This window comes from Balaenoptera physalus (genome assembly GCF_965194825.1).
Source record: "Balaenoptera physalus genome assembly, contig: HAP1_SCAFFOLD_2386, whole genome shotgun sequence".
NCBI classification, from domain to species: domain Eukaryota; kingdom Metazoa; phylum Chordata; class Mammalia; order Artiodactyla; family Balaenopteridae; genus Balaenoptera; species Balaenoptera physalus.
The window spans coordinates 1-57,415 of NW_028124421.1; the positions used below are offsets into that span (position 1 = coordinate 1).

General features: G+C 53.8%; 7 protein-coding genes across 7 annotated transcripts; all 7 read left to right on the forward strand.

Annotated features, from left to right (window-relative positions):
- Nucleotides 1–460: 460 nt before the first annotated feature.
- LOC309654241 (double homeobox protein 4-like protein 4) lies at nucleotides 461–5,693 on the forward strand (the record flags this gene model as incomplete). Its single annotated transcript, XM_082478822.1, has 5 exons — nucleotides 461–503; nucleotides 2,242–2,396; nucleotides 3,811–3,931; nucleotides 4,339–4,493; nucleotides 5,004–5,693. The coding sequence occupies 5 exons, from the start codon at nucleotides 461–463 to the stop codon at nucleotides 5,691–5,693; spliced, it is 1,164 nt and encodes a 387-aa protein (XP_082334948.1).
- A 3,078-nt stretch (nucleotides 5,694–8,771) lies between these two features.
- LOC309654242 (double homeobox protein 4-like protein 4) lies at nucleotides 8,772–14,002 on the forward strand (the record flags this gene model as incomplete). The annotated part of the gene is made up of 5 exons (XM_082478823.1): nucleotides 8,772–8,814; nucleotides 10,551–10,705; nucleotides 12,120–12,240; nucleotides 12,648–12,802; nucleotides 13,313–14,002. The coding sequence occupies 5 exons, from the start codon at nucleotides 8,772–8,774 to the stop codon at nucleotides 14,000–14,002; spliced, it is 1,164 nt and encodes a 387-aa protein (XP_082334949.1).
- A 3,079-nt stretch (nucleotides 14,003–17,081) lies between these two features.
- On the forward strand, nucleotides 17,082–22,312 carry LOC309654243 (double homeobox protein 4-like protein 4; the record flags this gene model as incomplete). Its single annotated transcript, XM_082478824.1, has 5 exons — nucleotides 17,082–17,124; nucleotides 18,861–19,015; nucleotides 20,430–20,550; nucleotides 20,958–21,112; nucleotides 21,623–22,312. 5 exons carry the CDS (start codon nucleotides 17,082–17,084, stop codon nucleotides 22,310–22,312), a joined length of 1,164 nt encoding a protein of 387 aa, XP_082334950.1.
- A 3,078-nt stretch (nucleotides 22,313–25,390) lies between these two features.
- Nucleotides 25,391–30,621, forward strand: LOC309654244 (double homeobox protein 4-like protein 4; the record flags this gene model as incomplete). Its single annotated transcript, XM_082478825.1, has 5 exons — nucleotides 25,391–25,433; nucleotides 27,170–27,324; nucleotides 28,739–28,859; nucleotides 29,267–29,421; nucleotides 29,932–30,621. The coding sequence occupies 5 exons, from the start codon at nucleotides 25,391–25,393 to the stop codon at nucleotides 30,619–30,621; spliced, it is 1,164 nt and encodes a 387-aa protein (XP_082334951.1).
- Nucleotides 30,622–33,699: 3,078 nt separating this feature from the next.
- On the forward strand, nucleotides 33,700–38,930 carry LOC309654245 (double homeobox protein 4-like protein 4; the record flags this gene model as incomplete). Its single annotated transcript, XM_082478826.1, has 5 exons — nucleotides 33,700–33,742; nucleotides 35,479–35,633; nucleotides 37,048–37,168; nucleotides 37,576–37,730; nucleotides 38,241–38,930. 5 exons carry the CDS (start codon nucleotides 33,700–33,702, stop codon nucleotides 38,928–38,930), a joined length of 1,164 nt encoding a protein of 387 aa, XP_082334952.1.
- A 3,078-nt stretch (nucleotides 38,931–42,008) lies between these two features.
- Nucleotides 42,009–47,240, forward strand: LOC309654247 (double homeobox protein 4-like protein 4; the record flags this gene model as incomplete). Its single annotated transcript, XM_082478827.1, has 5 exons — nucleotides 42,009–42,051; nucleotides 43,788–43,942; nucleotides 45,358–45,478; nucleotides 45,886–46,040; nucleotides 46,551–47,240. The coding sequence occupies 5 exons, from the start codon at nucleotides 42,009–42,011 to the stop codon at nucleotides 47,238–47,240; spliced, it is 1,164 nt and encodes a 387-aa protein (XP_082334953.1).
- Nucleotides 47,241–50,318: 3,078 nt separating this feature from the next.
- Nucleotides 50,319–55,549, forward strand: LOC309654248 (double homeobox protein 4-like protein 4; the record flags this gene model as incomplete). Its single annotated transcript, XM_082478828.1, has 5 exons — nucleotides 50,319–50,361; nucleotides 52,098–52,252; nucleotides 53,667–53,787; nucleotides 54,195–54,349; nucleotides 54,860–55,549. 5 exons carry the CDS (start codon nucleotides 50,319–50,321, stop codon nucleotides 55,547–55,549), a joined length of 1,164 nt encoding a protein of 387 aa, XP_082334954.1.
- Between the last annotated feature and the right edge of the window lie 1,866 nt (nucleotides 55,550–57,415).

Sequence of the window (57,415 nt, forward strand, 5' to 3'; positions counted from 1 at the left end):
TAAGACTGGGAGGCAATGACGTCCTGGTGGTGATGAACGAAGTGGGAAACGTACTCGAGGGAAAGCTAGGCTCCAGGTTCTCTCTCCATTTTGGAAAGTACAGTGACACAGCTAAGCGTGAGGGACTCAGAGTTGGGGAATTCCACGGAGAGCAAAAGTATGTGTGGAATGTGAAAAGGTGTGAAAACGAGAGAGCACTGGACCCCAAGCATTCTGGGAAAGGATGACGAGGGCGGCAGCTTCAAAGGGACCTGGGAGCCTCCGAACAGGCTTCCATTCCAACGCCCACTTGCCTCACGGGATTCCTTCCAGGTTCTCAATTTGCAAGGAAGGGTTCCCCACCATCTGCGGCTATTTACATAAATAGGGGCGGGGCATCCTCATCCATTATAAATCCTGAGCTTCTCAGCACTGAGCAGTTGGCCAGCAGCTTCCGTGCCATCCGTGTGGGTCTCCCACCATGGATTCGTCCAGCTCGTCCGGCACATACAGCACCTCCACAGGTACGTTGCCCTCAGCATCTGGGCTCTGGGGTTGGGTCCTCCAAATACACTCATGCACCTCCCCACCCCAAGGGTTGATCACCACGAAGGTTGAAGTTTCCCAATGACCACTAATTGGCACGGACAGATATGCTGGGATATGTTTCTGGAATCAGTTGGGCAAAAGGATGCACCTTGGTTTGGGCAATTCACGTACATATTTCTGGTTTGCTGGTTCGTTTGTTTTCCTTCTTGAAATCGACATGGAAGTAGGTAGGCCTGTTGCCTGACAATGGCTTCTCTACCAAAAATCCCAGCCTGTGGTTGCAGTGAATGGAACACGAGTGTTTGAAAACGTTCCCAACTAAACTGACACTCTTTTCCGGTTGACCGTGTTTGGGATTTTGAGTTGGTTTCCCATGTTCTATTCTTGCTGTTGTTACGGATTTGCTCTCTTTGGTTTCGTGTTCCATTCGAACTGGTTTAACTTCCATGGTGTCCATGGAAAGAATCCACATCCAGTATGTATTAAGAATAGAAGAAAAAGAGAGTTTTTCTTTGACCACAACTGAAAGCTAGAGCCTGGGAAACAGAGATTCCAGGAGCACTCGAACTGTCTCTCATTGGACTCCAAGGTAGCCAGTGCAGGAGCCTCTGGAGAGGCAAAATCCGCAGTGTGACACGTTCGTTCCTTGAGTGCTTTCCAAAGATTTTCCTTGGAGCTGGCAGGAAGGAAGGGCGCTTTTAAAGGAAGTCCCCGTTGGTGGTCCGAAACCCTTGCCTTGCCTTGCCTCCTTCCAGGGGCGAGACCTGGAGACGACCCTACGTCACCAGCTGCCAGCTGCTAGAGCGGGTGGCCCTTGCAGAAGGGTTGGTGTTGTCCTAGAGTTGGAGAGAGTTCAGGAAACTCAAATCTCAAGGATGTGCAGGACGTGCCTGAAACCACATCCACCCTGGCCATCACGCCCGTCTCCCGCCTTAGAAGGCAGGAAACAAACACGCATCTATCCCCTTGCCACCAGAAAGACGCAACCTCAAATAGGACAGGGATGGGGGGCAGCCCTTCAAGGCTGCCCAACTGAAAGAATAGCACACACACACGGCGAGTCAGCAAGACCTTGGGGCCTGGAAAGGGAAACTCATCTTCCGAAGTACACTGGGCTGTTGTGCGTGTGTGGGTGGGCGGGCGCCATCAGACGGGGCCCCACGTTGGTCCTTATCTCAAAAAATGTGGGTCTTCTTAACAATCTCCTAGTGCGTTCTGTGTTGGGGGTTGGCTTGTGTGTTTGTCTGGCTTCGTTTGGCTTTCGTCTCGTTTCCTTTCAAATAGTGAAAGCGGATGTGCCCTGTGCGTATGACAGTCCAGAAGCCGGGCTCCTCTCGTTAGCTTAGAGTTCAAGGTAAATCTGGTAGGAGCCATCAAGACTTTCTGAGGCCTCCACAGGTGGACAATCCTTCCACCCATTTTGGTCACGTTAGCCTGTTTTCCTAGGGCTTTCCCCTTCTGCTTGCATGGCGCCCTGTGGATCCTTGGCGAGTGGTGGGGGGATCCCCATAGCCTTGACCCTCAGCTTAGCTTGAGCCCACAGGGTCCCACTCAGCGTGGCTTTCAGGGTGTGCCCACGGTTGTTCCAAATGCAGAGTCTTCCCCTGGCTTAGAGGTTTTTCACGTGGCACAAGGACCAGCGCTGTGCCGGTACCAGTGGTTTGCACCTCCATGGATTCGCCCCTGACACATTCCCCCTTTTCTCTCCCACAGGCCGACTCTCAAGGCCATCGCGAAGGAGGAGGCTGGTTCTGAGGCTGAGTCAGAAGGACACCCTGCAAGCACTCTTTCAACAGAACCCCTACCCCGGGATAACGACCAGAGAACGGCTGGCACGAGAACTGGGCATTCCGGAAAGCAGAATTCAGGTACGTCCGAGTCTCTCGATCCATTCTCCCTCTCGGGGTCCATGGCCAGACGCAAGTCGCCCTACGCCAGCTGGAGTCCTTGCCCTGGGGGCTTCCTCTTCTGGGTGCTCCAGACAGCAGGGACTCGAATCTGGGCAAGGAAGGTGGCTCCCTTTGGAAAACGTGGCCAGACTGAGCTGTGTGGCGAGAGGTCCATTCAAATGGGTGGTCAAGAATAAAGGGCGAGGGGCCAAGGAAGCAGGAGGGCCTGGTGGTGCCAGGGAGGTGTTCCCTTGATGGCTGGCTTCCAAGGAACTAGCCGTGCTGAAGACTTCCCTCTCTGGGCAGGTTGGAGAGGAGTCACCAAAGGTAGGAACACCTCGCCTGCGACCTTACAAAGCGTCGCCAAAGACTGATTGGCTTTCCCTACGAACACGTTTTCTCAGGGTGTCACATTTTCCACACACCACCGTCAGAAACGTCTAAAAACATGCACACACACACGCACACAAGCACAGGTCCACACTGCGGTTCGGCCTCGGGGAATGAGGTAGCATGCACACGGCTTCACTGTTGAAGACAAGGACACATATTCTGAAGATGGGGAGCGGGTACATAAGAGTCTCCTGACCTAAGAGTGATGGAGGCATGTAGTCCCTGAGAAGTGACTGTCAATGAGTAGTTCCCAGGCAGCATGGGAAGTGTGGTTTTCATGGGGGCACTTGCTAATGGATATGATTGCGTGTTATGAGACAGTACTGCCTGTGGGGACATAAGAGAGGCAGGGAACCATGAATCGGGCATGGACCGTGCCAAAGGGGAGGCAAAGAGAGCAAATGAGGGAAAGGAGATTGAGCCTGAGAGCCTGGGACAGAGACAGAGAGAGGGGAAGGCAGGCAGGCAGGCAGGTGGGCAGGCGGGCGGGTGGCAACAGAGACAGACGTCAACAGGTAGATGCGGAGAATCGTAGACGGAGACCAAAAGACCCAGAGACAAACTGGTAGTTTTGATGAGGAGGGGTGGGGCGGGGGAGAGAGAGAGAGAGAGGTAGCTATCCATCCCATTCTGACTGTGGGAAAGCAAGCATTGTCTCCTCCTGTGTCACAAGTCGTTACTCTGGACACCAGTAAGGTGACTCGAAGAGGAAGGATTATTTTCACGGACACAGATTGTGTATTCTGGAATCTGGTGCACTTCTTCAGAGGTGAAAGCGGGAGTCTACATTCTACCTGCCAGTGAGAGTTCAGTCCCTTTGACTCGTAAATATTTACACTGGGGGCAGAGGGGCCGTACTGGGTCTCCATTAGTCGGCTTGTTGCTGGCTGGCTGGCTGGCTGGCGCGTTTGTGCGTTTGTGCTATGGTGCATCCCTGCAATCGATCTTGGAAGTACGTGCATGAGCATTGAATGACAAGGCTTTCTTTCTTTGTACCCAGGTTTGGTTTCAAAACCAACGGGGAAGACGCCTGAAGCAGAGCCGATTGCTGTCGGAGAATGCCTTCAAAGGAGGGCAGTCGCAGCCGCTGCGGCCGCCACCGCCTCAGGCTTTGACTCGAGGTAAGTACCCAGCAATCCAAAGGCATTTCCCCAGAGCATCCCCTTGAGACACAATCATCTCTGAACGTGGATGACCGTGGGGGGCCAAGAACGCTTCAGAGAGGAAACCATGATATCTTGGCTTCTTGCCCCATTCCTGTTCCACACAGGAGCATCATGGCCCTGTTGGAGGGTGGGGAGCTGCATGGCCGGGAAGGCTTGGAATCTTCGGGTCCGGAACCTGCCCGGATGTGCAGAAATCCCTTCTTCCATCACATGGGGCATTTTCACATAGCACTGAATAAGATGTATCGATGTATCGATCTTGATCTATGACATACCACTTCCTACATACCACACACTGCATCTGCTGTGAATGTGCTGCAGTTGGCCTGAATGTCCTCTCTTCTCTGTGTGTTCTTCTTCAGAAAGCTTGGGAAGAGAGGCCAGGCGAAAGAGGACTTTCATCTCTCCTTCTCAAACAAGGGTCCTTGTGCAAGCCTTTGAGAGGGATCGATTTCCATCTATTGCTGCCAGGGAAGAATTGGCTCACCAGACAGGAATTCCCGAACCTCGAATCCAGGTAAGTTCTCCACCAGTGGGTGGGACTTGGGTTCTCCCACGAGGAAGGAGTGTTAAACCTTGTGACGGGTTGCTGCTGGATATAGGTAGGCTTGGCGAGGGGGGATTGGGAGGAGGTTCCCTTCGTCCTACGACTACACTAAGGGGGCTGATCTGAAGGCATCCCTTTCCGGAAGAGGAGAGGGCAATGGAAGTCCTGGGCAGCCAGAGAGGGGCCTGAGGTTGTAGCCGGTCAATGACGGCTCTCCTCAAAGCCAGGGGTGGGGACGGGTGGGGTGGGTCCTGTGTTGCCCTGACGTCCTCCCGCATTTTCAAGAGCCAAGGCGAAAGCTCTAGGTAAAATGGCCCTTAGATGAGGCCCACCAGTACTTGCCATGGACCTGACAGATTGGAGGGCAGGGCAGGGCAGGGCAGGGCGGGCCGGGGCGGGGCCGGCCGGGGATGGGGCGGCGGCAAGTAGATCTGGACTGTCGCGCTGCTAATGTTCCTGTCTCCCCATATGGTTCCCTAGATATGGTTCCAGAACCGAAGAGCTCGGCACCCAAAGCAGAGCGCTAGTGGGCCTGTGAATGCCCTGGCCGAAGGACCAGATGCCACATCAGCCGTGACTGCCCTGTCGGACCAAAGCCCCCCGCCCACTGTCCATAGCAGCTCTCATCGTTATCCTCCCTCTCATGCACCTGAGAGCACGCAATCCTTTGCTGCGGCCACTCCTGTTTTCTCCCCCACCTTTCTTGTGCCAGGGGCTGCCTCTGGGTGCTGTGTGGGCCACCCGTTGATGTTCATCGTGGTCCAGCCCAGCCTGGCAGCACTTCAGGGATGCCAGAACCCGCAGCCTCTTCCGGCCACAGTTCCATGGGGCGAAGGGACACATGCTGTCATCGCCAGTGGGCAGCCTGCCCAGGGGGCCATCGTGCCGCCTGCACCGCCAGAGACACACTTCTGGCCGCAGCAGCCAACCTCAAGTGAAGAGACATCTCCCCAGCTGGAGCAACAGCCCCAGCACTCAGCCCTTCCAGGCTCTTCAAGCCTCCTGGACGAACTCTTGTCAGACGCGGACATTCTGGACAAGGCAGGCCCATTTCTGAATGCGGACGCAGAGGAAGAGGAACTTGCGGCAACCCTGGAAGCCCCCCTCAGCGAGGAAGAATTCCAGGCCTTGCTCGACATGCTGCCAGGCTCCCCAGTGCCACAGGCTTAGGGGGAGGTAGGAAGACCTTCCCCCGAGCCCCGTTCAAGCCTCCTTTCCTGGGAGGCAGAGCCACGGGCGAGAGAAAGGAGAAGGAACAAGCAACGCTCATGATAGTGTCTGGCAGGGCGACCAAGGCAAGAAGACTGTCGACGGCAACTGCGTTGTGTCTACGAGCAATGCCGTGCTCCACACGGACTGTCAGGAAGCATGGGCACCAGGAGCGACACCACCTCTGAAGCCTCAAGGGACTCTAGCCTTCCAATGACAACGAGGAGGACCCAAGGCTGAACTGGATTTCCCCGTTGTATGTGACATTCCATTGATCCAATCAATAAATCTTGGCACTCAGTTCAAGTTCTTGGTTGTGCTTTGGTCGCTTTGTATTCTCCCGCGTTTCCTCGGGGAGGTGAAATCCCTCCCTTGGCCTGGGACAGCACGGGAAGGTGGTCCAGACGCCCCTGTCTAGTCCCGTAGCTTGTAGCCACAAACACACCCTAGTGGAATCACGAAAACCGTCTCTCAGTGACAGCCTTCACTTGGTTTCTGGGGGCATGGTGTGGAAGTGTTCCTCAAGGGCATCGTCCTTGCACACAAGGACAGAACTATGCAAATACTTTCATTGACAGAGTTCATAGTAACAACTGTGCCCGGTTTATTATGCAGGCAAATAATCTCTCTCCGTCCCTCCCTCTCTCTCATTGTCTGTCTACGGCCACACACTACACGCACACACCTCTCAAAAGATAAGCCGTGTTACAACTAAAGCGATGCACAAAGGAAATGAAAAACCAAATGCCTGTGGCATCTTAACGTTGTGGCCGGTGATCCCTTCCACTGCTTCTTTCAAAAATATTTTCCAACACATGTGCCTCGTACACTCTGTGTTGAGTGATTCTCCATTGGCTCAATCCGTGCTCCCCATGTCCAGCACGGGTGTGTCAGCGGCACGAAGTAGGAAAATAATCTGAGAGTTGCCACTTGAATGTGTATACACCGATGTATCTGAGTCTCTAGCTACAACTGCATCCGGGTCTCTAGCTCTATAGTGTGTATATCTCTGCAGACACATCTAGTCCTCAGCTCCCTCCCAGTCACTCCTCTGTCTTAGGCTCCCCTTTCTCCAGAGCTCTAGAGCAATATACAGCCCTCTCTCTCTGTCTCTCTGTATCTCTCTCTCTCTCTCTCTCTGTCTCTCTCTTCCTCTCTCTCTCTCTCTCTATCTCTCTCCTTCTTTTCGTTGGGCAGAAAGGAAGTGTCAGTTTCAAGGGGCACACAGTTGGCATAGGGCTTCTGGGAAAAGAATCTGGCCACGGTAGCCTCAGGACAAGTATGACTGGAGATGCGGTAAGAGGAGACAGCTTATGGAAAAGATGGTGCTTTCAAGAGGGCGGGAGGAACACTGGGTCACAGTGTGCCGGGAAACACTGAGATCCTTGTGGGTGGCAGGACTTGCACAGACGCTAGCTAGAGCTAGGAGCTGTGGCTTTACCATCTTGGGGGTTCAATGCTGGCTGCTCCAGCGAAATCTCGGAGCCCAGGGACGGGCAGCGGAACGTCCACAGGGAGGCCACTGGTAGACTGTGCATAAACACACCTGCGGGCTCTCAGGATGTCCTGGCTGCCATGCTGATCAAAGCTTCTACTCTCCCAAGCAAGCTTACCCCACCTGGATTGGCCAGGAGGGAGCCGGTCCAAGTCTGGAAGCCAGTGCCTTCTGGGAGGAGCCAGCAAATCCCATGTTTCCGTGATTATCTCAGCCAAAACTTCCACCTTCTCGGGAAAAACCACCCTGATCCAACAAGATGGTCACGCCCCCCTCTCTGATCTCTGGCACTTGAGGACAAGGGGCCAGGACCTGCACCTCCTCAGGACATCCTCCTGGGCCTCCTGGGACTTGCAGACTCCTACTAGCCCCGGTGGCATCCGTCCACGGGTACTACCTGACAACCGCCCTTAGTGGGTGGGCGCAGAAAATCAAACACACAGATCACACAAACACACACGCCCCAGCCATATTTTCACGAATTGGTGGTGTAATTACTCCAATTCCCAACTGTTTCTAAATAAGCTCACTGTCCTCATGTTAATCCACGTGGTGGCAAAAGAACACATTAGAGATGGTTCTGTGTTTCTGTGTGGTTTTTTTTTGTTTGTTTGCTTCTAAGTTTTCAATTCTCTGCAGCGCAAACGCCCCGAAAATGTTGGGATGGTTGTATTTGGAATCCAAAGCGTTCCTTTCAAACCAAGCTGTGTCATCATCCATCAGATGACTTGCTTCATATCCCTCTCCTTCTTCCTCCTCTTCTTCTTCTTCCTCCTCCTCCTCCTCCTCTTCTTCTTCCTCTCTTCTCCTTCTTCCAGATGCCAGTTGACCAGTGAAAGTGAAACCGACTTCGTCTTGTGGACGCCAAGGACAAGCACTGAAATTAAGTTCCTTGGCTTGTGAAACCTACACGTGTGGCCTGCCCCTTTCTCTGCCCTCTCCATGGCATGTGAGCAAGGGGGTGGGTTTCAGGGTACCTCTGAAAAAGTCCCGAACTGTTGACGACCATGGGTAGACCCTAGATAAGCAGTCAAGCTTAGTATGTGAATTATCGGGAACTCAAACCCCAGCCAAGGAAATGCTTTAAGAGTGGGAGGCAATGACGTCCTGGTGGTGATGAACGAAGTGGGAAACGTACTCGAGGAAAGCTAGGCTCCAGGTTCTCTCTCCATTTTGGAAAGTACAGTGACACAGCTAAGCGTGAGGGACTCAGAGTTGGGGAATTCCACGGAGAGCAAAAGTATGTGCGGAATGTGAAAAGGTGTGAAAACGAGAGAGCACTGGACCCCAAGCATTCTGGGAAAGGATGACGAGGGCGGCAGCTTCAAAGGGACCTGGGAGCCTCCGAACAGGCCTTCCATTCCAACGCCCACTTGCCTCACGGGATTCCTTCCAGGTTCTCAATTTGCAAGGAAGGGTTCCCCACCATCTGCGGCTATTTACATAAATAGGGGCGGGGCATCCTCATCCATTATAAATCCTGAGCTTCTCAGCACTGAGCAGTTGGCCAGCAGCTTCCGTGCCATCCGTGTGGGTCTCCCACCATGGATTCGTCCAGCTCGTCCGGCACATACAGCACCTCCACAGGTACGTTGCCCTCAGCATCTGGGCTCTGGGGTTGGGTCCTCCAAATACACTCATGCACCTCCCCACCCCAAGGGTTGATCACCACGAAGGTTGAAGTTTCCCAATGACCACTAATTGGCACGGACAGATATGCTGGGATATGTTTCTGGAATCAGTTGGGCAAAAGGATGCACCTTGGTTTGGGCAATTCACGTACATATTTCTGGTTTGCTGGTTCGTTTGTTTTCCTTCTTGAAATCGACATGGAAGTAGGTAGGCCTGTTGCCTGACAATGGCTTCTCTACCAAAAATCCCAGCCTGTGGTTGCAGTGAATGGAACACGAGTGTTTGAAAACGTTCCCAACTAAACTGACACTCTTTTCCGGTTGACCGTGTTTGGGATTTTGAGTTGGTTTCCCATGTTCTATTCTTGCTGTTGTTACGGATTTGCTCTCTTTGGTTTCGTGTTCCATTCGAACTGGTTTAACTTCCATGGTGTCCATGGAAAGAATCCACATCCAGTATGTATTAAGAATAGAAGAAAAAGAGAGTTTTTCTTTGACCACAACTGAAAGCTAGAGCCTGGGAAACAGAGATTCCAGGAGCACTCGAACTGTCTCTCATTGGACTCCAAGGTAGCCAGTGCAGGAGCCTCTGGAGAGGCAAAATCCGCAGTGTGACACGTTCGTTCCTTGAGTGCTTTCCAAAGATTTTCCTTGGAGCTGGCAGGAAGGAAGGGCGCTTTTAAAGGAAGTCCCCGTTGGTGGTCCGAAACCCTTGCCTTGCCTTGCCTCCTTCCAGGGCGAGACCTGGAGACGACCCTACGTCACCAGCTGCCAGCTGCTAGAGCGGGTGGCCCTTGCAGAAGGGTTGGTGTTGTCCTAGAGTTGGAGAGAGTTCAGGAAACTCAAATCTCAAGGATGTGCAGGACGTGCCTGAAACCACATCCACCCTGGCCATCACGCCCGTCTCCCGCCTTAGAAGGCAGGAAACAAACACGCATCTATCCCCTTGCCACCAGAAAGACGCAACCTCAAATAGGACAGGGATGGGGGGCAGCCCTTCAAGGCTGCCCAACTGAAAGAATAGCACACACACACGGCGAGTCAGCAAGACCTTGGGGCCTGGAAAGGGAAACTCATCTTCCGAAGTACACTGGGCTGTTGTGCGTGTGTGGGTGGGCGGGCGCCATCAGACGGGGCCCCACGTTGGTCCTTATCTCAAAAATGTGGGTCTTCTTAACAATCTCCTAGTGCGTTCTGTGTTGGGGGTTGGCTTGTGTGTTTGTCTGGCTTCGTTTGGCTTTCGTCTCGTTTCCTTTCAAATAGTGAAAGCGGATGTGCCCTGTGCGTATGACAGTCCAGAAGCCGGGCTCCTCTCGTTAGCTTAGAGTTCAAGGTAAATCTGGTAGGAGCCATCAAGACTTTCTGAGGCCTCCACAGGTGGACAATCCTTCCACCCATTTTGGTCACGTTAGCCTGTTTTCCTAGGGCTTTCCCCTTCTGCTTGCATGGCGCCCTGTGGATCCTTGGCGAGTGGTGGGGGGATCCCCATAGCCTTGACCCTCAGCTTAGCTTGAGCCCACAGGGTCCCACTCAGCGTGGCTTTCAGGGTGTGCCCACGGTTGTTCCAAATGCAGAGTCTTCCCCTGGCTTAGAGGTTTTTCACGTGGCACAAGGACCAGCGCTGTGCCGGTACCAGTGGTTTGCACCTCCATGGATTCGCCCCTGACACATTCCCCCTTTTCTCTCCCACAGGCCGACTCTCAAGGCCATCGCGAAGGAGGAGGCTGGTTCTGAGGCTGAGTCAGAAGGACACCCTGCAAGCACTCTTTCAACAGAACCCCTACCCCGGGATAACGACCAGAGAACGGCTGGCACGAGAACTGGGCATTCCGGAAAGCAGAATTCAGGTACGTCCGAGTCTCTCGATCCATTCTCCCTCTCGGGGTCCATGGCCAGACGCAAGTCGCCCTACGCCAGCTGGAGTCCTTGCCCTGGGGGCTTCCTCTTCTGGGTGCTCCAGACAGCAGGGACTCGAATCTGGGCAAGGAAGGTGGCTCCCTTTGGAAAACGTGGCCAGACTGAGCTGTGTGGCGAGAGGTCCATTCAAATGGGTGGTCAAGAATAAAGGGCGAGGGGCCAAGGAAGCAGGAGGGCCTGGTGGTGCCAGGGAGGTGTTCCCTTGATGGCTGGCTTCCAAGGAACTAGCCGTGCTGAAGACTTCCCTCTCTGGGCAGGTTGGAGAGGAGTCACCAAAGGTAGGAACACCTCGCCTGCGACCTTACAAAGCGTCGCCAAAGACTGATTGGCTTTCCCTACGAACACGTTTTCTCAGGGTGTCACATTTTCCACACACCACCGTCAGAAACGTCTAAAAACATGCACACACACACGCACACAAGCACAGGTCCACACTGCGGTTCGGCCTCGGGGAATGAGGTAGCATGCACACGGCTTCACTGTTGAAGACAAGGACACATATTCTGAAGATGGGGAGCGGGTACATAAGAGTCTCCTGACCTAAGAGTGATGGAGGCATGTAGTCCCTGAGAAGTGACTGTCAATGAGTAGTTCCCAGGCAGCATGGGAAGTGTGGTTTTCATGGGGGCACTTGCTAATGGATATGATTGCGTGTTATGAGACAGTACTGCCTGTGGGGACATAAGAGAGGCAGGGAACCATGAATCGGGCATGGACCGTGCCAAAGGGGAGGCAAAGAGAGCAAATGAGGGAAAGGAGATTGAGCCTGAGAGCCTGGGACAGAGACAGAGAGAGGGGAAGGCAGGCAGGCAGGCAGGTGGGCAGGCGGGCGGGTGGCAACAGAGACAGACGTCAACAGGTAGATGCGGAGAATCGTAGACGGAGACCAAAAGACCCAGAGACAAACTGGTAGTTTTGATGAGGAGGGGTGGGGCGGGGGAGAGAGAGAGAGAGAGGTAGCTATCCATCCCATTCTGACTGTGGGAAAGCAAGCATTGTCTCCTCCTGTGTCACAAGTCGTTACTCTGGACACCAGTAAGGTGACTCGAAGAGGAAGGATTATTTTCACGGACACAGATTGTGTATTCTGGAATCTGGTGCACTTCTTCAGAGGTGAAAGCGGGAGTCTACATTCTACCTGCCAGTGAGAGTTCAGTCCCTTTGACTCGTAAATATTTACACTGGGGGCAGAGGGGCCGTACTGGGTCTCCATTAGTCGGCTTGTTGCTGGCTGGCTGGCTGGCTGGCGCGTTTGTGCGTTTGTGCTATGGTGCATCCCTGCAATCGATCTTGGAAGTACGTGCATGAGCATTGAATGACAAGGCTTTCTTTCTTTGTACCCAGGTTTGGTTTCAAAACCAACGGGGAAGACGCCTGAAGCAGAGCCGATTGCTGTCGGAGAATGCCTTCAAAGGAGGGCAGTCGCAGCCGCTGCGGCCGCCACCGCCTCAGGCTTTGACTCGAGGTAAGTACCCAGCAATCCAAAGGCATTTCCCCAGAGCATCCCCTTGAGACACAATCATCTCTGAACGTGGATGACCGTGGGGGGCCAAGAACGCTTCAGAGAGGAAACCATGATATCTTGGCTTCTTGCCCCATTCCTGTTCCACACAGGAGCATCATGGCCCTGTTGGAGGGTGGGGAGCTGCATGGCCGGGAAGGCTTGGAATCTTCGGGTCCGGAACCTGCCCGGATGTGCAGAAATCCCTTCTTCCATCACATGGGGCATTTTCACATAGCACTGAATAAGATGTATCGATGTATCGATCTTGATCTATGACATACCACTTCCTACATACCACACACTGCATCTGCTGTGAATGTGCTGCAGTTGGCCTGAATGTCCTCTCTTCTCTGTGTGTTCTTCTTCAGAAAGCTTGGGAAGAGAGGCCAGGCGAAAGAGGACTTTCATCTCTCCTTCTCAAACAAGGGTCCTTGTGCAAGCCTTTGAGAGGGATCGATTTCCATCTATTGCTGCCAGGGAAGAATTGGCTCACCAGACAGGAATTCCCGAACCTCGAATCCAGGTAAGTTCTCCACCAGTGGGTGGGACTTGGGTTCTCCCACGAGGAAGGAGTGTTAAACCTTGTGACGGGTTGCTGCTGGATATAGGTAGGCTTGGCGAGGGGGGATTGGGAGGAGGTTCCCTTCGTCCTACGAATACACTAAGGGGGCTGATCTGAAGGCATCCCTTTCCGGAAGAGGAGAGGGCAATGGAAGTCCTGGGCAGCCAGAGAGGGGCCTGAGGTTGTAGCCGGTCAATGACGGCTCTCCTCAAAGCCAGGGGTGGGGACGGGTGGGGTGGGTCCTGTGTTGCCCTGACGTCCTCCCGCATTTTCAAGAGCCAAGGCGAAAGCTCTAGGTAAAATGGCCCTTAGATGAGGCCCACCAGTACTTGCCATGGACCTGACAGATTGGAGGGCAGGGCAGGGCAGGGCAGGGCGGGCCGGGGCGGGGCCGGCCGGGGATGGGGCGGCGGCAAGTAGATCTGGACTGTCGCGCTGCTAATGTTCCTGTCTCCCCATATGGTTCCCTAGATATGGTTCCAGAACCGAAGAGCTCGGCACCCAAAGCAGAGCGCTAGTGGGCCTGTGAATGCCCTGGCCGAAGGACCAGATGCCACATCAGCCGTGACTGCCCTGTCGGACCAAAGCCCCCCGCCCACTGTCCATAGCAGCTCTCATCGTTATCCTCCCTCTCATGCACCTGAGAGCACGCAATCCTTTGCTGCGGCCACTCCTGTTTTCTCCCCCACCTTTCTTGTGCCAGGGGCTGCCTCTGGGTGCTGTGTGGGCCACCCGTTGATGTTCATCGTGGTCCAGCCCAGCCTGGCAGCACTTCAGGGATGCCAGAACCCGCAGCCTCTTCCGGCCACAGTTCCATGGGGCGAAGGGACACATGCTGTCATCGCCAGTGGGCAGCCTGCCCAGGGGGCCATCGTGACGCCTGCACCGCCAGAGACACACTTCTGGCCGCAGCAGCCAACCTCAAGTGAAGAGACATCTCCCCAGCTGGAGCAACAGCCCCAGCACTCAGCCCTTCCAGGCTCTTCAAGCCTCCTGGACGAACTCTTGTCAGACGCGGACATTCTGGACAAGGCAGGCCCATTTCTGAATGCGGACGCAGAGGAAGAGGAACTTGCGGCAACCCTGGAAGCCCCCCTCAGCGAGGAAGAATTCCAGGCCTTGCTCGACATGCTGCCAGGCTCCCCAGTGCCACAGGCTTAGGGGGAGGTAGGAAGACCTTCCCCCGAGCCCCGTTCAAGCCTCCTTTCCTGGGAGGCAGAGCCACGGGCGAGAGAAAGGAGAAGGAACAAGCAACGCTCATGATAGTGTCTGGCAGGGCGACCAAGGCAAGAAGACTGTCGACGGCAACTGCGTTGTGTCTACGAGCAATGCCGTGCTCCACACGGACTGTCAGGAAGCATGGGCACCAGGAGGGACACCACCTCTGAAGCCTCAAGGAATTCTAGCCTTCCAATGGCAACGAGGAGGACCCAAGGCTGAACTGGATTTCCCCGTTGTATGTGACATTCCATTGATCCAATCAATAAATCTTGGCACTCAGTTCAAGTTCTTGGTTGTGCTTTGGTCGCTTTGTATTCTCCCGCGTTTCCTCGGGGAGGTGAAATCCCTCCCTTGGCCTGGGACAGCACGGGAAGGTGGTCCAGACGCCCCTGTCTAGTCCCGTAGCTTGTAGCCACAAACACACCCTAGTGGAATCACGAAAACCGTCTCTCAGTGACAACCTTCACTTCGTTTCTGTGTGCAGGGTGTGGAAGGATTCCTCAAGGGCATCGTCCTTGCACACAAAGACAGAACTATGCAAACACTTTCATTGACAGAGTTCATAGTAACAACTGTGCCCGGTTTATTATGCAGGCAAATAATCTCTCTCCATCCCTCCCTCTCTCTCATTGTCTGTCTACGGCCACACACTACACGCACACACCTCTCAAAAGATAAGCCGTGTTACAACTAAAGCGATGCACAAAGGAAATGAAAAATCAAATGCCTGTGGCATCTTAACGTCGTGGCCGGTGATCCCTTCCACTGCTTCTTTCAAAAATATTTTCCAACACATGTGCCTCGTACACTCTGTGTTGAGTGATTCTCCATTGGCTCAATCCGTGCTCCCCATGTCCAGCATGGGTGTGTCAGCGGCACGAAGTAGGAAAATAATCTGAGAGTTGCCACTTGAATGTGTATACACCGATGTATCTGAGTCTCTAGCTACAACTGCATCCGGGTCTCTAGCTCTATAGTGTGTATATCTCTGCAGACACATCTAGTCCTCAGCTCCCTCCCAGTCACTCCTCTGTCTTAGGCTCCCCTTTCTCCAGAGCTCTAGAGCAATATACAGCCCTCTCTCTCTGTCTCTCTGTATCTCTCTCTCTCTCTCTCTCTGTCTCTCTCTTCCTCTCTCTCTCTCTCTCTATCTCTCTCCTTCTTTTCGTTGGGCAGAAAGGAAGCGTCAGTTTCAAGGGGCACACAGTTGGCATAGGGCTTCTGGGAAAAGAATCTGGCCACGGTAGCCTCAGGACAAGTATGACTGGAGATGCGGTAAGAGACAGCTTATGGAAAAGATGGTGCTTTCAAGAGGGCGGGAGGAACACTGGGTCACAGTGTGCCGGGAAACACTGAGATCCTTGTGGGTGGCAGGACTTGCACAGACGCTAGCTAGAGCTAGGAGCTGTGGCTTTACCATCTTGGGGGTTCAATGCTGGCTGCTCCAGCGAAATCTCGGAGCCCAGGGACGGGCAGCGGAACGTCCACAGGGAGGCCACTGGTGGACTGTGCATAAACACACCTGCGGGCTCTCAGGATGTCCTGGCTGCCATGCTGATCAAAGCTTCTACTCTCCCAAGCAAGCTTACCCCACCTGGATTGTCCAGGAGGGAGCCGGTCCAAGTCTGGAAGCCAGTGCCTTCTGGGAGGAGCCAGCAAATCCCATGTTTCCGTGATTATCTCAGCCAAAACTTCCACCTTCTCGGGAAAAACCACCCTGATCCAACAAGATGGTCACGCCCCCCTCTCTGATCTCTGGCACTTGAGGACAAGGGACCAGGACCTGCACCTCCTCAGGACATCCTCCTGGGCCTCCTGGGACTTGCAGACTCCTACTAGCCCCGGTGGCATCCGTCCACGGGTACTACCTGACAACCGCCCTTAGTGGGTGGGTGCAGAAAATCAAACACACAGATCACACAAACACACACGCCCCAGCCATATTTTCACGAATTGGTGGTGTAATTACTCCAATTCCCAACTGTTTCTAAATAAGCTCACTGTCCTCATGTTAATCCACGTGGTGGCAAAAGAACACATTAGAGATGGTTCTGTGTTTCTGTGTGGTTTTTTTGTTTGTTTGCTTCTAAGTTTTCAATTCTCTGCAGCGCAAACGCCCCGAAAATGTTGGGATGGTTGTATTTGGAATCCAAAGCGTTCCTTTCAAACCAAGCTGTGTCATCATCCATCATATGACTTGCTTCATATCCCTCTCCTTCTTCCTCCTCTTCTTCTTCTTCCTCCTCCTCCTCCTCCTCTTCTTCTTCCTCTCTTCTCCTTCTTCCAGATGCCAGTTGACCAGTGAAAGTGAAACCGACTTCGTCTTGTGGACGCCAAGGACAAGCACTGAAATTAAGTTCCTTGGCTTGTGAAACCTACACGTGTGGCCTGCCCCTTTCTCTGCCCTCTCATGCCCCCTTGCATGTGAGCAAGGGGGTGGGTTTCAGGGTACCTCTGAAAAAGTCCCGAACTGTTGACGACCATGGGTAGACCCTAGATAAGCAGTCAAGCTTACTGTGTGAATTATCGGGAACTCAAACCCCAGCCAAGGAAATGCTTTAAGACTGGGAGGCAATGACGTCCTGGTGGTGATGAACGAAGTGGGAAACGTACTCGAGGAAAGCTAGGCTCCAGGTTCTCTCTCCATTTTGGAAAGTACAGTGACACAGCTAAGCGTGAGGGACTCAGAGTTGGGGAATTCCACGGAGAGCAAAAGTATGTGTGGAATGTGAAAAGGTGTGAAAACGAGAGAGCACTGGACCCCAAGCATTCTGGGAAAGGATGACGAGGGCGGCAGCTTCAAAGGGACCTGGGAGCCTCCGAACAGGCCTTCCATTCCAACGCCCACTTGCCTCACGGGATTCCTTCCAGGTTCTCAATTTGCAAGGAAGGGTTCCCCACCATCTGCGGCTATTTACATAAATAGGGGCGGGGCATCCTCATCCATTATAAATCCTGAGCTTCTCAGCACTGAGCAGTTGGCCAGCAGCTTCCGTGCCATCCGTGTGGGTCTCCCACCATGGATTCGTCCAGCTCGTCCGGCACATACAGCACCTCCACAGGTACGTTGCCCTCAGCATCTGGGCTCTGGGGTTGGGTCCTCCAAATACACTCATGCACCTCCCCACCCCAAGGGTTGATCACCACGAAGGTTGAAGTTTCCCAATGACCACTAATTGGCACGGACAGATATGCTGGGATATGTTTCTGGAATCAGTTGGGCAAAAGGATGCACCTTGGTTTGGGCAATTCACGTACATATTTCTGGTTTGCTGGTTCGTTTGTTTTCCTTCTTGAAATCGACATGGAAGTAGGTAGGCCTGTTGCCTGACAATGGCTTCTCTACCAAAAATCCCAGCCTGTGGTTGCAGTGAATGGAACACGAGTGTTTGAAAACGTTCCCAACTAAACTGACACTCTTTTCCGGTTGACCGTGTTTGGGATTTTGAGTTGGTTTCCCATGTTCTATTCTTGCTGTTGTTACGGATTTGCTCTCTTTGGTTTCGTGTTCCATTCGAACTGGTTTAACTTCCATGGTGTCCATGGAAAGAATCCACATCCAGTATGTATTAAGAATAGAAGAAAAAGAGAGTTTTTCTTTGACCACAACTGAAAGCTAGAGCCTGGGAAACAGAGATTCCAGGAGCACTCGAACTGTCTCTCATTGGACTCCAAGGTAGCCAGTGCAGGAGCCTCTGGAGAGGCAAAATCCGCAGTGTGACACGTTCGTTCCTTGAGTGCTTTCCAAAGATTTTCCTTGGAGCTGGCAGGAAGGAAGGGCGCTTTTAAAGGAAGTCCCCGTTGGTGGTCCGAAACCCTTGCCTTGCCTTGCCTCCTTCCAGGGCGAGACCTGGAGACGACCCTACGTCACCAGCTGCCAGCTGCTAGAGCGGGTGGCCCTTGCAGAAGGGTTGGTGTTGTCCTAGAGTTGGAGAGAGTTCAGGAAACTCAAATCTCAAGGATGTGCAGGACGTGCCTGAAACCACATCCACCCTGGCCATCACGCCCGTCTCCCGCCTTAGAAGGCAGGAAACAAACACGCATCTATCCCCTTGCCACCAGAAAGACGCAACCTCAAATAGGACAGGGATGGGGGGCAGCCCTTCAAGGCTGCCCAACTGAAAGAATAGCACACACACACGGCGAGTCAGCAAGACCTTGGGGCCTGGAAAGGGAAACTCATCTTCCGAAGTACACTGGGCTGTTGTGCGTGTGTGGGTGGGCGGGCGCCATCAGACGGGGCCCCACGTTGGTCCTTATCTCAAAAATGTGGGTCTTCTTAACAATCTCCTAGTGCGTTCTGTGTTGGGGGTTGGCTTGTGTGTTTGTCTGGCTTCGTTTGGCTTTCGTCTCGTTTCCTTTCAAATAGTGAAAGCGGATGTGCCCTGTGCGTATGACAGTCCAGAAGCCGGGCTCCTCTCGTTAGCTTAGAGTTCAAGGTAAATCTGGTAGGAGCCATCAAGACTTTCTGAGGCCTCCACAGGTGGACAATCCTTCCACCCATTTTGGTCACGTTAGCCTGTTTTCCTAGGGCTTTCCCCTTCTGCTTGCATGGCGCCCTGTGGATCCTTGGCGAGTGGTGGGGGGATCCCCATAGCCTTGACCCTCAGCTTAGCTTGAGCCCACAGGGTCCCACTCAGCGTGGCTTTCAGGGTGTGCCCACGGTTGTTCCAAATGCAGAGTCTTCCCCTGGCTTAGAGGTTTTTCACGTGGCACAAGGACCAGCGCTGTGCCGGTACCAGTGGTTTGCACCTCCATGGATTCGCCCCTGACACATTCCCCCTTTTCTCTCCCACAGGCCGACTCTCAAGGCCATCGCGAAGGAGGAGGCTGGTTCTGAGGCTGAGTCAGAAGGACACCCTGCAAGCACTCTTTCAACAGAACCCCTACCCCGGGATAACGACCAGAGAACGGCTGGCACGAGAACTGGGCATTCCGGAAAGCAGAATTCAGGTACGTCCGAGTCTCTCGATCCATTCTCCCTCTCGGGGTCCATGGCCAGACGCAAGTCGCCCTACGCCAGCTGGAGTCCTTGCCCTGGGGGCTTCCTCTTCTGGGTGCTCCAGACAGCAGGGACTCGAATCTGGGCAAGGAAGGTGGCTCCCTTTGGAAAACGTGGCCAGACTGAGCTGTGTGGCGAGAGGTCCATTCAAATGGGTGGTCAAGAATAAAGGGCGAGGGGCCAAGGAAGCAGGAGGGCCTGGTGGTGCCAGGGAGGTGTTCCCTTGATGGCTGGCTTCCAAGGAACTAGCCGTGCTGAAGACTTCCCTCTCTGGGCAGGTTGGAGAGGAGTCACCAAAGGTAGGAACACCTCGCCTGCGACCTTACAAAGCGTCGCCAAAGACTGATTGGCTTTCCCTACGAACACGTTTTCTCAGGGTGTCACATTTTCCACACACCACCGTCAGAAACGTCTAAAAACATGCACACACACACGCACACAAGCACAGGTCCACACTGCGGTTCGGCCTCGGGGAATGAGGTAGCATGCACACGGCTTCACTGTTGAAGACAAGGACACATATTCTGAAGATGGGGAGCGGGTACATAAGAGTCTCCTGACCTAAGAGTGATGGAGGCATGTAGTCCCTGAGAAGTGACTGTCAATGAGTAGTTCCCAGGCAGCATGGGAAGTGTGGTTTTCATGGGGGCACTTGCTAATGGATATGATTGCGTGTTATGAGACAGTACTGCCTGTGGGGACATAAGAGAGGCAGGGAACCATGAATCGGGCATGGACCGTGCCAAAGGGGAGGCAAAGAGAGCAAATGAGGGAAAGGAGATTGAGCCTGAGAGCCTGGGACAGAGACAGAGAGAGGGGAAGGCAGGCAGGCAGGCAGGTGGGCAGGCGGGCGGGTGGCAACAGAGACAGACGTCAACAGGTAGATGCGGAGAATCGTAGACGGAGACCAAAAGACCCAGAGACAAACTGGTAGTTTTGATGAGGAGGGGTGGGGCGGGGGAGAGAGAGAGAGAGAGGTAGCTATCCATCCCATTCTGACTGTGGGAAAGCAAGCATTGTCTCCTCCTGTGTCACAAGTCGTTACTCTGGACACCAGTAAGGTGACTCGAAGAGGAAGGATTATTTTCACGGACACAGATTGTGTATTCTGGAATCTGGTGCACTTCTTCAGAGGTGAAAGCGGGAGTCTACATTCTACCTGCCAGTGAGAGTTCAGTCCCTTTGACTCGTAAATATTTACACTGGGGGCAGAGGGGCCGTACTGGGTCTCCATTAGTCGGCTTGTTGCTGGCTGGCTGGCTGGCTGGCGCGTTTGTGCGTTTGTGCTATGGTGCATCCCTGCAATCGATCTTGGAAGTACGTGCATGAGCATTGAATGACAAGGCTTTCTTTCTTTGTACCCAGGTTTGGTTTCAAAACCAACGGGGAAGACGCCTGAAGCAGAGCCGATTGCTGTCGGAGAATGCCTTCAAAGGAGGGCAGTCGCAGCCGCTGCGGCCGCCACCGCCTCAGGCTTTGACTCGAGGTAAGTACCCAGCAATCCAAAGGCATTTCCCCAGAGCATCCCCTTGAGACACAATCATCTCTGAACGTGGATGACCGTGGGGGGCCAAGAACGCTTCAGAGAGGAAACCATGATATCTTGGCTTCTTGCCCCATTCCTGTTCCACACAGGAGCATCATGGCCCTGTTGGAGGGTGGGGAGCTGCATGGCCGGGAAGGCTTGGAATCTTCGGGTCCGGAACCTGCCCGGATGTGCAGAAATCCCTTCTTCCATCACATGGGGCATTTTCACATAGCACTGAATAAGATGTATCGATGTATCGATCTTGATCTATGACATACCACTTCCTACATACCACACACTGCATCTGCTGTGAATGTGCTGCAGTTGGCCTGAATGTCCTCTCTTCTCTGTGTGTTCTTCTTCAGAAAGCTTGGGAAGAGAGGCCAGGCGAAAGAGGACTTTCATCTCTCCTTCTCAAACAAGGGTCCTTGTGCAAGCCTTTGAGAGGGATCGATTTCCATCTATTGCTGCCAGGGAAGAATTGGCTCACCAGACAGGAATTCCCGAACCTCGAATCCAGGTAAGTTCTCCACCAGTGGGTGGGACTTGGGTTCTCCCACGAGGAAGGAGTGTTAAACCTTGTGACGGGTTGCTGCTGGATATAGGTAGGCTTGGCGAGGGGGGATTGGGAGGAGGTTCCCTTCGTCCTACGAATACACTAAGGGGGCTGATCTGAAGGCATCCCTTTCCGGAAGAGGAGAGGGCAATGGAAGTCCTGGGCAGCCAGAGAGGGGCCTGAGGTTGTAGCCGGTCAATGACGGCTCTCCTCAAAGCCAGGGGTGGGGACGGGTGGGGTGGGTCCTGTGTTGCCCTGACGTCCTCCCGCATTTTCAAGAGCCAAGGCGAAAGCTCTAGGTAAAATGGCCCTTAGATGAGGCCCACCAGTACTTGCCATGGACCTGACAGATTGGAGGGCAGGGCAGGGCAGGGCAGGGCGGGCCGGGGCGGGGCCGGCCGGGGATGGGGCGGCGGCAAGTAGATCTGGACTGTCGCGCTGCTAATGTTCCTGTCTCCCCATATGGTTCCCTAGATATGGTTCCAGAACCGAAGAGCTCGGCACCCAAAGCAGAGCGCTAGTGGGCCTGTGAATGCCCTGGCCGAAGGACCAGATGCCACATCAGCCGTGACTGCCCTGTCGGACCAAAGCCCCCCGCCCACTGTCCATAGCAGCTCTCATCGTTATCCTCCCTCTCATGCACCTGAGAGCACGCAATCCTTTGCTGCGGCCACTCCTGTTTTCTCCCCCACCTTTCTTGTGCCAGGGGCTGCCTCTGGGTGCTGTGTGGGCCACCCGTTGATGTTCATCGTGGTCCAGCCCAGCCTGGCAGCACTTCAGGGATGCCAGAACCCGCAGCCTCTTCCGGCCACAGTTCCATGGGGCGAAGGGACACATGCTGTCATCGCCAGTGGGCAGCCTGCCCAGGGGGCCATCGTGCCGCCTGCACCGCCAGAGACACACTTCTGGCCGCAGCAGCCAACCTCAAGTGAAGAGACATCTCCCCAGCTGGAGCAACAGCCCCAGCACTCAGCCCTTCCAGGCTCTTCAAGCCTCCTGGACGAACTCTTGTCAGACGCGGACATTCTGGACAAGGCAGGCCCATTTCTGAATGCGGACGCAGAGGAAGAGGAACTTGCGGCAACCCTGGAAGCCCCCCTCAGCGAGGAAGAATTCCAGGCCTTGCTCGACATGCTGCCAGGCTCCCCAGTGCCACAGGCTTAGGGGGAGGTAGGAAGACCTTCCCCCGAGCCCCGTTCAAGCCTCCTTTCCTGGGAGGCAGAGCCACGGGCGAGAGAAAGGAGAAGGAACAAGCAACGCTCATGATAGTGTCTGGCAGGGCGACCAAGGCAAGAAGACTGTCGACGGCAACTGCGTTGTGTCTACGAGCAATGCCGTGCTCCACACGGACTGTCAGGAAGCATGGGCACCAGGAGCGACACCACCTCTGAAGCCTCAAGGGACTCTAGCCTTCCAATGACAACGAGGAGGACCCAAGGCTGAACTGGATTTCCCCGTTGTATGTGACATTCCATTGATCCAATCAATAAATCTTGGCACTCAGTTCAAGTTCTTGGTTGTGCTTTGGTCGCTTTGTATTCTCCCGCGTTTCCTCGGGGAGGTGAAATCCCTCCCTTGGCCTGGGACAGCACGGGAAGGTGGTCCAGACGCCCCTGTCTAGTCCCGTAGCTTGTAGCCACAAACACACCCTAGTGGAATCACGAAAACCGTCTCTCAGTGACAGCCTTCACTTGGTTTCTGGGGGCATGGTGTGGAAGTGTTCCTCAAGGGCATCGTCCTTGCACACAAGGACAGAACTATGCAAATACTTTCATTGACAGAGTTCATAGTAACAACTGTGCCCGGTTTATTATGCAGGCAAATAATCTCTCTCCGTCCCTCCCTCTCTCTCATTGTCTGTCTACGGCCACACACTACACGCACACACCTCTCAAAAGATAAGCCGTGTTACAACTAAAGCGATGCACAAAGGAAATGAAAAACCAAATGCCTGTGGCATCTTAACGTTGTGGCCGGTGATCCCTTCCACTGCTTCTTTCAAAAATATTTTCCAACACATGTGCCTCGTACACTCTGTGTTGAGTGATTCTCCATTGGCTCAATCCGTGCTCCCCATGTCCAGCACGGGTGTGTCAGCGGCACGAAGTAGGAAAATAATCTGAGAGTTGCCACTTGAATGTGTATACACCGATGTATCTGAGTCTCTAGCTACAACTGCATCCGGGTCTCTAGCTCTATAGTGTGTATATCTCTGCAGACACATCTAGTCCTCAGCTCCCTCCCAGTCACTCCTCTGTCTTAGGCTCCCCTTTCTCCAGAGCTCTAGAGCAATATACAGCCCTCTCTCTCTGTCTCTCTGTATCTCTCTCTCTCTCTCTCTCTGTCTCTCTCTTCCTCTCTCTCTCTCTCTCTATCTCTCTCCTTCTTTTCGTTGGGCAGAAAGGAAGTGTCAGTTTCAAGGGGCACACAGTTGGCATAGGGCTTCTGGGAAAAGAATCTGGCCACGGTAGCCTCAGGACAAGTATGACTGGAGATGCGGTAAGAGGAGACAGCTTATGGAAAAGATGGTGCTTTCAAGAGGGCGGGAGGAACACTGGGTCACAGTGTGCCGGGAAACACTGAGATCCTTGTGGGTGGCAGGACTTGCACAGACGCTAGCTAGAGCTAGGAGCTGTGGCTTTACCATCTTGGGGGTTCAATGCTGGCTGCTCCAGCGAAATCTCGGAGCCCAGGGACGGGCAGCGGAACGTCCACAGGGAGGCCACTGGTAGACTGTGCATAAACACACCTGCGGGCTCTCAGGATGTCCTGGCTGCCATGCTGATCAAAGCTTCTACTCTCCCAAGCAAGCTTACCCCACCTGGATTGGCCAGGAGGGAGCCGGTCCAAGTCTGGAAGCCAGTGCCTTCTGGGAGGAGCCAGCAAATCCCATGTTTCCGTGATTATCTCAGCCAAAACTTCCACCTTCTCGGGAAAAACCACCCTGATCCAACAAGATGGTCACGCCCCCCTCTCTGATCTCTGGCACTTGAGGACAAGGGGCCAGGACCTGCACCTCCTCAGGACATCCTCCTGGGCCTCCTGGGACTTGCAGACTCCTACTAGCCCCGGTGGCATCCGTCCACGGGTACTACCTGACAACCGCCCTTAGTGGGTGGGCGCAGAAAATCAAACACACAGATCACACAAACACACACGCCCCAGCCATATTTTCACGAATTGGTGGTGTAATTACTCCAATTCCCAACTGTTTCTAAATAAGCTCACTGTCCTCATGTTAATCCACGTGGTGGCAAAAGAACACATTAGAGATGGTTCTGTGTTTCTGTGTGGTTTTTTTTTGTTTGTTTGCTTCTAAGTTTTCAATTCTCTGCAGCGCAAACGCCCCGAAAATGTTGGGATGGTTGTATTTGGAATCCAAAGCGTTCCTTTCAAACCAAGCTGTGTCATCATCCATCATATAACTTGCTTCATATCCCTCTCCTTCTTCCTCCTCTTCTTCTTCTTCCTCCTCCTCCTCCTCCTCTTCTTCTTCCTCTCTTCTCCTTCTTCCAGATGCCAGTTGACCAGTGAAAGTGAAACCGACTTCGTCTTGTGGACGCCAAGGACAAGCACTGAAATTAAGTTCCTTGGCTTGTGAAACCTACACGTGTGGCCTGCCCCTTTCTCTGCCCTCTCCATGGCATGTGAGCAAGGGGGTGGGTTTCAGGGTACCTCTGAAAAAGTCCCGAACTGTTGACGACCATGGGTAGACCCTAGATAAGCAGTCAAGCTTAGTATGTGAATTATCGGGAACTCAAACCCCAGCCAAGGAAATGCTTTAAGAGTGGGAGGCAATGACGTCCTGGTGGTGATGAACGAAGTGGGAAACGTACTCGAGGAAAGCTAGGCTCCAGGTTCTCTCTCCATTTTGGAAAGTACAGTGACACAGCTAAGCGTGAGGGACTCAGAGTTGGGGAATTCCACGGAGAGCAAAAGTATGTGTGGAATGTGAAAAGGTGTGAAAACGAGAGAGCACTGGACCCCAAGCATTCTGGGAAAGGATGACGAGGGCGGCAGCTTCAAAGGGACCTGGGAGCCTCCGAACAGGCCTTCCATTCCAACGCCCACTTGCCTCACGGGATTCCTTCCAGGTTCTCAATTTGCAAGGAAGGGTTCCCCACCATCTGCGGCTATTTACATAAATAGGGGCGGGGCATCCTCATCCATTATAAATCCTGAGCTTCTCAGCACTGAGCAGTTGGCCAGCAGCTTCCGTGCCATCCGTGTGGGTCTCCCACCATGGATTCGTCCAGCTCGTCCGGCACATACAGCACCTCCACAGGTACGTTGCCCTCAGCATCTGGGCTCTGGGGTTGGGTCCTCCAAATACACTCATGCACCTCCCCACCCCAAGGGTTGATCACCACGAAGGTTGAAGTTTCCCAATGACCACTAATTGGCACGGACAGATATGCTGGGATATGTTTCTGGAATCAGTTGGGCAAAAGGATGCACCTTGGTTTGGGCAATTCACGTACATATTTCTGGTTTGCTGGTTCGTTTGTTTTCCTTCTTGAAATCGACATGGAAGTAGGTAGGCCTGTTGCCTGACAATGGCTTCTCTACCAAAAATCCCAGCCTGTGGTTGCAGTGAATGGAACACGAGTGTTTGAAAACGTTCCCAACTAAACTGACACTCTTTTCCGGTTGACCGTGTTTGGGATTTTGAGTTGGTTTCCCATGTTCTATTCTTGCTGTTGTTACGGATTTGCTCTCTTTGGTTTCGTGTTCCATTCGAACTGGTTTAACTTCCATGGTGTCCATGGAAAGAATCCACATCCAGTATGTATTAAGAATAGAAGAAAAAGAGAGTTTTTCTTTGACCACAACTGAAAGCTAGAGCCTGGGAAACAGAGATTCCAGGAGCACTCGAACTGTCTCTCATTGGACTCCAAGGTAGCCAGTGCAGGAGCCTCTGGAGAGGCAAAATCCGCAGTGTGACACGTTCGTTCCTTGAGTGCTTTCCAAAGATTTTCCTTGGAGCTGGCAGGAAGGAAGGGCGCTTTTAAAGGAAGTCCCCGTTGGTGGTCCGAAACCCTTGCCTTGCCTTGCCTCCTTCCAGGGCGAGACCTGGAGACGACCCTACGTCACCAGCTGCCAGCTGCTAGAGCGGGTGGCCCTTGCAGAAGGGTTGGTGTTGTCCTAGAGTTGGAGAGAGTTCAGGAAACTCAAATCTCAAGGATGTGCAGGACGTGCCTGAAACCACATCCACCCTGGCCATCACGCCCGTCTCCCGCCTTAGAAGGCAGGAAACAAACACGCATCTATCCCCTTGCCACCAGAAAGACGCAACCTCAAATAGGACAGGGATGGGGGGCAGCCCTTCAAGGCTGCCCAACTGAAAGAATAGCACACACACACGGCGAGTCAGCAAGACCTTGGGGCCTGGAAAGGGAAACTCATCTTCCGAAGTACACTGGGCTGTTGTGCGTGTGTGGGTGGGCGGGCGCCATCAGACGGGGCCCCACGTTGGTCCTTATCTCAAAAATGTGGGTCTTCTTAACAATCTCCTAGTGCGTTCTGTGTTGGGGGTTGGCTTGTGTGTTTGTCTGGCTTCGTTTGGCTTTCGTCTCGTTTCCTTTCAAATAGTGAAAGCGGATGTGCCCTGTGCGTATGACAGTCCAGAAGCCGGGCTCCTCTCGTTAGCTTAGAGTTCAAGGTAAATCTGGTAGGAGCCATCAAGACTTTCTGAGGCCTCCACAGGTGGACAATCCTTCCACCCATTTTGGTCACGTTAGCCTGTTTTCCTAGGGCTTTCCCCTTCTGCTTGCATGGCGCCCTGTGGATCCTTGGCGAGTGGTGGGGGGATCCCCATAGCCTTGACCCTCAGCTTAGCTTGAGCCCACAGGGTCCCACTCAGCGTGGCTTTCAGGGTGTGCCCACGGTTGTTCCAAATGCAGAGTCTTCCCCTGGCTTAGAGGTTTTTCACGTGGCACAAGGACCAGCGCTGTGCCGGTACCAGTGGTTTGCACCTCCATGGATTCGCCCCTGACACATTCCCCCTTTTCTCTCCCACAGGCCGACTCTCAAGGCCATCGCGAAGGAGGAGGCTGGTTCTGAGGCTGAGTCAGAAGGACACCCTGCAAGCACTCTTTCAACAGAACCCCTACCCCGGGATAACGACCAGAGAACGGCTGGCACGAGAACTGGGCATTCCGGAAAGCAGAATTCAGGTACGTCCGAGTCTCTCGATCCATTCTCCCTCTCGGGGTCCATGGCCAGACGCAAGTCGCCCTACGCCAGCTGGAGTCCTTGCCCTGGGGGCTTCCTCTTCTGGGTGCTCCAGACAGCAGGGACTCGAATCTGGGCAAGGAAGGTGGCTCCCTTTGGAAAACGTGGCCAGACTGAGCTGTGTGGCGAGAGGTCCATTCAAATGGGTGGTCAAGAATAAAGGGCGAGGGGCCAAGGAAGCAGGAGGGCCTGGTGGTGCCAGGGAGGTGTTCCCTTGATGGCTGGCTTCCAAGGAACTAGCCGTGCTGAAGACTTCCCTCTCTGGGCAGGTTGGAGAGGAGTCACCAAAGGTAGGAACACCTCGCCTGCGACCTTACAAAGCGTCGCCAAAGACTGATTGGCTTTCCCTACGAACACGTTTTCTCAGGGTGTCACATTTTCCACACACCACCGTCAGAAACGTCTAAAAACATGCACACACACACGCACACAAGCACAGGTCCACACTGCGGTTCGGCCTCGGGGAATGAGGTAGCATGCACACGGCTTCACTGTTGAAGACAAGGACACATATTCTGAAGATGGGGAGCGGGTACATAAGAGTCTCCTGACCTAAGAGTGATGGAGGCATGTAGTCCCTGAGAAGTGACTGTCAATGAGTAGTTCCCAGGCAGCATGGGAAGTGTGGTTTTCATGGGGGCACTTGCTAATGGATATGATTGCGTGTTATGAGACAGTACTGCCTGTGGGGACATAAGAGAGGCAGGGAACCATGAATCGGGCATGGACCGTGCCAAAGGGGAGGCAAAGAGAGCAAATGAGGGAAAGGAGATTGAGCCTGAGAGCCTGGGACAGAGACAGAGAGAGGGGAAGGCAGGCAGGCAGGCAGGTGGGCAGGCGGGCGGGTGGCAACAGAGACAGACGTCAACAGGTAGATGCGGAGAATCGTAGACGGAGACCAAAAGACCCAGAGACAAACTGGTAGTTTTGATGAGGAGGGGTGGGGCGGGGGAGAGAGAGAGAGAGAGGTAGCTATCCATCCCATTCTGACTGTGGGAAAGCAAGCATTGTCTCCTCCTGTGTCACAAGTCGTTACTCTGGACACCAGTAAGGTGACTCGAAGAGGAAGGATTATTTTCACGGACACAGATTGTGTATTCTGGAATCTGGTGCACTTCTTCAGAGGTGAAAGCGGGAGTCTACATTCTACCTGCCAGTGAGAGTTCAGTCCCTTTGACTCGTAAATATTTACACTGGGGGCAGAGGGGCCGTACTGGGTCTCCATTAGTCGGCTTGTTGCTGGCTGGCTGGCTGGCTGGCGCGTTTGTGCGTTTGTGCTATGGTGCATCCCTGCAATCGATCTTGGAAGTACGTGCATGAGCATTGAATGACAAGGCTTTCTTTCTTTGTACCCAGGTTTGGTTTCAAAACCAACGGGGAAGACGCCTGAAGCAGAGCCGATTGCTGTCGGAGAATGCCTTCAAAGGAGGGCAGTCGCAGCCGCTGCGGCCGCCACCGCCTCAGGCTTTGACTCGAGGTAAGTACCCAGCAATCCAAAGGCATTTCCCCAGAGCATCCCCTTGAGACACAATCATCTCTGAACGTGGATGACCGTGGGGGGCCAAGAACGCTTCAGAGAGGAAACCATGATATCTTGGCTTCTTGCCCCATTCCTGTTCCACACAGGAGCATCATGGCCCTGTTGGAGGGTGGGGAGCTGCATGGCCGGGAAGGCTTGGAATCTTCGGGTCCGGAACCTGCCCGGATGTGCAGAAATCCCTTCTTCCATCACATGGGGCATTTTCACATAGCACTGAATAAGATGTATCGATGTATCGATCTTGATCTATGACATACCACTTCCTACATACCACACACTGCATCTGCTGTGAATGTGCTGCAGTTGGCCTGAATGTCCTCTCTTCTCTGTGTGTTCTTCTTCAGAAAGCTTGGGAAGAGAGGCCAGGCGAAAGAGGACTTTCATCTCTCCTTCTCAAACAAGGGTCCTTGTGCAAGCCTTTGAGAGGGATCGATTTCCATCTATTGCTGCCAGGGAAGAATTGGCTCACCAGACAGGAATTCCCGAACCTCGAATCCAGGTAAGTTCTCCACCAGTGGGTGGGACTTGGGTTCTCCCACGAGGAAGGAGTGTTAAACCTTGTGACGGGTTGCTGCTGGATATAGGTAGGCTTGGCGAGGGGGGATTGGGAGGAGGTTCCCTTCGTCCTACGAATACACTAAGGGGGCTGATCTGAAGGCATCCCTTTCCGGAAGAGGAGAGGGCAATGGAAGTCCTGGGCAGCCAGAGAGGGGCCTGAGGTTGTAGCCGGTCAATGACGGCTCTCCTCAAAGCCAGGGGTGGGGACGGGTGGGGTGGGTCCTGTGTTGCCCTGACGTCCTCCCGCATTTTCAAGAGCCAAGGCGAAAGCTCTAGGTAAAATGGCCCTTAGATGAGGCCCACCAGTACTTGCCATGGACCTGACAGATTGGAGGGCAGGGCAGGGCAGGGCAGGGCGGGCCGGGGCGGGGCCGGCCGGGGATGGGGCGGCGGCAAGTAGATCTGGACTGTCGCGCTGCTAATGTTCCTGTCTCCCCATATGGTTCCCTAGATATGGTTCCAGAACCGAAGAGCTCGGCACCCAAAGCAGAGCGCTAGTGGGCCTGTGAATGCCCTGGCCGAAGGACCAGATGCCACATCAGCCGTGACTGCCCTGTCGGACCAAAGCCCCCCGCCCACTGTCCATAGCAGCTCTCATCGTTATCCTCCCTCTCATGCACCTGAGAGCACGCAATCCTTTGCTGCGGCCACTCCTGTTTTCTCCCCCACCTTTCTTGTGCCAGGGGCTGCCTCTGGGTGCTGTGTGGGCCACCCGTTGATGTTCATCGTGGTCCAGCCCAGCCTGGCAGCACTTCAGGGATGCCAGAACCCGCAGCCTCTTCCGGCCACAGTTCCATGGGGCGAAGGGACACATGCTGTCATCGCCAGTGGGCAGCCTGCCCAGGGGGCCATCGTGCCGCCTGCACCGCCAGAGACACACTTCTGGCCGCAGCAGCCAACCTCAAGTGAAGAGACATCTCCCCAGCTGGAGCAACAGCCCCAGCACTCAGCCCTTCCAGGCTCTTCAAGCCTCCTGGACGAACTCTTGTCAGACGCGGACATTCTGGACAAGGCAGGCCCATTTCTGAATGCGGACGCAGAGGAAGAGGAACTTGCGGCAACCCTGGAAGCCCCCCTCAGCGAGGAAGAATTCCAGGCCTTGCTCGACATGCTGCCAGGCTCCCCAGTGCCACAGGCTTAGGGGGAGGTAGGAAGACCTTCCCCCGAGCCCCGTTCAAGCCTCCTTTCCTGGGAGGCAGAGCCACGGGCGAGAGAAAGGAGAAGGAACAAGCAACGCTCATGATAGTGTCTGGCAGGGCGACCAAGGCAAGAAGACTGTCGACGGCAACTGCGTTGTGTCTACGAGCAATGCCGTGCTCCACACGGACTGTCAGGAAGCATGGGCACCAGGAGCGACACCACCTCTGAAGCCTCAAGGGACTCTAGCCTTCCAATGACAACGAGGAGGACCCAAGGCTGAACTGGATTTCCCCGTTGTATGTGACATTCCATTGATCCAATCAATAAATCTTGGCACTCAGTTCAAGTTCTTGGTTGTGCTTTGGTCGCTTTGTATTCTCCCGCGTTTCCTCGGGGAGGTGAAATCCCTCCCTTGGCCTGGGACAGCACGGGAAGGTGGTCCAGACGCCCCTGTCTAGTCCCGTAGCTTGTAGCCACAAACACACCCTAGTGGAATCACGAAAACCGTCTCTCAGTGACAGCCTTCACTTGGTTTCTGGGGGCATGGTGTGGAAGTGTTCCTCAAGGGCATCGTCCTTGCACACAAGGACAGAACTATGCAAATACTTTCATTGACAGAGTTCATAGTAACAACTGTGCCCGGTTTATTATGCAGGCAAATAATCTCTCTCCGTCCCTCCCTCTCTCTCATTGTCTGTCTACGGCCACACACTACACGCACACACCTCTCAAAAGATAAGCCGTGTTACAACTAAAGCGATGCACAAAGGAAATGAAAAACCAAATGCCTGTGGCATCTTAACGTTGTGGCCGGTGATCCCTTCCACTGCTTCTTTCAAAAATATTTTCCAACACATGTGCCTCGTACACTCTGTGTTGAGTGATTCTCCATTGGCTCAATCCGTGCTCCCCATGTCCAGCACGGGTGTGTCAGCGGCACGAAGTAGGAAAATAATCTGAGAGTTGCCACTTGAATGTGTATACACCGATGTATCTGAGTCTCTAGCTACAACTGCATCCGGGTCTCTAGCTCTATAGTGTGTATATCTCTGCAGACACATCTAGTCCTCAGCTCCCTCCCAGTCACTCCTCTGTCTTAGGCTCCCCTTTCTCCAGAGCTCTAGAGCAATATACAGCCCTCTCTCTCTGTCTCTCTGTATCTCTCTCTCTCTCTCTCTCTGTCTCTCTCTTCCTCTCTCTCTCTCTCTCTATCTCTCTCCTTCTTTTCGTTGGGCAGAAAGGAAGTGTCAGTTTCAAGGGGCACACAGTTGGCATAGGGCTTCTGGGAAAAGAATCTGGCCACGGTAGCCTCAGGACAAGTATGACTGGAGATGCGGTAAGAGGAGACAGCTTATGGAAAAGATGGTGCTTTCAAGAGGGCGGGAGGAACACTGGGTCACAGTGTGCCGGGAAACACTGAGATCCTTGTGGGTGGCAGGACTTGCACAGACGCTAGCTAGAGCTAGGAGCTGTGGCTTTACCATCTTGGGGGTTCAATGCTGGCTGCTCCAGCGAAATCTCGGAGCCCAGGGACGGGCAGCGGAACGTCCACAGGGAGGCCACTGGTAGACTGTGCATAAACACACCTGCGGGCTCTCAGGATGTCCTGGCTGCCATGCTGATCAAAGCTTCTACTCTCCCAAGCAAGCTTACCCCACCTGGATTGGCCAGGAGGGAGCCGGTCCAAGTCTGGAAGCCAGTGCCTTCTGGGAGGAGCCAGCAAATCCCATGTTTCCGTGATTATCTCAGCCAAAACTTCCACCTTCTCGGGAAAAACCACCCTGATCCAACAAGATGGTCACGCCCCCCTCTCTGATCTCTGGCACTTGAGGACAAGGGGCCAGGACCTGCACCTCCTCAGGACATCCTCCTGGGCCTCCTGGGACTTGCAGACTCCTACTAGCCCCGGTGGCATCCGTCCACGGGTACTACCTGACAACCGCCCTTAGTGGGTGGGCGCAGAAAATCAAACACACAGATCACACAAACACACACGCCCCAGCCATATTTTCACGAATTGGTGGTGTAATTACTCCAATTCCCAACTGTTTCTAAATAAGCTCACTGTCCTCATGTTAATCCACGTGGTGGCAAAAGAACACATTAGAGATGGTTCTGTGTTTCTGTGTGGTTTTTTTTTGTTTGTTTGCTTCTAAGTTTTCAATTCTCTGCAGCGCAAACGCCCCGAAAATGTTGGGATGGTTGTATTTGGAATCCAAAGCGTTCCTTTCAAACCAAGCTGTGTCATCATCCATCATATAACTTGCTTCATATCCCTCTCCTTCTTCCTCCTCTTCTTCTTCTTCCTCCTCCTCCTCCTCCTCTTCTTCTTCCTCTCTTCTCCTTCTTCCAGATGCCAGTTGACCAGTGAAAGTGAAACCGACTTCGTCTTGTGGACGCCAAGGACAAGCACTGAAATTAAGTTCCTTGGCTTGTGAAACCTACACGTGTGGCCTGCCCCTTTCTCTGCCCTCTCCATGGCATGTGAGCAAGGGGGTGGGTTTCAGGGTACCTCTGAAAAAGTCCCGAACTGTTGACGACCATGGGTAGACCCTAGATAAGCAGTCAAGCTTAGTATGTGAATTATCGGGAACTCAAACCCCAGCCAAGGAAATGCTTTAAGAGTGGGAGGCAATGACGTCCTGGTGGTGATGAACGAAGTGGGAAACGTACTCGAGGAAAGCTAGGCTCCAGGTTCTCTCTCCATTTTGGAAAGTACAGTGACACAGCTAAGCGTGAGGGACTCAGAGTTGGGGAATTCCACGGAGAGCAAAAGTATGTGTGGAATGTGAAAAGGTGTGAAAACGAGAGAGCACTGGACCCCAAGCATTCTGGGAAAGGATGACGAGGGCGGCAGCTTCAAAGGGACCTGGGAGCCTCCGAACAGGCCTTCCATTCCAACGCCCACTTGCCTCACGGGATTCCTTCCAGGTTCTCAATTTGCAAGGAAGGGTTCCCCACCATCTGCGGCTATTTACATAAATAGGGGCGGGGCATCCTCATCCATTATAAATCCTGAGCTTCTCAGCACTGAGCAGTTGGCCAGCAGCTTCCGTGCCATCCGTGTGGGTCTCCCACCATGGATTCGTCCAGCTCGTCCGGCACATACAGCACCTCCACAGGTACGTTGCCCTCAGCATCTGGGCTCTGGGGTTGGGTCCTCCAAATACACTCATGCACCTCCCCACCCCAAGGGTTGATCACCACGAAGGTTGAAGTTTCCCAATGACCACTAATTGGCACGGACAGATATGCTGGGATATGTTTCTGGAATCAGTTGGGCAAAAGGATGCACCTTGGTTTGGGCAATTCACGTACATATTTCTGGTTTGCTGGTTCGTTTGTTTTCCTTCTTGAAATCGACATGGAAGTAGGTAGGCCTGTTGCCTGACAATGGCTTCTCTACCAAAAATCCCAGCCTGTGGTTGCAGTGAATGGAACACGAGTGTTTGAAAACGTTCCCAACTAAACTGACACTCTTTTCCGGTTGACCGTGTTTGGGATTTTGAGTTGGTTTCCCATGTTCTATTCTTGCTGTTGTTACGGATTTGCTCTCTTTGGTTTCGTGTTCCATTCGAACTGGTTTAACTTCCATGGTGTCCATGGAAAGAATCCACATCCAGTATGTATTAAGAATAGAAGAAAAAGAGAGTTTTTCTTTGACCACAACTGAAAGCTAGAGCCTGGGAAACAGAGATTCCAGGAGCACTCGAACTGTCTCTCATTGGACTCCAAGGTAGCCAGTGCAGGAGCCTCTGGAGAGGCAAAATCCGCAGTGTGACACGTTCGTTCCTTGAGTGCTTTCCAAAGATTTTCCTTGGAGCTGGCAGGAAGGAAGGGCGCTTTTAAAGGAAGTCCCCGTTGGTGGTCCGAAACCCTTGCCTTGCCTTGCCTCCTTCCAGGGCGAGACCTGGAGACGACCCTACGTCACCAGCTGCCAGCTGCTAGAGCGGGTGGCCCTTGCAGAAGGGTTGGTGTTGTCCTAGAGTTGGAGAGAGTTCAGGAAACTCAAATCTCAAGGATGTGCAGGACGTGCCTGAAACCACATCCACCCTGGCCATCACGCCCGTCTCCCGCCTTAGAAGGCAGGAAACAAACACGCATCTATCCCCTTGCCACCAGAAAGACGCAACCTCAAATAGGACAGGGATGGGGGGCAGCCCTTCAAGGCTGCCCAACTGAAAGAATAGCACACACACACGGCGAGTCAGCAAGACCTTGGGGCCTGGAAAGGGAAACTCATCTTCCGAAGTACACTGGGCTGTTGTGCGTGTGTGGGTGGGCGGGCGCCATCAGACGGGGCCCCACGTTGGTCCTTATCTCAAAAATGTGGGTCTTCTTAACAATCTCCTAGTGCGTTCTGTGTTGGGGGTTGGCTTGTGTGTTTGTCTGGCTTCGTTTGGCTTTCGTCTCGTTTCCTTTCAAATAGTGAAAGCGGATGTGCCCTGTGCGTATGACAGTCCAGAAGCCGGGCTCCTCTCGTTAGCTTAGAGTTCAAGGTAAATCTGGTAGGAGCCATCAAGACTTTCTGAGGCCTCCACAGGTGGACAATCCTTCCACCCATTTTGGTCACGTTAGCCTGTTTTCCTAGGGCTTTCCCCTTCTGCTTGCATGGCGCCCTGTGGATCCTTGGCGAGTGGTGGGGGGATCCCCATAGCCTTGACCCTCAGCTTAGCTTGAGCCCACAGGGTCCCACTCAGCGTGGCTTTCAGGGTGTGCCCACGGTTGTTCCAAATGCAGAGTCTTCCCCTGGCTTAGAGGTTTTTCACGTGGCACAAGGACCAGCGCTGTGCCGGTACCAGTGGTTTGCACCTCCATGGATTCGCCCCTGACACATTCCCCCTTTTCTCTCCCACAGGCCGACTCTCAAGGCCATCGCGAAGGAGGAGGCTGGTTCTGAGGCTGAGTCAGAAGGACACCCTGCAAGCACTCTTTCAACAGAACCCCTACCCCGGGATAACGACCAGAGAACGGCTGGCACGAGAACTGGGCATTCCGGAAAGCAGAATTCAGGTACGTCCGAGTCTCTCGATCCATTCTCCCTCTCGGGGTCCATGGCCAGACGCAAGTCGCCCTACGCCAGCTGGAGTCCTTGCCCTGGGGGCTTCCTCTTCTGGGTGCTCCAGACAGCAGGGACTCGAATCTGGGCAAGGAAGGTGGCTCCCTTTGGAAAACGTGGCCAGACTGAGCTGTGTGGCGAGAGGTCCATTCAAATGGGTGGTCAAGAATAAAGGGCGAGGGGCCAAGGAAGCAGGAGGGCCTGGTGGTGCCAGGGAGGTGTTCCCTTGATGGCTGGCTTCCAAGGAACTAGTCGTGCTGAAGACTTCCCTCTCTGGGCAGGTTGGAGAGGAGTCACCAAAGGTAGGAACACCTCGCCTGCGACCTTACAAAGCGTCGCCAAAGACTGATTGGCTTTCCCTACGAACACGTTTTCTCAGGGTGTCACATTTTCCACACACCACCGTCAGAAACGTCTAAAAACATGCACACACACACGCACACAAGCACAGGTCCACACTGCGGTTCGGCCTCGGGGAATGAGGTAGCATGCACACGGCTTCACTGTTGAAGACAAGGACACATATTCTGAAGATGGGGAGCGGGTACATAAGAGTCTCCTGACCTAAGAGTGATGGAGGCATGTAGTCCCTGAGAAGTGACTGTCAATGAGTAGTTCCCAGGCAGCATGGGAAGTGTGGTTTTCATGGGGGCACTTGCTAATGGATATGATTGCGTGTTATGAGACAGTACTGCCTGTGGGGACATAAGAGAGGCAGGGAACCATGAATCGGGCATGGACCGTGCCAAAGGGGAGGCAAAGAGAGCAAATGAGGGAAAGGAGATTGAGCCTGAGAGCCTGGGACAGAGACAGAGAGAGGGGAAGGCAGGCAGGCAGGCAGGTGGGCAGGCGGGCGGGTGGCAACAGAGACAGACGTCAACAGGTAGATGCGGAGAATCGTAGACGGAGACCAAAAGACCCAGAGACAAACTGGTAGTTTTGATGAGGAGGGGTGGGGCGGGGGAGAGAGAGAGAGAGAGGTAGCTATCCATCCCATTCTGACTGTGGGAAAGCAAGCATTGTCTCCTCCTGTGTCACAAGTCGTTACTCTGGACACCAGTAAGGTGACTCGAAGAGGAAGGATTATTTTCACGGACACAGATTGTGTATTCTGGAATCTGGTGCACTTCTTCAGAGGTGAAAGCGGGAGTCTACATTCTACCTGCCAGTGAGAGTTCAGTCCCTTTGACTCGTAAATATTTACACTGGGGGCAGAGGGGCCGTACTGGGTCTCCATTAGTCGGCTTGTTGCTGGCTGGCTGGCTGGCTGGCGCGTTTGTGCGTTTGTGCTATGGTGCATCCCTGCAATCGATCTTGGAAGTACGTGCATGAGCATTGAATGACAAGGCTTTCTTTCTTTGTACCCAGGTTTGGTTTCAAAACCAACGGGGAAGACGCCTGAAGCAGAGCCGATTGCTGTCGGAGAATGCCTTCAAAGGAGGGCAGTCGCAGCCGCTGCGGCCGCCACCGCCTCAGGCTTTGACTCGAGGTAAGTACCCAGCAATCCAAAGGCATTTCCCCAGAGCATCCCCTTGAGACACAATCATCTCTGAACGTGGATGACCGTGGGGGGCCAAGAACGCTTCAGAGAGGAAACCATGATATCTTGGCTTCTTGCCCCATTCCTGTTCCACACAGGAGCATCATGGCCCTGTTGGAGGGTGGGGAGCTGCATGGCCGGGAAGGCTTGGAATCTTCGGGTCCGGAACCTGCCCGGATGTGCAGAAATCCCTTCTTCCATCACATGGGGCATTTTCACATAGCACTGAATAAGATGTATCGATGTATCGATCTTGATCTATGACATACCACTTCCTACATACCACACACTGCATCTGCTGTGAATGTGCTGCAGTTGGCCTGAATGTCCTCTCTTCTCTGTGTGTTCTTCTTCAGAAAGCTTGGGAAGAGAGGCCAGGCGAAAGAGGACTTTCATCTCTCCTTCTCAAACAAGGGTCCTTGTGCAAGCCTTTGAGAGGGATCGATTTCCATCTATTGCTGCCAGGGAAGAATTGGCTCACCAGACAGGAATTCCCGAACCTCGAATCCAGGTAAGTTCTCCACCAGTGGGTGGGACTTGGGTTCTCCCACGAGGAAGGAGTGTTAAACCTTGTGACGGGTTGCTGCTGGATATAGGTAGGCTTGGCGAGGGGGGATTGGGAGGAGGTTCCCTTCGTCCTACGACTACACTAAGGGGGCTGATCTGAAGGCATCCCTTTCCGGAAGAGGAGAGGGCAATGGAAGTCCTGGGCAGCCAGAGAGGGGCCTGAGGTTGTAGCCGGTCAATGACGGCTCTCCTCAAAGCCAGGGGTGGGGACGGGTGGGGTGGGTCCTGTGTTGCCCTGACGTCCTCCCGCATTTTCAAGAGCCAAGGCGAAAGCTCTAGGTAAAATGGCCCTTAGATGAGGCCCACCAGTACTTGCCATGGACCTGACAGATTGGAGGGCAGGGCAGGGCAGGGCAGGGCGGGCCGGGGCGGGGCCGGCCGGGGATGGGGCGGCGGCAAGTAGATCTGGACTGTCGCGCTGCTAATGTTCCTGTCTCCCCATATGGTTCCCTAGATATGGTTCCAGAACCGAAGAGCTCGGCACCCAAAGCAGAGCGCTAGTGGGCCTGTGAATGCCCTGGCCGAAGGACCAGATGCCACATCAGCCGTGACTGCCCTGTCGGACCAAAGCCCCCCGCCCACTGTCCATAGCAGCTCTCATCGTTATCCTCCCTCTCATGCACCTGAGAGCACGCAATCCTTTGCTGCGGCCACTCCTGTTTTCTCCCCCACCTTTCTTGTGCCAGGGGCTGCCTCTGGGTGCTGTGTGGGCCACCCGTTGATGTTCATCGTGGTCCAGCCCAGCCTGGCAGCACTTCAGGGATGCCAGAACCCGCAGCCTCTTCCGGCCACAGTTCCATGGGGCGAAGGGACACATGCTGTCATCGCCAGTGGGCAGCCTGCCCAGGGGGCCATCGTGCCGCCTGCACCGCCAGAGACACACTTCTGGCCGCAGCAGCCAACCTCAAGTGAAGAGACATCTCCCCAGCTGGAGCAACAGCCCCAGCACTCAGCCCTTCCAGGCTCTTCAAGCCTCCTGGACGAACTCTTGTCAGACGCGGACATTCTGGACAAGGCAGGCCCATTTCTGAATGCGGACGCAGAGGAAGAGGAACTTGCGGCAACCCTGGAAGCCCCCCTCAGCGAGGAAGAATTCCAGGCCTTGCTCGACATGCTGCCAGGCTCCCCAGTGCCACAGGCTTAGGGGGAGGTAGGAAGACCTTCCCCCGAGCCCCGTTCAAGCCTCCTTTCCTGGGAGGCAGAGCCACGGGCGAGAGAAAGGAGAAGGAACAAGCAACGCTCATGATAGTGTCTGGCAGGGCGACCAAGGCAAGAAGACTGTCGACGGCAACTGCGTTGTGTCTACGAGCAATGCCGTGCTCCACACGGACTGTCAGGAAGCATGGGCACCAGGAGCGACACCACCTCTGAAGCCTCAAGGGACTCTAGCCTTCCAATGACAACGAGGAGGACCCAAGGCTGAACTGGATTTCCCCGTTGTATGTGACATTCCATTGATCCAATCAATAAATCTTGGCACTCAGTTCAAGTTCTTGGTTGTGCTTTGGTCGCTTTGTATTCTCCCGCGTTTCCTCGGGGAGGTGAAATCCCTCCCTTGGCCTGGGACAGCACGGGAAGGTGGTCCAGACGCCCCTGTCTAGTCCCGTAGCTTGTAGCCACAAACACACCCTAGTGGAATCACGAAAACCGTCTCTCAGTGACAGCCTTCACTTGGTTTCTGGGGGCATGGTGTGGAAGTGTTCCTCAAGGGCATCGTCCTTGCACACAAGGACAGAACTATGCAAATACTTTCATTGACAGAGTTCATAGTAACAACTGTGCCCGGTTTATTATGCAGGCAAATAATCTCTCTCCGTCCCTCCCTCTCTCTCATTGTCTGTCTACGGCCACACACTACACGCACACACCTCTCAAAAGATAAGCCGTGTTACAACTAAAGCGATGCACAAAGGAAATGAAAAACCAAATGCCTGTGGCATCTTAACGTTGTGGCCGGTGATCCCTTCCACTGCTTCTTTCAAAAATATTTTCCAACACATGTGCCTCGTACACTCTGTGTTGAGTGATTCTCCATTGGCTCAATCCGTGCTCCCCATGTCCAGCACGGGTGTGTCAGCGGCACGAAGTAGGAAAATAATCTGAGAGTTGCCACTTGAATGTGTATACACCGATGTATCTGAGTCTCTAGCTACAACTGCATCCGGGTCTCTAGCTCTATAGTGTGTATATCTCTGCAGACACATCTAGTCCTCAGCTCCCTCCCAGTCACTCCTCTGTCTTAGGCTCCCCTTTCTCCAGAGCTCTAGAGCAATATACAGCCCTCTCTCTCTGTCTCTCTGTATCTCTCTCTCTCTCTCTCTCTGTCTCTCTCTTCCTCTCTCTCTCTCTCTCTATCTCTCTCCTTCTTTTCGTTGGGCAGAAAGGAAGTGTCAGTTTCAAGGGGCACACAGTTGGCATAGGGCTTCTGGGAAAAGAATCTGGCCACGGTAGCCTCAGGACAAGTATGACTGGAGATGCGGTAAGAGGAGACAGCTTATGGAAAAGATGGTGCTTTCAAGAGGGCGGGAGGAACACTGGGTCACAGTGTGCCGGGAAACACTGAGATCCTTGTGGGTGGCAGGACTTGCACAGACGCTAGCTAGAGCTAGGAGCTGTGGCTTTACCATCTTGGGGGTTCAATGCTGGCTGCTCCAGCGAAATCTCGGAGCCCAGGGACGGGCAGCGGAACGTCCACAGGGAGGCCACTGGTAGACTGTGCATAAACACACCTGCGGGCTCTCAGGATGTCCTGGCTGCCATGCTGATCAAAGCTTCTACTCTCCCAAGCAAGCTTACCCCACCTGGATTGGCCAGGAGGGAGCCGGTCCAAGTCTGGAAGCCAGTGCCTTCTGGGAGGAGCCAGCAAATCCCATGTTTCCGTGATTATCTCAGCCAAAACTTCCACCTTCTCGGGAAAAACCACCCTGATCCAACAAGATGGTCACGCCCCCCTCTCTGATCTCTGGCACTTGAGGACAAGGGGCCAGGACCTGCACCTCCTCAGGACATCCTCCTGGGCCTCCTGGGACTTGCAGACTCCTACTAGCCCCGGTGGCATCCGTCCACGGGTACTACCTGACAACCGCCCTTAGTGGGTGGGCGCAGAAAATCAAACACACAGATCACACAAACACACACGCCCCAGCCATATTTTCACGAATTGGTGGTGTAATTACTCCAATTCCCAACTGTTTCTAAATAAGCTCACTGTCCTCATGTTAATCCACGTGGTGGCAAAAGAACACATTAGAGATGGTTCTGTGTTTCTGTGTGGTTTTTTTTTGTTTGTTTGCTTCTAAGTTTTCAATTCTCTGCAGCGCAAACGCCCCGAAAATGTTGGGATGGTTGTATTTGGAATCCAAAGCGTTCCTTTCAAACCAAGCTGTGTCATCATCCATCATATAACTTGCTTCATATCCCTCTCCTTCTTCCTCCTCTTCTTCTTCTTCCTCCTCCTCCTCCTCCTCTTCTTCTTCCTCTCTTCTCCTTCTTCCAGATGCCAGTTGACCAGTGAAAGTGAAACCGACTTCGTCTTGTGGACGCCAAGGACAAGCACTGAAATTAAGTTCCTTGGCTTGTGAAACCTACACGTGTGGCCTGCCCCTTTCTCTGCCCTCTCCATGGCATGTGAGCAAGGGGGTGGGTTTCAGGGTACCTCTGAAAAAGTCCCGAACTGTTGACGACCATGGGTAGACCCTAGATAAGCAGTCAAGCTTAGTATGTGAATTATCGGGAACTCAAACCCCAGCCAAGGAAATGCTTTAAGAGTGGGAGGCAATGACGTCCTGGTGGTGATGAACGAAGTGGGAAACGTACTCGAGGAAAGCTAGGCTCCAGGTTCTCTCTCCATTTTGGAAAGTACAGTGACACAGCTAAGCGTGAGGGACTCAGAGTTGGGGAATTCCACGGAGAGCAAAAGTATGTGTGGAATGTGAAAAGGTGTGAAAACGAGAGAGCACTGGACCCCAAGCATTCTGGGAAAGGATGACGAGGGCGGCAGCTTCAAAGGGACCTGGGAGCCTCCGAACAGGCCTTCCATTCCAACGCCCACTTGCCTCACGGGATTCCTTCCAGGTTCTCAATTTGCAAGGAAGGGTTCCCCACCATCTGCGGCTATTTACATAAATAGGGGCGGGGCATCCTCATCCATTATAAATCCTGAGCTTCTCAGCACTGAGCAGTTGGCCAGCAGCTTCCGTGCCATCCGTGTGGGTCTCCCACCATGGATTCGTCCAGCTCGTCCGGCACATACAGCACCTCCACAGGTACGTTGCCCTCAGCATCTGGGCTCTGGGGTTGGGTCCTCCAAATACACTCATGCACCTCCCCACCCCAAGGGTTGATCACCACGAAGGTTGAAGTTTCCCAATGACCACTAATTGGCACGGACAGATATGCTGGGATATGTTTCTGGAATCAGTTGGGCAAAAGGATGCACCTTGGTTTGGGCAATTCACGTACATATTTCTGGTTTGCTGGTTCGTTTGTTTTCCTTCTTGAAATCGACATGGAAGTAGGTAGGCCTGTTGCCTGACAATGGCTTCTCTACCAAAAATCCCAGCCTGTGGTTGCAGTGAATGGAACACGAGTGTTTGAAAACGTTCCCAACTAAACTGACACTCTTTTCCGGTTGACCGTGTTTGGGATTTTGAGTTGGTTTCCCATGTTCTATTCTTGCTGTTGTTACGGATTTGCTCTCTTTGGTTTCGTGTTCCATTCGAACTGGTTTAACTTCCATGGTGTCCATGGAAAGAATCCACATCCAGTATGTATTAAGAATAGAAGAAAAAGAGAGTTTTTCTTTGACCACAACTGAAAGCTAGAGCCTGGGAAACAGAGATTCCAGGAGCACTCGAACTGTCTCTCATTGGACTCCAAGGTAGCCAGTGCAGGAGCCTCTGGAGAGGCAAAATCCGCAGTGTGACACGTTCGTTCCTTGAGTGCTTTCCAAAGATTTTCCTTGGAGCTGGCAGGAAGGAAGGGCGCTTTTAAAGGAAGTCCCCGTTGGTGGTCCGAAACCCTTGCCTTGCCTTGCCTCCTTCCAGGGCGAGACCTGGAGACGACCCTACGTCACCAGCTGCCAGCTGCTAGAGCGGGTGGCCCTTGCAGAAGGGTTGGTGTTGTCCTAGAGTTGGAGAGAGTTCAGGAAACTCAAATCTCAAGGATGTGCAGGACGTGCCTGAAACCACATCCACCCTGGCCATCACGCCCGTCTCCCGCCTTAGAAGGCAGGAAACAAACACGCATCTATCCCCTTGCCACCAGAAAGACGCAACCTCAAATAGGACAGGGATGGGGGGCAGCCCTTCAAGGCTGCCCAACTGAAAGAATAGCACACACACACGGCGAGTCAGCAAGACCTTGGGGCCTGGAAAGGGAAACTCATCTTCCGAAGTACACTGGGCTGTTGTGCGTGTGTGGGTGGGCGGGCGCCATCAGACGGGGCCCCACGTTGGTCCTTATCTCAAAAATGTGGGTCTTCTTAACAATCTCCTAGTGCGTTCTGTGTTGGGGGTTGGCTTGTGTGTTTGTCTGGCTTCGTTTGGCTTTCGTCTCGTTTCCTTTCAAATAGTGAAAGCGGATGTGCCCTGTGCGTATGACAGTCCAGAAGCCGGGCTCCTCTCGTTAGCTTAGAGTTCAAGGTAAATCTGGTAGGAGCCATCAAGACTTTCTGAGGCCTCCACAGGTGGACAATCCTTCCACCCATTTTGGTCACGTTAGCCTGTTTTCCTAGGGCTTTCCCCTTCTGCTTGCATGGCGCCCTGTGGATCCTTGGCGAGTGGTGGGGGGATCCCCATAGCCTTGACCCTCAGCTTAGCTTGAGCCCACAGGGTCCCACTCAGCGTGGCTTTCAGGGTGTGCCCACGGTTGTTCCAAATGCAGAGTCTTCCCCTGGCTTAGAGGTTTTTCACGTGGCACAAGGACCAGCGCTGTGCCGGTACCAGTGGTTTGCACCTCCATGGATTCGCCCCTGACACATTCCCCCTTTTCTCTCCCACAGGCCGACTCTCAAGGCCATCGCGAAGGAGGAGGCTGGTTCTGAGGCTGAGTCAGAAGGACACCCTGCAAGCACTCTTTCAACAGAACCCCTACCCCGGGATAACGACCAGAGAACGGCTGGCACGAGAACTGGGCATTCCGGAAAGCAGAATTCAGGTACGTCCGAGTCTCTCGATCCATTCTCCCTCTCGGGGTCCATGGCCAGACGCAAGTCGCCCTACGCCAGCTGGAGTCCTTGCCCTGGGGGCTTCCTCTTCTGGGTGCTCCAGACAGCAGGGACTCGAATCTGGGCAAGGAAGGTGGCTCCCTTTGGAAAACGTGGCCAGACTGAGCTGTGTGGCGAGAGGTCCATTCAAATGGGTGGTCAAGAATAAAGGGCGAGGGGCCAAGGAAGCAGGAGGGCCTGGTGGTGCCAGGGAGGTGTTCCCTTGATGGCTGGCTTCCAAGGAACTAGTCGTGCTGAAGACTTCCCTCTCTGGGCAGGTTGGAGAGGAGTCACCAAAGGTAGGAACACCTCGCCTGCGACCTTACAAAGCGTCGCCAAAGACTGATTGGCTTTCCCTACGAACACGTTTTCTCAGGGTGTCACATTTTCCACACACCACCGTCAGAAACGTCTAAAAACATGCACACACACACGCACACAAGCACAGGTCCACACTGCGGTTCGGCCTCGGGGAATGAGGTAGCATGCACACGGCTTCACTGTTGAAGACAAGGACACATATTCTGAAGATGGGGAGCGGGTACATAAGAGTCTCCTGACCTAAGAGTGATGGAGGCATGTAGTCCCTGAGAAGTGACTGTCAATGAGTAGTTCCCAGGCAGCATGGGAAGTGTGGTTTTCATGGGGGCACTTGCTAATGGATATGATTGCGTGTTATGAGACAGTACTGCCTGTGGGGACATAAGAGAGGCAGGGAACCATGAATCGGGCATGGACCGTGCCAAAGGGGAGGCAAAGAGAGCAAATGAGGGAAAGGAGATTGAGCCTGAGAGCCTGGGACAGAGACAGAGAGAGGGGAAGGCAGGCAGGCAGGCAGGTGGGCAGGCGGGCGGGTGGCAACAGAGACAGACGTCAACAGGTAGATGCGGAGAATCGTAGACGGAGACCAAAAGACCCAGAGACAAACTGGTAGTTTTGATGAGGAGGGGTGGGGCGGGGAGAGAGAGAGAGAGAGAGGTAGCTATCCATCCCATTCTGACTGTGGGAAAGCAAGCATTGTCTCCTCCTGTGTCACAAGTCGTTACTCTGGACACCAGTAAGGTGACTCGAAGAGGAAGGATTATTTTCACGGACACAGATTGTGTATTCTGGAATCTGGTGCACTTCTTCAGAGGTGAAAGCGGGAGTCTACATTCTACCTGCCAGTGAGAGTTCAGTCCCTTTGACTCGTAAATATTTACACTGGGGGCAGAGGGGCCGTACTGGGTCTCCATTAGTCGGCTTGTTGCTGGCTGGCTGGCTGGCTGGCGCGTTTGTGCGTTTGTGCTATGGTGCATCCCTGCAATCGATCTTGGAAGTACGTGCATGAGCATTGAATGACAAGGCTTTCTTTCTTTGTACCCAGGTTTGGTTTCAAAACCAACGGGGAAGACGCCTGAAGCAGAGCCGATTGCTGTCGGAGAATGCCTTCAAAGGAGGGCAGTCGCAGCCGCTGCGGCCGCCACCGCCTCAGGCTTTGACTCGAGGTAAGTACCCAGCAATCCAAAGGCATTTCCCCAGAGCATCCCCTTGAGACACAATCATCTCTGAACGTGGATGACCGTGGGGGGCCAAGAACGCTTCAGAGAGGAAACCATGATATCTTGGCTTCTTGCCCCATTCCTGTTCCACACAGGAGCATCATGGCCCTGTTGGAGGGTGGGGAGCTGCATGGCCGGGAAGGCTTGGAATCTTCGGGTCCGGAACCTGCCCGGATGTGCAGAAATCCCTTCTTCCATCACATGGGGCATTTTCACATAGCACTGAATAAGATGTATCGATGTATCGATCTTGATCTATGACATACCACTTCCTACATACCACACACTGCATCTGCTGTGAATGTGCTGCAGTTGGCCTGAATGTCCTCTCTTCTCTGTGTGTTCTTCTTCAGAAAGCTTGGGAAGAGAGGCCAGGCGAAAGAGGACTTTCATCTCTCCTTCTCAAACAAGGGTCCTTGTGCAAGCCTTTGAGAGGGATCGATTTCCATCTATTGCTGCCAGGGAAGAATTGGCTCACCAGACAGGAATTCCCGAACCTCGAATCCAGGTAAGTTCTCCACCAGTGGGTGGGACTTGGGTTCTCCCACGAGGAAGGAGTGTTAAACCTTGTGACGGGTTGCTGCTGGATATAGGTAGGCTTGGCGAGGGGGGATTGGGAGGAGGTTCCCTTCGTCCTACGACTACACTAAGGGGGCTGATCTGAAGGCATCCCTTTCCGGAAGAGGAGAGGGCAATGGAAGTCCTGGGCAGCCAGAGAGGGGCCTGAGGTTGTAGCCGGTCAATGACGGCTCTCCTCAAAGCCAGGGGTGGGGACGGGTGGGGTGGGTCCTGTGTTGCCCTGACGTCCTCCCGCATTTTCAAGAGCCAAGGCGAAAGCTCTAGGTAAAATGGCCCTTAGATGAGGCCCACCAGTACTTGCCATGGACCTGACAGATTGGAGGGCAGGGCAGGGCAGGGCAGGGCGGGCCGGGGCGGGGCCGGCCGGGGATGGGGCGGCGGCAAGTAGATCTGGACTGTCGCGCTGCTAATGTTCCTGTCTCCCCATATGGTTCCCTAGATATGGTTCCAGAACCGAAGAGCTCGGCACCCAAAGCAGAGCGCTAGTGGGCCTGTGAATGCCCTGGCCGAAGGACCAGATGCCACATCAGCCGTGACTGCCCTGTCGGACCAAAGCCCCCCGCCCACTGTCCATAGCAGCTCTCATCGTTATCCTCCCTCTCATGCACCTGAGAGCACGCAATCCTTTGCTGCGGCCACTCCTGTTTTCTCCCCCACCTTTCTTGTGCCAGGGGCTGCCTCTGGGTGCTGTGTGGGCCACCCGTTGATGTTCATCGTGGTCCAGCCCAGCCTGGCAGCACTTCAGGGATGCCAGAACCCGCAGCCTCTTCCGGCCACAGTTCCATGGGGCGAAGGGACACATGCTGTCATCGCCAGTGGGCAGCCTGCCCAGGGGGCCATCGTGCCGCCTGCACCGCCAGAGACACACTTCTGGCCGCAGCAGCCAACCTCAAGTGAAGAGACATCTCCCCAGCTGGAGCAACAGCCCCAGCACTCAGCCCTTCCAGGCTCTTCAAGCCTCCTGGACGAACTCTTGTCAGACGCGGACATTCTGGACAAGGCAGGCCCATTTCTGAATGCGGACGCAGAGGAAGAGGAACTTGCGGCAACCCTGGAAGCCCCCCTCAGCGAGGAAGAATTCCAGGCCTTGCTCGACATGCTGCCAGGCTCCCCAGTGCCACAGGCTTAGGGGGAGGTAGGAAGACCTTCCCCCGAGCCCCGTTCAAGCCTCCTTTCCTGGGAGGCAGAGCCACGGGCGAGAGAAAGGAGAAGGAACAAGCAACGCTCATGATAGTGTCTGGCAGGGCGACCAAGGCAAGAAGACTGTCGACGGCAACTGCGTTGTGTCTACGAGCAATGCCGTGCTCCACACGGACTGTCAGGAAGCATGGGCACCAGGAGCGACACCACCTCTGAAGCCTCAAGGGACTCTAGCCTTCCAATGACAACGAGGAGGACCCAAGGCTGAACTGGATTTCCCCGTTGTATGTGACATTCCATTGATCCAATCAATAAATCTTGGCACTCAGTTCAAGTTCTTGGTTGTGCTTTGGTCGCTTTGTATTCTCCCGCGTTTCCTCGGGGAGGTGAAATCCCTCCCTTGGCCTGGGACAGCACGGGAAGGTGGTCCAGACGCCCCTGTCTAGTCCCGTAGCTTGTAGCCACAAACACACCCTAGTGGAATCACGAAAACCGTCTCTCAGTGACAGCCTTCACTTGGTTTCTGGGGGCATGGTGTGGAAGTGTTCCTCAAGGGCATCGTCCTTGCACACAAGGACAGAACTATGCAAATACTTTCATTGACAGAGTTCATAGTAACAACTGTGCCCGGTTTATTATGCAGGCAAATAATCTCTCTCCGTCCCTCCCTCTCTCTCATTGTCTGTCTACGGCCACACACTACACGCACACACCTCTCAAAAGATAAGCCGTGTTACAACTAAAGCGATGCACAAAGGAAATGAAAAACCAAATGCCTGTGGCATCTTAACGTTGTGGCCGGTGATCCCTTCCACTGCTTCTTTCAAAAATATTTTCCAACACATGTGCCTCGTACACTCTGTGTTGAGTGATTCTCCATTGGCTCAATCCGTGCTCCCCATGTCCAGCACGGGTGTGTCAGCGGCACGAAGTAGGAAAATAATCTGAGAGTTGCCACTTGAATGTGTATACACCGATGTATCTGAGTCTCTAGCTACAACTGCATCCGGGTCTCTAGCTCTATAGTGTGTATATCTCTGCAGACACATCTAGTCCTCAGCTCCCTCCCAGTCACTCCTCTGTCTTAGGCTCCCCTTTCTCCAGAGCTCTAGAGCAATATACAGCCCTCTCTCTCTGTCTCTCTGTATCTCTCTCTCTCTCTCTCTCTGTCTCTCTCTTCCTCTCTCTCTCTCTCTCTATCTCTCTCCTTCTTTTCGTTGGGCAGAAAGGAAGTGTCAGTTTCAAGGGGCACACAGTTGGCATAGGGCTTCTGGGAAAAGAATCTGGCCACGGTAGCCTCAGGACAAGTATGACTGGAGATGCGGTAAGAGGAGACAGCTTATGGAAAAGATGGTGCTTTCAAGAGGGCGGGAGGAACACTGGGTCACAGTGTGCCGGGAAACACTGAGATCCTTGTGGGTGGCAGGACTTGCACAGACGCTAGCTAGAGCTAGGAGCTGTGGCTTTACCATCTTGGGGGTTCAATGCTGGCTGCTCCAGCGAAATCTCGGAGCCCAGGGACGGGCAGCGGAACGTCCACAGGGAGGCCACTGGTAGACTGTGCATAAACACACCTGCGGGCTCTCAGGATGTCCTGGCTGCCATGCTGATCAAAGCTTCTACTCTCCCAAGCAAGCTTACCCCACCTGGATTGGCCAGGAGGGAGCCGGTCCAAGTCTGGAAGCCAGTGCCTTCTGGGAGGAGCCAGCAAATCCCATGTTTCCGTGATTATCTCAGCCAAAACTTCCACCTTCTCGGGAAAAACCACCCTGATCCAACAAGATGGTCACGCCCCCCTCTCTGATCTCTGGCACTTGAGGACAAGGGGCCAGGACCTGCACCTCCTCAGGACATCCTCCTGGGCCTCCTGGGACTTGCAGACTCCTACTAGCCCCGGTGGCATCCGTCCACGGGTACTACCTGACAACCGCCCTTAGTGGGTGGGCGCAGAAAATCAAACACACAGATCACACAAACACACACGCCCCAGCCATATTTTCACGAATTGGTGGTGTAATTACTCCAATTCCCAACTGTTTCTAAATAAGCTCACTGTCCTCATGTTAATCCACGTGGTGGCAAAAGAACACATTAGAGATGGTTCTGTGTTTCTGTGTGGTTTTTTTTTGTTTGTTTGCTTCTAAGTTTTCAATTCTCTGCAGCGCAAACGCCCCGAAAATGTTGGGATGGTTGTATTTGGAATCCAAAGCGTTCCTTTCAAACCAAGCTGTGTCATCATCCATCATATAACTTGCTTCATATCCCTCTCCTTCTTCCTCCTCTTCTTCTTCTTCCTCCTCCTCCTCCTCCTCTTCTTCTTCCTCTCTTCTCCTTCTTCCAGATGCCAGTTGACCAGTGAAAGTGAAACCGACTTCGTCTTGTGGACGCCAAGGACAAGCACTGAAATTAAGTTCCTTGGCTTGTGAAACCTACACGTGTGGCCTGCCCCTTTCTCTGCCCTCTCCATGGCATGTGAGCAAGGGGGTGGGTTTCAGGGTACCTCTGAAAAAGTCCCGAACTGTTGACGACCATGGGTAGACCCTAGATAAGCAGTCAAGCTTAGTATGTGAATTATCGGGAACTCAAACCCCAGCCAAGGAAATGCTTTAAGAGTGGGAGGCAATGACGTCCTGGTGGTGATGAACGAAGTGGGAAACGTACTCGAGGAAAGCTAGGCTCCAGGTTCTCTCTCCATTTTGGAAAGTACAGTGACACAGCTAAGCGTGAGGGACTCAGAGTTGGGGAATTCCACGGAGAGCAAAAGTATGTGTGGAATGTGAAAAGGTGTGAAAACGAGAGAGCACTGGACCCCAAGCATTCTGGGAAAGGATGACGAGGGCGGCAGCTTCAAAGGGACCTGGGAGCCTCCGAACAGGCCTTCCATTCCAACGCCCACTTGCCTCACGGGATTCCTTCCAGGTTCTCAATTTGCAAGGAAGGGTTCCCCACCATCTGCGGCTATTTACATAAATAGGGGCGGGGCATCCTCATCCATTATAAATCCTGAGCTTCTCAGCACTGAGCAGTTGGCCAGCAGCTTCCGTGCCATCCGTGTGGGTCTCCCACCATGGATTCGTCCAGCTCGTCCGGCACATACAGCACCTCCACAGGTACGTTGCCCTCAGCATCTGGGCTCTGGGGTTGGGTCCTCCAAATACACTCATGCACCTCCCCACCCCAAGGGTTGATCACCACGAAGGTTGAAGTTTCCCAATGACCACTAATTGGCACGGACAGATATGCTGGGATATGTTTCTGGAATCAGTTGGGCAAAAGGATGCACCTTGGTTTGGGCAATTCACGTACATATTTCTGGTTTGCTGGTTCGTTTGTTTTCCTTCTTGAAATCGACATGGAAGTAGGTAGGCCTGTTGCCTGACAATGGCTTCTCTACCAAAAATCCCAGCCTGTGGTTGCAGTGAATGGAACACGAGTGTTTGAAAACGTTCCCAACTAAACTGACACTCTTTTCCGGTTGACCGTGTTTGGGGTTTTGAGTTGGTTTCCCATGTTCTATTCTTGCTGTTGTTACGGATTTGCTCTCTTTGGTTTCGTGTTCCATTCGAACTGGTTTAACTTCCATGGTGTCCATGGAAAGAATCCACATCCAGTATGTATTAAGAATAGAAGAAAAAGAGAGTTTTTCTTTGACCACAACTGAAAGCTAGAGCCTGGGAAACAGAGATTCCAGGAGCACTCGAACTGTCTCTCATTGGACTCCAAGGTAGCCAGTGCAGGAGCCTCTGGAGAGGCAAAATCCGCAGTGTGACACGTTCGTTCCTTGAGTGCTTTCCAAAGATTTTCCTTGGAGCTGGCAGGAAGGAAGGGCGCTTTTAAAGGAAGTCCCCGTTGGTGGTCCGAAACCCTTGCCTTGCCTTGCCTCCTTCCAGGGCGAGACCTGGAGACGACCCTACGTCACCAGCTGCCAGCTGCTAGAGCGGGTGGCCCTTGCAGAAGGGTTGGTGTTGTCCTAGAGTTGGAGAGAGTTCAGGAAACTCAAATCTCAAGGATGTGCAGGACGTGCCTGAAACCACATCCACCCTGGCCATCACGCCCGTCTCCCGCCTTAGAAGGCAGGAAACAAACACGCATCTATCCCCTTGCCACCAGAAAGACGCAACCTCAAATAGGACAGGGATGGGGGGCAGCCCTTCAAGGCTGCCCAACTGAAAGAATAGCACACACACACGGCGAGTCAGCAAGACCTTGGGGCCTGGAAAGGGAAACTCATCTTCCGAAGTACACTGGGCTGTTGTGCGTGTGTGGGTGGGCGGGCGCCATCAGACGGGGCCCCACGTTGGTCCTTATCTCAAAAATGTGGGTCTTCTTAACAATCTCCTAGTGCGTTCTGTGTTGGGGGTTGGCTTGTGTGTTTGTCTGGCTTCGTTTGGCTTTCGTCTCGTTTCCTTTCAAATAGTGAAAGCGGATGTGCCCTGTGCGTATGACAGTCCAGAAGCCGGGCTCCTCTCGTTAGCTTAGAGTTCAAGGTAAATCTGGTAGGAGCCATCAAGACTTTCTGAGGCCTCCACAGGTGGACAATCCTTCCACCCATTTTGGTCACGTTAGCCTGTTTTCCTAGGGCTTTCCCCTTCTGCTTGCATGGCGCCCTGTGGATCCTTGGCGAGTGGTGGGGGGATCCCCATAGCCTTGACCCTCAGCTTAGCTTGAGCCCACAGGGTCCCACTCAGCGTGGCTTTCAGGGTGTGCCCACGGTTGTTCCAAATGCAGAGTCTTCCCCTGGCTTAGAGGTTTTTCACGTGGCACAAGGACCAGCGCTGTGCCGGTACCAGTGGTTTGCACCTCCATGGATTCGCCCCTGACACATTCCCCCTTTTCTCTCCCACAGGCCGACTCTCAAGGCCATCGCGAAGGAGGAGGCTGGTTCTGAGGCTGAGTCAGAAGGACACCCTGCAAGCACTCTTTCAACAGAACCCCTACCCCGGGATAACGACCAGAGAACGGCTGGCACGAGAACTGGGCATTCCGGAAAGCAGAATTCAGGTACGTCCGAGTCTCTCGATCCATTCTCCCTCTCGGGGTCCATGGCCAGACGCAAGTCGCCCTACGCCAGCTGGAGTCCTTGCCCTGGGGGCTTCCTCTTCTGGGTGCTCCAGACAGCAGGGACTCGAATCTGGGCAAGGAAGGTGGCTCCCTTTGGAAAACGTGGCCAGACTGAGCTGTGTGGCGAGAGGTCCATTCAAATGGGTGGTCAAGAATAAAGGGCGAGGGGCCAAGGAAGCAGGAGGGCCTGGTGGTGCCAGGGAGGTGTTCCCTTGATGGCTGGCTTCCAAGGAACTAGTCGTGCTGAAGACTTCCCTCTCTGGGCAGGTTGGAGAGGAGTCACCAAAGGTAGGAACACCTCGCCTGCGACCTTACAAAGCGTCGCCAAAGACTGATTGGCTTTCCCTACGAACACGTTTTCTCAGGGTGTCACATTTTCCACACACCACCGTCAGAAACGTCTAAAAACATGCACACACACACGCACACAAGCACAGGTCCACACTGCGGTTCGGCCTCGGGGAATGAGGTAGCATGCACACGGCTTCACTGTTGAAGACAAGGACACATATTCTGAAGATGGGGAGCGGGTACATAAGAGTCTCCTGACCTAAGAGTGATGGAGGCATGTAGTCCCTGAGAAGTGACTGTCAATGAGTAGTTCCCAGGCAGCATGGGAAGTGTGGTTTTCATGGGGGCACTTGCTAATGGATATGATTGCGTGTTATGAGACAGTACTGCCTGTGGGGACATAAGAGAGGCAGGGAACCATGAATCGGGCATGGACCGTGCCAAAGGGGAGGCAAAGAGAGCAAATGAGGGAAAGGAGATTGAGCCTGAGAGCCTGGGACAGAGACAGAGAGAGGGGAAGGCAGGCAGGCAGGCAGGTGGGCAGGCGGGCGGGTGGCAACAGAGACAGACGTCAACAGGTAGATGCGGAGAATCGTAGACGGAGACCAAAAGACCCAGAGACAAACTGGTAGTTTTGATGAGGAGGGGTGGGGCGGGGGAGAGAGAGAGAGAGAGGTAGCTATCCATCCCATTCTGACTGTGGGAAAGCAAGCATTGTCTCCTCCTGTGTCACAAGTCGTTACTCTGGACACCAGTAAGGTGACTCGAAGAGGAAGGATTATTTTCACGGACACAGATTGTGTATTCTGGAATCTGGTGCACTTCTTCAGAGGTGAAAGCGGGAGTCTACATTCTACCTGCCAGTGAGAGTTCAGTCCCTTTGACTCGTAAATATTTACACTGGGGGCAGAGGGGCCGTACTGGGTCTCCATTAGTCGGCTTGTTGCTGGCTGGCTGGCTGGCTGGCGCGTTTGTGCGTTTGTGCTATGGTGCATCCCTGCAATCGATCTTGGAAGTACGTGCATGAGCATTGAATGACAAGGCTTTCTTTCTTTGTACCCAGGTTTGGTTTCAAAACCAACGGGGAAGACGCCTGAAGCAGAGCCGATTGCTGTCGGAGAATGCCTTCAAAGGAGGGCAGTCGCAGCCGCTGCGGCCGCCACCGCCTCAGGCTTTGACTCGAGGTAAGTACCCAGCAATCCAAAGGCATTTCCCCAGAGCATCCCCTTGAGACACAATCATCTCTGAACGTGGATGACCGTGGGGGGCCAAGAACACTTCAGAGAGGAAACCATGATATCTTGGCTTCTTGCCCCATTCCTGCTCCACACAGGAGCATCATGGCCCTGTTGGAGGGTGGGGAGCTGCATGGCCGGGAAGGCTTGGAATCTTCGGGTCCGGAACCTGCCCGGATGTGCAGAAATCCCTTCTTCCATCACATGGGGCATTTTCACATAGCACTGAATAAGATGTATCGATGTATCGATCTTGATCTATGACATACCACTTCCTACATACCACACACTGCATCTGCTGTGAATGTGCTGCAGTTGTCCTGAATGTCCTCTCTTCTCTGTGTGTTCTTCTTCAGAAAGCTTGGGAAGAGAGGCCAGGCGAAAGAGGACTTTCATCTCTCCTTCTCAAACAAGGGTCCTTGTGCAAGCCTTTGAGAGGGATCGATTTCCATCTATTGCTGCCAGGGAAGAATTGGCTCACCAGACAGGAATTCCCGAACCTCGAATCCAGGTAAGTTCTCCACCAGTGGGTGGGACTTGGGTTCTCCCACGAGGAAGGAGTGTTAAACCTTGTGACGGGTTGCTGCTGGATATAGGTAGGCTTGGCGAGGGGTGATTGGGAGGAGGTTCCCTTCGTCCTACGAATACACTAAGGGGGCTGATCTGAAGGCATCCCTTTCCGGAAGAGGAGAGGGCAATGGAAGTCCTGGGCAGCCAGAGAGGGGCCTGAGGTTGTAGCCGGTCAATGACGGCTCTCCTCAAAGCCAGGGGTGGGGACGGGTGGGGTGGGTCCTGTGTTGCCCTGACGTCCTCCCGCATTTTCAAGAGCCAAGGCGAAAGCTCTAGGTAAAATGGCCCTTAGATGAGGCCCACCAGTACTTGCCATGGACCTGACAGATTGGAGGGCAGGGCAGGGCAGGGCAGGGCGGGCCGGGGCGGGGCCGGCCGGGGATGGGGCGGCGGCAAGTAGATCTGGACTGTCGCGCTGCTAATGTTCCTGTCTCCCCATATGGTTCCCTAGATATGGTTCCAGAACCGAAGAGCTCGGCACCCAAAGCAGAGCGCTAGTGGGCCTGTGAATGCCCTGGCCGAAGGACCAGATGCCACATCAGCCGTGACTGCCCTGTCGGACCAAAGCCCCCCGCCCACTGTCCATAGCAGCTCTCATCGTTATCCTCCCTCTCATGCACCTGAGAGCACGCAATCCTTTGCTGCGGCCACTCCTGTTTTCTCCCCCACCTTTCTTGTGCCAGGGGCTGCCTCTGGGTGCTGTGTGGGCCACCCGTTGATGTTCATCGTGGTCCAGCCCAGCCTGGCAGCACTTCAGGGATGCCAGAACCCGCAGCCTCTTCCGGCCACAGTTCCATGGGGCGAAGGGACACATGCTGTCATCGCCAGTGGGCAGCCTGCCCAGGGGGCCATCGTGACGCCTGCACCGCCAGAGACACACTTCTGGCCGCAGCAGCCAACCTCAAGTGAAGAGACATCTCCCCAGCTGGAGCAACAGCCCCAGCACTCAGCCCTTCCAGGCTCTTCAAGCCTCCTGGACGAACTCTTGTCAGACGCGGACATTCTGGACAAGGCAGGCCCATTTCTGAATGCGGACGCAGAGGAAGAGGAACTTGCGGCAACCCTGGAAGCCCCCCTCAGCGAGGAAGAATTCCAGGCCTTGCTCGACATGCTGCCAGGCTCCCCAGTGCCACAGGCTTAGGGGGAGGTAGGAAGACCTTCCCCCGAGCCCCGTTCAAGCCTCCTTTCCTGGGAGGCAGAGCCACGGGCGAGAGAAAGGAGAAGGAACAAGCAACGCTCATGATAGTGTCTGGCAGGGCGACCAAGGCAAGAAGACTGTCGACGGCAACTGCGTTGTGTCTACGAGCAATGCCGTGCTCCACACGGACTGTCAGGAAGCATGGGCACCAGGAGCGACACCACCTCTGAAGCCTCAAGGGACTCTAGCCTTCCAATGACAACGAGGAGGACCCAAGGCTGAACTGGATTTCCCCGTTGTATGTGACATTCCATTGATCCAATCAATAAATCTTGGCACTCAGTTCAAGTTCTTGGTTGTGCTTTGGTCGCTTTGTATTCTCCCGCGTTTCCTCGGGGAGGTGAAATCCCTCCCTTGGCCTGGGACAGCACGGGAAGGTGGTCCAGACGCCCCTGTCTAGTCCCGTAGCTTGTAGCCACAAACACACCCTAGTGGAATCACGAAAACCGTCTCTCAGTGACAGCCTTCACTTGGTTTCTGGGGGCATGGTGTGGAAGTGTTCCTCAAGGGCATCGTCCTTGCACACAAGGACAGAACTATGCAAATACTTTCATTGACAGAGTTCATAGTAACAACTGTGCCCGGTTTATTATGCAGGCAAATAATCTCTCTCCGTCCCTCCCTCTCTCTCATTGTCTGTCTACGGCCACACACTACACGCACACACCTCTCAAAAGATAAGCCGTGTTACAACTAAAGCGATGCACAAAGGAAATGAAAAACCAAATGCCTGTGGCATCTTAACGTTGTGGCCGGTGATCCCTTCCACTGCTTCTTTCAAAAATATTTTCCAACACATGTGCCTCGTACACTCTGTGTTGAGTGATTCTCCATTGGCTCAATCCGTGCTCCCCATGTCCAGCACGGGTGTGTCAGCGGCACGAAGTAGGAAAATAATCTGAGAGTTGCCACTTGAATGTGTATACACCGATGTATCTGAGTCTCTAGCTACAACTGCATCCGGGTCTCTAGCTCTATAGTGTGTATATCTCTGCAGACACATCTAGTCCTCAGCTCCCTCCCAGTCACTCCTCTGTCTTAGGCTCCCCTTTCTCCAGAGCTCTAGAGCAATATACAGCCCTCTCTCTCTGTCTCTCTGTATCTCTCTCTCTCTCTCTCTCTGTCTCTCTCTTCCTCTCTCTCTCTCTCTCTATCTCTCTCCTTCTTTTCGTTGGGCAGAAAGGAAGTGTCAGTTTCAAGGGGCACACAGTTGGCATAGGGCTTCTGGGAAAAGAATCTGGCCACGGTAGCCTCAGGACAAGTATGACTGGAGATGCGGTAAGAGGAGACAGCTTATGGAAAAGATGGTGCTTTCAAGAGGGCGGGAGGAACACTGGGTCACAGTGTGCCGGGAAACACTGAGATCCTTGTGGGTGGCAGGACTTGCACAGACGCTAGCTAGAGCTAGGAGCTGTGGCTTTACCATCTTGGGGGTTCAATGCTGGCTGCTCCAGCGAAATCTCGGAGCCCAGGGACGGGCAGCGGAACGTCCACAGGGAGGCCACTGGTAGACTGTGCATAAACACACCTGCGGGCTCTCAGGATGTCCTGGCTGCCATGCTGATCAAAGCTTCTACTCTCCCAAGCAAGCTTACCCCACCTGGATTGGCCAGGAGGGAGCCGGTCCAAGTCTGGAAGCCAGTGCCTTCTGGGAGGAGCCAGCAAATCCCATGTTTCCGTGATTATCTCAGCCAAAACTTCCACCTTCTCGGGAAAAACCACCCTGATCCAACAAGATGGTCACGCCCCCCTCTCTGAATTCTGGCACTTGAGGACAAGGGGCCAGGACCTGCACCTCCTCAGGACATC